The 72,089-nt window shown below is 33.6% G+C and overlaps 3 protein-coding genes across 3 annotated transcripts; all 3 read left to right on the top strand.

Moving 5' to 3' along the window:
* Positions 1-8,992: 8,992 nt before the first annotated feature.
* On the top strand, positions 8,993-12,896 carry il22 (interleukin 22). The gene is made up of 5 exons (XM_059325671.1): positions 8,993-9,464; positions 10,871-10,936; positions 11,024-11,173; positions 11,881-11,940; positions 12,774-12,896. Exons 1-5 carry the CDS (start codon positions 9,327-9,329, stop codon positions 12,894-12,896), a joined length of 537 nt encoding a protein of 178 aa, XP_059181654.1. The 5' UTR covers positions 8,993-9,326.
* A 14,969-nt stretch (positions 12,897-27,865) lies between these two features.
* On the top strand, positions 27,866-35,583 carry LOC131960731 (uncharacterized). The gene is made up of 6 exons (XM_059326004.1): positions 27,866-28,213; positions 30,867-30,929; positions 32,935-33,075; positions 33,165-33,230; positions 34,737-34,792; positions 35,077-35,583. The coding sequence occupies exons 1-6, from the start codon at positions 28,031-28,033 to the stop codon at positions 35,168-35,170; spliced, it is 603 nt and encodes a 200-aa protein (XP_059181987.1). The 5' UTR covers positions 27,866-28,030; the 3' UTR covers positions 35,171-35,583.
* Positions 35,584-63,382: 27,799 nt separating this feature from the next.
* Positions 63,383-70,798, top strand: LOC131960732 (interferon gamma-like). The gene is made up of 4 exons (XM_059326005.1): positions 63,383-64,265; positions 65,333-65,404; positions 68,858-69,130; positions 70,076-70,798. Exons 1-4 carry the CDS (start codon positions 64,140-64,142, stop codon positions 70,223-70,225), a joined length of 621 nt encoding a protein of 206 aa, XP_059181988.1. The 5' UTR covers positions 63,383-64,139; the 3' UTR covers positions 70,226-70,798.
* The last annotated feature ends 1,291 nt before the right edge of the window (positions 70,799-72,089 follow it).

The raw sequence follows: 72,089 nt of genomic DNA, 5'->3' as shown, positions 1-72,089 counted from the left end.
AACCAGAAATATTCACATTGAAGAAGCTGAAATCAGAGAATTTGGACTTATTGTCTTTAAAAAAAACTGCTCAAACCAATTATCAGATTATCAAAATAGTTGATGATTAATTTAATAATCGATTATTGTCCGATTAATCGAATAATTGTTGCAGCTCTTAACCTCAACGACTAAAACTCAGTAAAACATCAGACAGAATATAAACTGAACTAAAATATAAACGCAACACTTTTGTTTTTGCTCCCATTTTCTCAAAGATCTGAAAATTTTTCTATCTACTCAAAATATTCTCTCAAATATTTTCCACAAATCTGTCTAAATGTGTGACAGTGAGCCGAGATAATCCCTCCACCTCTCAGGTGTGACTCAATGATTAGAATCATTGATTATTGATTATTGACCAGATTATTGACCAGGTGTTCTTTCGTGGCAGAAATTCCTGAAACGTTTCTTCCTGTTTCCTGTTTCGGTTCTTTAAATATTTCTTTAAATTAAACGTCGTGTTGTCCCAGAACAAACATCGTCATCACTTCCTCCGGACGGACAGCACGGTTACCTAGCAACCACCCACACTAGTTAAACACACACACACACACACACTCTGGCTGTGTGTGTGTGTGTGTGTGAATTCCCCTCTAACGTATCAGACGGTCAGGAGAGTTCATCACCATGTGAGAAAGTTTCATTTTAAAAGTAATAAACTCATAAAATGATTTTAAACAGTTGTTGCTGTTATTAACGTCAATAACACGATTCTGCATCTTTTAATCTGCACAACGTTAAAAAAACCTGCAGGTTCATCATCTGATCACTGGTTCTCTCTGTGTGTGTGTGTGTGTGTGTGTGTGTGTTGCATATTATACAGGTATATGTACGTTTACAAAAAGTATTAATTTTGATGTATTTGTGTGAGAAATCTGCAGGTTTGAGATTCAAGTTTCAGGAGTTTTTATTATCATGATACATGAAAGCTAAATGTCCTTCAGACTCACAGCTTAAAGACACACAACACCTTAAAACACACGTTAGAATAAAAACACATGGATCAAATAAAACAGACATGACTGGACATGATATAAAATATTGTAATGTAGATAAAGTGCAGTTAGTACAAGAAGTTGTTGCACAAGCTGTTGTTTTAAAAACATTTTTTAAATGTTGGAAAATATATATATATATATATATAATTTATATTGTCTTATTTTCTTATCTGATATATAATATGTTCCTTATAGTTCCAGCAGACATTAACATATTTATATTATTCACTTTTTGCAGTAAAACAGACAATAAGAGGGTTAATGATGTGTTGGCCTTATGGAAGTTTTTATTATCTAACCCTGGTAATAAAAATACAAAAAGATTTATAAAAAAAAATATATATATATGTATATATATAGTGATGCTGTGAAAAATTTAGATATCTGACGCTCTCTCTCTTTCTCTATATATATATATATAAATGTCTAGACTTTTTTAACTTTATAAATCCACATGTACACAATATGTGTGTGTGTGTGTGTGTGTGTGTGTGTGTGTTTGAATTTTAAAAAGTGCAAAATCCTATAATCAAATATAACATAATAATTGATAATGATTTTGGTTCTTATCAATAAAACCATGTTAAATGTCCAGATATCAGCTCTTAAATTAAACTCTTATCAGATATTTTTGTTGTTATCATTATATTTGTCCAAACAAATGAACTTTTAGTTGAACCAGGCATTAAAATTATATATATATATATATATATATATATATATATATATATATATATATATATATAGATCAGCATTTCTAAACTTAAAGTCTGATGAATTATACCTAGATTCTGATAATTTTTGAACACTATGCAAACGTAAATATATTTTTTAATAAATATGGAATATATATATTTTTTAAAAACTTTTAAAAAAAAGTTTCCCAGTTTGAGTGTCAGATATTTACATTTTTTACAGCATCACAACTTTTTTATTATCAGGGTTAGATAATAAAAACTTGAGTCATCACATCAAAAACCCTCTTATTGTCTGTTTTACTACATAATATAAATATTATATGAATGTCTTCTGCTGGAGTATGAGGAACATATTATATCTCAGTATTTTCAAGTTAAAACGTCAGCTTGTGCAACAACCTGCACTGTAAAAAATAAAAATTCGACTGTAAACTTAAATGTAAATATCAGCAAAAACTGTTTCCTACAGTTAATGACAGTAAATGTAAAAGTTTTGTGCTATTCTTTGAATTACGGTAATTAAAAGTATCTACTACGGTGATGTACAATTTTTAATTTTACGCCCTATTTCTGATGTAACTTGACAGTGTTTTACTGTCATTTCTACAAACATTTTTTACAGTGTGCAGATTTCTCATACAAATATATAGAAGTGAAAACATTTTGTGTGCAAAGAAAATGTTTGCAGAAGTTCATTTTGGTTGTTTATAACTTCTACAACTCAAATTCACGTCTAAAAAAATAAGAAATGACAATAATAAGTTGTTACTTTTGGATTATTCCAAACTGAAAAGGTGTATCTTATTGAATGTACTGTTGGTCTTTTATCTTATTTTCTACACTTCCCTTTAGATTTATACACTGAAAATGAAATAAATCAAATAAAATATATGTAAATCATTTATACTGAAAAACATTTAGACACCTATAGACCCTGGTGTTCATACATCAGTTTATGTTTTTGTATTTTTACTCATAAGTGTAATAATTGTATTATTATTATTTTAATTTTCTTTTAAAAACTATTCCACAAATTAACTTTTTTGACCCTCACATATCTTTGAATTTGCAAAAATGTCGTTTTCTCTTTATTTTAATTCTGATTTGGGTTCAATTGGAGCAAAAAGCTGCATGTAAAAACATTAGAAATCTGTCTTTAGTTCATTTTGGTCATTTACAATTTAACCCATTGACGCCTAAAACTGCCTGTAAAACCTCTGATTGGTGATTTTAAAATCAGCCCCTAAAACCTGAAGTTTTTCTGTAAATTCACCAGAAGTGTCAACTCTTCTACTAAATAATAGATTTTTCAGCCTCTGTAGCAGATAGAAATGAAATTCAAAAAATATTTGAGAGCTTATACAAATACTACAAAACGACGTATCCGCTTTCCAGGCTTCAATGGGTTAATCAACATAAATACACATATAAAAAAAGAATAAATAAACAATAATTAGTTGTTATCTTCAAAGTAATGACAAAAGAAAAGGTGTACCTCATTAAACTGACTCTTTTGACATCATTTTGTACATTTCCCTTTAGATTTATGCACAAAAAATAAAAGAAAGACAAAATAAAAACAGAAATATTTAGTTTATTAAATGTATATATTTTAATGTTATTTAGTATATTTCCCTTTAGATTTATACACTGAAAAAAAAAAATATATATATATATATATACCCAGCAATCTCAAATAAAAGTTCTTATAGACACACTAGTGTTCATACCTCATTTTTCTGTATTTTTGTTTATTTTTATTATTAAGTGTATTAATTGTATTCATATTTTCATTTCCTTTTAAAAACTATTCCACATATAGTATTATATATCTTTGTATTTGCAAAAATTCAGTTTTCTCTTTACTTTAATGCTGATTTGGGTTTAATTGGAACAAAAAGCTGCATGTTTCAGTCATTTACAACTTAATCAACATAAATACACATATAAAAAAAGAATAAATAAACAATAATAAGTTGTTATCTTCAAAGTAATGACAAAACGAAAAGGTGTACCTCATTAAACTGACTCTTTTTACATCATTTTGTACATTTCCCTTTAGATTTATGCACAAAATGTAAAAGAAAGACAAAATAAAAACATAAAAAAGAAATTATATCCCAAACAAAAACTGAGGAATGACCACGTGGTTCATACCTCAGTTATATATATTTAATCTTTTCAGTGCATTATACATTTTTCTTTCATAATTTTACATCATTTTGTACATTTCCCTTTAGATTTATGCACAAAAAATAAAAGAAAGACATTATATCCCAAACAAAAACTTTTTACAGACATAAAACTGAGGAATGTTTTAGTTTCAGTTTTATGTCTGTAACAAGTTTTTTTTTTTTTTTTTTTTCTGTGTAAAAATCTAAAGGGAAATATACTAAATAACATTAAAATATATACATTTAATAAACTACATATTTCTGGTTTGTTAATACTTCAAATGTAATTACTTATTATTTACTAATTAGGAAATGAAAATATTAATACAATAATGTATTTAATATCAAAATTATAAAACTGAGGTATGAAAACCTGGGGAATATTATTTTAATTTTTTTGGTAATACATATTATGTATATAGTAATTCTTTCTTTTATTTTCAGGGTATAAATCCAAAGGGAAATATACTAAATAACATTAAAATATATACATTTAACAAACTCCGCCTTTCTGGTTTGTTAATGCTTCAAAAGTAATTATTTATTATTTACAGATTAGGAAATTAAAATATTACTTCAATAATACAATAATGTATAATAATAATAATAAATAATAAAACTGAGCTAAATAATAAAACTGAGCTATGAAAACCTGGGGAATATTTTTTTTTTTTTTTTGGTAATACATATTATGTATATAGTAATTCTTTCTTTTATTTTCAGAGTATAAATCCAAAGGGAAATATACTAAATAACATTAAAATATATACATTTAACAAACTCCACCTTTCTGGTTTGTTAATGCTTCAAAAGTAATTATTTATTATTTACAGATTAGGAAATTAAAATATTACTTCAATAATACAATAATGTATTTAATATTGTTTTGAAACACAATGTAGCAGAAGTTCCAGTGATGTGAGCGGAGAAGTTTGTATATTTTAGTATATTGTAATAATCTCAGCGTGCTAACAGGAGCTGCTGTGGTTCTGCTGCTAGTTTCCTCTCTTTGTTAACTGGGTGCTCCACTTCTTCTTCTACAGCTTCCTGACTGTCTCTTCTTCTCTCTGCTGACGCAGCGCTGACGTTTACCTCCACCTGAAAAGGGGGTCAAAAAAAAAAAAAAGTCACTCTGATGAGAAACGAACCACCGCCGACTGGAAACTAAAAATATGACGATTAAATATGGAATTTATTTCACAACCGGGGCATTTATTCATGAGAGGCGTTTACTCGAAAGCGTGCACGTTTATTTCAGCCGTTTCCAACTTATTCAGCTCAAATTCACCTAAAATAATTAATTAATAATAATAAGTTGTTACAAAGTGTCAAACAGAAAAGATGGAGCTTATTAAATATACTCTTTTTATGTTATTTAGTATATTTCTCTTTGGATTTATACCCTGAAAATAAAAGAAATAATTGCTATATCTAATATATGTAACATATATATATATATAATATGCCCCAGGTTTTCATATCTCAGTTTTATATTTTTAATATTAAATACATTATTGTATTATTGAAGTAATATTTTAATTTCCTAATCTGTAAATAATAAATAATTACTTTTGAAGCATTAACAAACCAGAAAGGTGGAGTTTGTTAAATGTATATATTTTAATGTTATTTATTATATTTCCCTTTAGATTTATACCCTGAAAATAAAAGAAATAATTACTATATCTAATATATATATATATATATATATATATATATATACACACACACACACATATATATATATATATACATATATATATATATATATATATATATATATATATATATAATATGCCCCAGGTTTTCATACCTCAGTTTTATATTTTTAATATTAAATACATTATTGTATTATTTAATTAATATTTCAATTTCCTAATCTGTAAATAATAAATAATTACTTTTGAAGCATTAACAAACCAGAAAGGTGGAGTTTGTTAAATGTATATATTTATATGTTATTTAGTATATTTCCCTTTGGATTTATACCCTGAAAATAAAAGAAAGAATTACTATATACATAATATGTATTACCAAAAATTTTTTAAATAATATTCCCCAGGTTTTCATACCTCAGTTTTATAATTTTGATATTAAATACATTATTGTATTAATATTTTCATTTCCTAATTAGTAAATAATAAGTAATTACATTTGAAGTATTAACAAACCAGAAATATGTAGTTTATTAAATGTATATATTTTAATGTTATTTAGTATATTTCCCTTTAGATTTATACACTGAAAAAAATATAATATATATATAAACCCGGCAATCTCAAATAAAAGTTCTTATAGACACACTAGTGTTCATACCTCATTTTTCTGTATTTTTGTTTATTTTTACTATTAAGTGTATTAATTGTATTCATATTTTCATTTCCTTTTAAAAACTATTCCACATATAGTATTATTATATCTTAGTATTATATCTTTGTATTTGCAAAAATGTAGTTTTATCTTTACTTTAATTCTGATTTGGGCTTAATTGGAACAAAAAGCTGCATGTTTCGGTCATTTACAACTTAATCAACATAAATACACATATAAAAAAAGAATAAATAAACAATAATAAGTTGTTATCTTCAAAGTAATGACAAAACGAAAAGGTGTACCTCATTAAACTGACTCTTTTTACATCATTTTGTACATTTCCCTTTAGATTTATGCACAAAAAATAAAAGAAAGACAAAACAAAAACATAAAAAAGAAATTATATCCCAAACAAAAACTGAGGAATGAACACGTGGTTCATACCTTAATCTTTTGAGTGCATTATACATTTTCCTTTCTTTTTAAAAATAAATTCTTCTTCTTTGACTTTTATACATCATTTAGTTTATTCTGCACGTGAATCCAGCAGAAATCTGTTTTCTTGTGCCTTGAAAAGGTCTAAAGTGTCAGCTGATGACAATTGAAGGATATCTGCTACTATCAGTCTCTGAGGGATTCACACGCCCAAATCTAACACAATAAATTATGCAATAAAAAAGAAAAAGGACTCGGCCACTCGATCCCTCACGCCTCCACACAGGGAAGAACCTTCCAGGAAGATATAAGATGAAAATCCTGATAAAAAACTGAGGGGAAAACCAAAAATGCGCCTCTGTAGTGGCTTTTTCTGTTGTGGCGTCCCCCAGGGATCTATACTGGGTCCCTTTTTTATTCTTTATTTTCCAAGCTTCCCTCTGGGGATCATTTTCTGCAGACACGTTCAAATGTTCACTATTATTCAGATACTCACGTGGAATCCTGGGTTACATAATTGTTGGATAATTTCCTGTATTTCCTTATTTTCTGTGCCAGCCTGTCTAGCTACCAAAAAAATCTGCCTAAAATTCGTTTTTTTGCACATTTATGACCTTGCAGTGCTTCACAATTTTTTGAGAAATCTGTTTTTATTGATTGATTTGTAGATTTATAGTTTAATAAAATCAAGTCTTCCCTTGCACATATTTCGCTGAACCTCCTTTAGTTCACCACGAGTTTAAACGCAGGATTAAATTTGTATTTATTCATTTTTCTCGCTTGAAACAACGACATTACTTTCCGTTAATAATCGTGGCCGAAATAAAAACCACCACTGCTGCTGCTTTGTACCTTTTTTATGGAAGAGCTCAGTGAGTTTTATCGTCTTCTCCAATAACTGTGTCTGGATGACTGCCTGTACGGTGCTGACACATCAGATTAAACCCCCAAAAAACTGATTTAGGTGAGATTTGATGTCAGTAAACGGATCAAAAGGATGCAGAATTCACGCCAACTTGCTGCAGATTTGTAAAAAAAAAAGTCTGGATTCATACTTCGTCAGATCTGTCTGCAAGAGGACAAGAAAACTTCCTTTAAAATGCTCGTTTGGTTCATCAGATCTGCTATTTGCATTCAATTTAGTAAACATAAACCGCCAAAAAAAGTACAATTTATGTCATTAAATCAGATAAAACTGAGCTAAATTTAATTAACTAATAATAAATAAATGGAAATATTTTAATGTATTTTACTACAGTTACTGTTGATACATTTTGGAAATTTAAAATAAAAATAATTTATCTTTATATTAAAACATAACTATAGCTAATAGAATTACACTAAAAAAGTTTATCTCATAAATGTAATTACATTTTGTTTATTTACGTGACCAAGAGAATTAAAGTCTAATCATTTCAATTTGATATTAATTATTTTATTTTAATTTAACACACACACACACACACACACACACACACACACACACACACACATTCTTGTACTTCTAAATTTGTTTTAGTGTTAGTTTTAGTTTTTTGTAGTTTTTTGTCAGTAAATGTTTCCTTTATTTCCTTTGTCTGATCCATCTTCATCATGAATGAAAAAAGTTGACAAAGAGGAAAACGAAGGACATTTTCACTATAATTTTAGTTAGTTTTGTAACCACACAATACAGTTTCAGTTAATTATCATCATCATGTAACCTTTAACCCTTAAAACAAAGTCTGAAATCTCAAAAAAAGCCTTTAAAGAAGTGAGGACCGGCCGAAATGTCCTCACTTTGCAAAAATGTCCTCACTCTGTTGGTTAAAAACGTGTCCCGGTCCCCACTATGTAGGAAGTACAAGAACACACACACACACACACACACACACATTTAAAACAGTAGTTCCAAATGTGCAACAACCTGCAGATCTCTCATACAAATACATCAAAATTAATACTTTTTGTAAACGTATGCATACTTGTATAATATGCAAAGTAAAAAAAACTTCTTCACACACACACACACACACACACACACACACACAAACTAATACACTATAAAACTAATACCACATGAAATATGATATCTATCTTCATGGTTGATTTTATCAGATTAGATTAAAATCTTATCTAACCACACACACACACACACACACACACACACACACACACACGCTGGAATCCTAAAGAGGAAGTGATGTCACAGCAGAAGAACAATAATTATAATTCTCTGTTAGTTTGTCGTCACTTTGACACTTAATTTCCTCTTTGTGACAGTAAACACAACCAGCTCAGCACAGCACACTCAGTGTGTGTGTGTCTCAGTGTGTGTGTGTGTGTGTGTGTGTGTGTGTGTGGGGTTTCCTGCTGGTTACCTGTCCTATATTTGTGTATGTGGGCGGAGTCTGGAGGACTATAAAGAGTCTCGTCTGTCGTCTCGTCTTCACACAATCTTTCTCTCTGACAGGTGAGACGACAACAACAACGACGCCTTTAACCCTTCAGAGTTTATCATATTAACTCTAATATCTAATAACTTAGAGTTTATTATATCAACTCTAATATCTAATAACTTAGAGTTTATTATATTAACTCTGATATCTAATAACTCAGAGTTTATTATAATAACTCTAGTATTTAGTAACTCAGTCCCTCAGTCGTCTCTCTCTCGTCTCTGAACCATGATGAGTGTCTCCAGCGTGGCGTCTCTCCTGTCGCTGCTCCTGATTGGCTGCTGCTCGCTGCCCGTCGACAAGCCGATGAGCCCGCCTCTCCGCAGCGAGGAGACGTACCGCGCCGTGCACGAAGTCTCCCAGCACGTGAGTTATTAACATCTTTATTCTGGTCAATTTAAGAAAATTCTGCATCCTTAGAGGCAACGTGACAAAAAAAATATGAATTTTTGCCATTTTTTAATGTATAAAATGTTGTATAAATCAGGCTCTGAATTACATAATATTGTTCTTTTTATATTGAAGAATTTACCAATTTTTTTTAACAGAGGAGATTTAGATTTATCTCTATTTAGATATTTATTTAGATATTTATCAGAAAATGTAGTTTTAGCGACATTTTCTAAAAAAATGTCTACGAAAATTCTGCATCTTTAAGAGGCGATGCGAAAAAAAAAACTAATTTTTGCAATTTTTTTAATGTATTAAATGATGTATAAATCAGGCTCTGAATTATATATTTTTATTATTATTATTTTATTGAAAAATTTAACTTTTTTTTTTTAATAGAGGGGATTTAGATAACTCTCTACTTAGATATTCATCCATAAATCAGAAAATGTAGCTTTTAGCGACTAAAAAAAATCTATTTTTTACCATTTTTTATGTATAAAATGTTGTATAAATATCGCTCTGAATGATAGAATAGTATTTTTATTATTATTATATTGACATATTAAAGTCAGATGTTTTTGCAGAGAGGATTTCGATTTCTGTCTTTTAGATATGTATCACTCCATTAATCAATAAATGTATTTTTTAGTGATAAAAGAAAGTATGAAAAGTATAAAATGTGCTATAAAGCGCTCGGTAAAAACCTTCAGAATATAAAGAAGATTTCTGCTCCATAATTAAGAAAAAACATTCTTTTGAGAAAAACAGCTTTTAAATTTTCTACAATTTGACTCTCTGGGGTTTAAAACAACATTTATAAGAGCAAATTAATGTAATAAAATTTAATAAAAGTGAGTGGTGTCGCGATATACCAGTATTTAGTATAACTGCAATATTTAAAAAATGAAATATGAATAGATTTTATGTTATTATAACACATAAAATAACCGTCTTAAATCTATTTTCTGTTCTTGGTTTATTAATTTTTATTATTATTTATTTAATTTACTATTTTAAGTGAAATGTATCTGCCAAAAAAGTTTTTAAAAAAACACACAATAAGGAAAATTAAAATTAAAATCGATAAACAGCATTTTTAAATTAATATACTAATTAATTTATTAATGTATTATAATAATTAATTATATTAATATTAATAAATTAATATAAATAATTAATTAAATAGAATAATTGAATAAAAATAAATTAATAGATTAATAATAATTTGGAGGAAATATGATGTTATGTAATTTAAATAAATTTAAATAAATATATTTTTTGAAGCTTTATTCATGACGTCTGGTCAACATTTAATAATGAATAATAATCAGTTTCATAATAATAGTTAATAATAATCTGTTTAATGTGTGTGTGTTCAGGCTCAGAGTTTGCAGACGGAGGACGACTCCAGCGTCCGTCTGTTGCCACGCGTCAACGCCGACCAGGTGAGAGCGCCGACACGACAAAAAACGGGTGTCACGTCTCGTTCCCGTTATGTTTCACCCTCTAACCTCTGACCTCTGACCTCTCAGGACCATCTGAAGATCTGCTGCCTGCACGCCAACATCCTGGACTACTACCTGACCAACGTGCTGCGTCACCGTGACAACGCCCATCCCAAGATGCAGCGCCTCAACTCGGACCTGAGCCGAGTCAGCGACGACCTGCAGACCCAGGGCTGCGTGAGTCTTTAGCCTAGCTTAGCACAAACACTGGGAACGGAGGGAAACTGCTAGCATGGAAACAGACACCAGAAAAATAAAGTTCAGGGAGATTTTTGAGATTGATGCAAGTTTTAGAGTGAAAAAAAAACCCAAAATCAAACTAATTACCAATATGGAAGTTGATAAAATATATTTTTTATTTTTTGTATAATTTTTATAAATATTTTTTATTTTACACCAATATGACGATCCAAAGGTTCCCAGAAGGAAACTTTTTAATAATAATATTTACCATTTTTTTTACATTATACATACAATGTATGAGACTGTCAAAGAAATTAGAAAATTAGAAAAAAACATTAAAATTAAAAAAAACGTTTATCAGACTGGAAGACTGGACACTTTTTAACTGTGTGTGTGCGTGTGTGTGTGTGTGTGTGTGTGTGTGTGTGTGTGTGTGTGTGTGTGTGTGTGTGTGTGTATGTGTGTGTGTATGTGTGTGATGTGGTTGATCCTAAAATTGATATCCACTCTCTGTGGTTTACAATCAGCGAGAGTGAACACACACATGTAGCACACACACACACACACACACACACACACACACACACACACACACACACACACAAACACACACACACACACACACACACACACACACACACACACAGATGTCAGTGATAACAGCCACTAACCTGTCTGTCTCTCTACCTGTCTGTCTACAGAACGTGACTCACTACCACGAGCATCATCACGCCGTCGAGTTCCGCAAGAAGCTCGCCAAGGTGAGACACTGTGACATCACTGTGACATCACTGTGACATCACTGAGACACGAGGTCGTGGTGTAAAGTAAACGTTTCTGGTGCAGCTGCACGACTTTAAGGCTCATTATATAAATAATTAATAATAAAGTACAAAAGCTCATTAATCCAAAAATAATGACATTCTATTTAACTATATGTCATTTATAAGCATAACTTACTAACTATATATATACATATATTTATATATATATATATGTATATAATTATTATTAATTTATTATTATTATTGTTATTATTATTATTATTATTGTGATTTTTTAAATCATTATAAATTTAATTACCTGACAATTCAAAAAATGTTTAATTATATGTTATTATTTTAAGCATAGCCTTTATTGTATTATTATTATTATTATTATTATTATTGTCATTATGATTGTGATTTTTTTAATCATTATAATTTTCATTGATAATTTAAAAAAACTTGAATTATCTAACAATGAAAAATATATAAATGATATATTATTATTTTTAAGCATATCCTAATAATAATTATAATAGACACTGTGACATCACTCTATTATTATTATTATTATTATTATTATTATTATTATTATATAATAATAATAATAATTATTATGATAAAAAATTAATTGGCAAAATTTTCTATAATTGTTTGATAATTTTTATAAATTAATAAATCCTGATTGCAGCTTCACAAATGTGACGATTTGCTGCTAAACGATTTAAATATTATAATTAAAATAATATAAAGATGTGATGAATAATCTACTGACTGAACGAGTGTTTCTCTGGTTATTAATAACAGTGTTTATGAATGTGTTTATGCAGATGGGAGGTGAGCGAGGTCTGAACAAGGCGGTGGGAGAGATCGACATCCTCTTCACGTACCTGCAGGACTTCTGCGTCCAGCCCAGGAACGCCACCGCTAACGCCGCCGCCGGCACCATCTAACCACCAATATTTATTACATAACCACCAATATTTATCAGCTTTTATACCAACAACTTTTCTACTTGTATTTATTGTTAAGCTATTTAATTTGGAATAATATTTAACATTTTTATACAATATTTATATCATCTCGAGTACGACGGATTAGTTATTGATCTATTTATTGATCAGAATGTTTTAATGCCGGAGCTGAACGACTCTGGTGTTCATCATGTTGCCATGTTATGGCTCATAACTATTATTATTATTATTATTATTATTATGAAGAAGAAGTGACAGTATTTGAATGTTTCACTCTTTGCTGCAGGATTTACTTGAAAATACAAAAATAAAGGTTTTGAATATGAATGTTGTCTGTGTGCTGCTTAAAGGAACATTTCACTGTTTTCACCATAAATTAATCATCGGGACAAAAAACAAACAAAAAAAAACATTTATGCAAAAAAGAAAAATGGAAAAAGTCAACACTGACTGTGTAAAAAAACAAAAAAAGAGCAATTACTGTAAAGAAACAACAACAACCACAAAAATAACAGCATTTTTTGCGAGACAAAATCAGGAAAAACAAAATGATTTTTTAAAAAACAACAATGACAGTTAAAAACAAAAACAAGACAAAACAAAATTTAAAAAAAAAGCAAAAGGCAAAAATCAACAATGACTGTCTAAAAAAGCTGACAAAAGTCATAAAAATGACTTTAAAAATATAAAATGACAAAAAACAATTTACAGTTATTAAACAACAACAAAAACAAACAAAAAAAATTGAAATTATTTAATATGTTTTTATTTTTATTATTTGTTATTATTATTATTATTATTATTATTATCTAATAATTATAAAATTATAAAAATAAATCATATTATTTTGTAAGCACATACTCATACATATACAATACTTATTGTATTATTATTATTATTATTATTATGTTTTTTATTATTTGTTATCATTATTATAATTATTGAGTTAAAAAAGTATTATTATTATCTACTAATAAAATTAAAGAAATATTTCTTACTATTTTGAAAGCATAGCCTTTATTGTTCAAATATGAATTATGAGTATATATTTTTATTATATTATAATTTTTGCAACAAAAATATCGAAATTATTTAATTTAATCAATTAATTATTTTTAATTATTTTAATTAATTCCTGTAATTAAATAATGGAGACAAAACCACCTGTCCTCACCTACAGTAGACGTGTTGAAAACGTTTTCTTTCTGTTTCTTCGTGGTCGTGTTTGAAAAGGTCAACGACCAACGACATCAAAGTTCAAACAAGTTGAACTTTAAAAGCAACTTGCTGGCATTCCCCAACGAACCGAACCACCAAAAACCACCTCAGACACTTCATGCTTCATGTTGTTCCTCCGGCTGTAAATGTGTTGTTGTGTCCTCTTGTGTGTGTCTTTGTGCATCCTGGGGTCCCTAAACATGAAACTTTACACGGATGCACACTAAGGGTTAACAAAATGCAGATTTATGATAAAAAGAGGAATCCTTGAAAATAAAAGAGGACCCAGCATTGAGCCTTGAGGAACGCCTCAATCTGGGTATTGGGCTGTAATGGAAACAGCCCGTTTGTGCCTGAATTTGGGATTTTGGGGCCATTTTTTTTAAATTCTTGACTGAAAAAAAGGCAGAATTTTGCACCAAATCTGTGCAACACATTGGCACGAACCCAAAAACTGCTGCAGCAACTTGAGACGCATTTGCACGATCACCGACCTCTTGAATTAAAAAAACTTGGCGTCTCCAGTCAGCAGGTTTCAGGTTTCAGGTTTCGTCTGTTAACCAATGTTGGCACCAAGAAACGAGGCCACGGAGACGAGACGCTGCGGGGGCTCATAGTGACTCATCTGGCACCAGGGTGTGTGTTTGTGTGTGTGTGTGTGTGTGTGTGTGTGTGTGTGTGCAGATGGAAAAAGCCCTAAAAGTACCAATACTACAGCGTAGAAAAACTCATTTAAATGTTTCTTAAGAAGAATTATTTTAGCATCAAAATATAAATATCAACAGTATCAGAACTCATAATGCAGAATGTCTCATTTCATAATAATATATTATATTGTTTTATTGTAATTATTGATCAGAATCAGAAGCCTTTATTGTCATTGCACAAAGTACAATGACATTAGCCATCAACCCGTCCAAAACGTATAAAATATATTGAAATAATAAAATAAACTGTTCTCTGCATCGATGCATTAATGATGCTGCAGCTGGTAAATAATGAGATTATTTTAAATATTATATTTATTGCTGCCCGGGTGATAAAGATTTTTATTTACACTTTTTCATTTTATTTAGTTGATTTAATTTAATAGTTTATTTGTTTATTATTGTAGTTCTAATAATAATAATAATAATAATAATAGTAATATATTTAATTGATATCGTACTAAATTAAAAAAATAAAATTTTTTAAATTAGAATTAAATTCACAACAATAATAAATGTAACATATAAATAAATATAATAATAAAAATATTAAAAATTACAAATTAAATTAAAAGAATACAAAAATGAAATAAAATACCCAATAATAATAATGAACTATAAATTAATTAACTAACTAACTAACTAATTAAAAAAATAAATATACATTAAACTTTATTAATTCAGTACTATTCAAAAAACAACAACATTTAAAATAATACAAACATTTTAAAAAGGAATAAAATACCCAACAACAATTAAATAAAATTAATTAAATCAACAAAAAATTAAATAAATAAAAATAATAATAAATTAGTAAAAAAATAATAACATAAACATTTATTTAAATCTTATAAAACTAAGACCACATGAAATATGATATCTATCTTCATGGTTGATTTTATCAGATTAGATTAAAATCTTATCTAACCACACACACACACACACACACACACACTGACACACACGCACACACACACACACACACACACACACACACACACACACACACCACACACACACACACACACACACACACACACACACACACACACACACACACACACACTCTGACCTACATGTTAAACTGGTGCAGAACGAACGAAGACGAGAAACAAAAACCTACAAACCTACTTTCACTAGTGGAGCTTTAGTTTCACATCACTGAGTGTGTGTGTGTGTGTGTGTGTGTGTGTGTGTGTGTTTAAAAACAACTTGAAGATCAAACATATTGATTAAATACTAAAATACTGAAACAACATAAAAGCAATAACAATAAAAAACAACAATAAATACAAATTTGCTTAATTTAAAATAACTACAATAAAACAATAACATTTAAAAATTAAAATCTATATAAATGTTGATAAAATCAACTCCAAGTAAAATAATAATAATCTAAAATTAATTATTCAAATTTAAAGCGGTATAAAGTAGAATAAAAACGAGTAAATTAATAATTGGGGGGGAAAAAAAAGAAAAAACATAAAATGACACAAAAAAAAGAAAATTGCAAAAATCAAAAGTTATAAAAATCAAAGTTATAAAAACTTCATTTTTTAAGCAATTTCTGTTAAAAAAAAAAAAGTAAAAAAAATATCAGTTTGAAAAAATAACAGCCAGTTTTTCATGTGAGAAAAAAAAAAAAAACAATTAAAATAAAAATAAATCAACAATAACTACTTTTAAAAAATGCAATAAAAGAGTACAGTATAGGTATAAAAATATAAAATAGAATAAAAAAAATGTAAATAAAATAAAAATAAAATTAGAATGAAATAAAACAGAACTACTCAGCTCACTTAATTAAACTCAATATCTGAGTCAATGTTCTTATTTATTTTTCTGTTTTCAGGCATTTAGTTCAACTTATTTAACATTTTCAGACGGAGATTTATTTTATTTTCTCAACTCAAAGATTCATAAACTCCAAACGTCTCTGTTGTTATTTTCCTTCCGTCCACCAGATGTCCACACACACACACACACACACACACACACACACACACACACACACACACACACACACACACACACACACACACACACACACACACACACACACCTGTTACCTGATCACCTGCAGCTCCTTGTTTCTCTCTTTGTTTTGAAGCTGCTCCGACGGTTTAAAGGAGAATTTCACCCAAAAAATAAAAAAATAAATCTCCAGCTGTTATCAGAGAACCTGAACAATGAAAATAAATCAGTGAAAACAGATAAAAACACAGTAAAACTTCTGTAAATCAGACAGACGGATCAAACTATCGACTCCATGCAGCGTGTACCTAATAAAGTGGCCGGTGAGTCTATTATATATATAACTCATTATCATTGTATATACATTTGACATCTCACTTGTTGTGTGTGTTTCTGTTTTATTACAATATATTTCTGTTTTAAAGTTGCACATTAACTCTTGTTAGTCCACCAGACTGATTTCAGGACATAAAAAATCACTAACAACTCAGTCAAACTTGAACATTAGGCCCTAATTTTATATATTTGACTAAAATTAGCCATAACTATTGAAAAAAATAATCAGCTTTTATTACTTTTTTTCTATTGAAATGAGGCCTAATCTTGTATATTTGACTGAAATTGACCAATAATAATGAGGGGGGAAAAAAATGAAAATTTATATATCAATGTGTTGCTCATGAGTTGCCTTAAAAGGTGAAAAAAAAAAGTTGGTAATATTTTTTTTCGACATGTCCTGAAACCAGTCTGATGTCATGGGGTCCTTTTTGAGCCCTGAGGACCATGGGTGCTATAAAAATGAACAAAACACATAAAAAAAATGTGAAATTTATTTTATCTGTAAAGGATGCAGAGGGGAACATATGCTGAAAATTTCAGGCAATTCTATGAAAGTGAACCTTTATTAATGATATGTTGAAAATGATTTGGGGTCAAAAAGGAGCCCAGGAGGGTTAAATATGTCTTTGAGCTCCAAACTAAATATTAAGTAATAATATTAAAATATTAACATAATAGTAATAATATTAAAATGTCTCAACACGCCCACGTCACAGGTGAAAACTCCAGACTGAAGAAGAGGTGGAACATTCACCTGAAGCCTCCAGAGAGGGGGCGGGGCTTCACCTGTGTGATGTCATCACTGGGGATTTCCCACTCAGGTGACTCCAGGAAGTTCAGCAGCAACAGCCAACTTCCCTCTGCGTGTGTGTGTGTGTGTGTGTGTGTGTGTGTGAGAGAGTGTGTGTGTGTGTGTGTGTGTGTGTGTGTGTGTGTGAGATAAGATCTATATCTCGCTGAGCTCTTTGTGTAGAGAAACGTCACACATTTACTCACCAAACTCTCTAAACAATACCAGATAAAAATAGACCTGACCTGTGTGTACACATTTATATATAGCAGGGACTTTCTCACCTCTAATATAAATATTGAAAGTACTGAAAGTACTAATACTACTGTGTAGAAAAACTAATTTAAATGTTTCTTAAGAAGAATTATTTTAGCATCAAAATATAAATATCAAAAGTAAAAGAACTCATAATGCAGAATGTCTCATTGCATAATAATATATTATTTATTTTGTTGTAATTACACTGTAAAAAAAACAAAAAAACAGTTGTTTATGATAAGAAACCAGCAGCTGTGGTTTACGGTGCAACTTTTTTTAATATTACGGTTAAAAGATATTAGCAGTGTAGATTTCACGTTTAAGATTGACATTTTATTCTATTTTTTACCGTATAAATAAAACGTTTTTTCCATCAAAAGAAACGCTGTTCTGCCACATAATTGACAAGAAAATACTCATAAATGCTGCATGAATTAACGATTTTACCATTAAATATTACAGTATATTTCTGTTAGAGATATGGTGTTTAGTACATTTAACAGTGAGAAAAAGTATTTTTACAAAAAAAGATTAAAACTTTCTGAACGTTTTTGAAAAGTTTTGTAACTACATTTCCCATAATTCCCTGCTTTGGGGTGTGACGTAGACCGGAAGTACAAGGCTGCCATTGAGTCCAATAGTTAGCTAGCTGTGGGCTTCAACTGGAGCATCATTTCTTTTTAGACTTTATTTATTTAAAGTTTAGTAAACTTTCAACATTAAAAGTGCGCCGAATTATATATTAGCACCCCCAGTTTACAATTCACACAAAAATACGAAGACAACTGTCACTGGTGTACTTTGATACCGCAACAACTTTAAAAACATGATAATTCCCAAGCAAGTTCTGCGGTCACAAGTCTTTTCTTACATGATTTCTAGGTGGATTTACGGACGTTTCTGCACCATGAAGGTTGAAGATAAAGATATCTCAGGGAATCTAAAAATATGTGTTTTATGTTTCAGTGTTGAGATTTAAGTTAGTTATTAGTCAGAGAAAGAGGACTACTTTTGGCGCCGATTTCGGTAAACGGCCGCTAACGGTTTTAAAGAAGCTAGCTACATTAGCAGGTTTGAAAATAGCCATGTTTAACCCTCCTGGGCTCCTTTTTGACCACATCATTTTCACCATACCATTAATATAAGTTTACTTTCATAGAATTGCTTGATAAAATATATTTCAACTTTCTTCATACATTTTTATGTATTTTATACATTTTTATAGCACCCATGGTCCTCAGGGTTCAAAATAGTTTACCAGAGTTGGCAAAAGGACGCTAACGTCGTGAATTAGCCGTGAGCTAACTGTATCCCAAATGGATCTCCTGGCTTTTATCTGTTAGCTTTTTAACGATTGCATTTACACTTCAAAAACTACATAAGCAGTGTTTATGTGTGAAGAATATCTCGCTGAACAAAACATGTAAGTTAGTATCATATTGTTTGTTTGCCACAGAGTTTATTTTACGCGGTAATCAAAAAATCCATCAGAGAATTTCTGTTGATGCCAAGGGACCCATTGCCATGTTAACCTCTAATTTGGCTTACAATATAAAAAAAAACGTTAACTTATTCCTCATACAATCTATATTGGCCAGACTTTAAATTTCAAGCAGGTGAGTGGGGAAAAAATGTTCAAGGTTGGAAATTTTGGGAATTTCTTGGCATTTAAATGTCTCTCGGATGGTCCATAGTTGAGTTGTCGTTCTTCTGACTTTGCTTAGTTTGTGGGCTTTAAGCTGTAATATGGAAACAACATGGACATGACAAAGAAAATGTGTTGTATTTTATTTTAAACAACACAAAATATAATGTAAAACCACTGAAATATTGCTTTACCTGACTTGTTATTAGCCTAAATGCTAATAAATGACATTTCTTACTAATGTTGGTCACCATACATGGATAGCAACTAACGTTTACAACCATTTTACAAATTACATGTCATCAAAATTATATGCAATATGCAAATTAATAAAACGTTCTTACATCAAGCCAACATTTACGTTCATGAGGCATGTTTCTGTTTAATATGACGTCAACTTGGCGAGTCGTGCTCCAACATTTTTGCTGACTTTCCGAGTTGTTCTGACTTGAGGGAGCGTCGGGTGAAAGTTCCCAGTCAGGAAATCATTTCTGGGATTATTCCAACATCACATCAATGCAGCATTTCTGAAGACAACAAGAACTTCTGAGTGTCAACCGGAAAAGACGACAAAATCAGCAGCAGATGAAGGTAAATAAAACTCCATATTTCCATAATAAAAGAGTCTAAATGTGGTTTAACTAAATGTAGTTAATCCAGTAAACAAGCTGAACATTTTAAACCATTTTAAAGTGAAATGTGTCTATTGAAACACACTCAGTGTCAGTGAACATGGTAAACATTGTTAAAAAGGCTTAAATGGAGAATATTTGTTGATAAAAAGATCTTTTCATCTCTTCTATAGCAGCAATATTTATTTATTAAATATTGTTAAACTTTAGTGGGACACAATGCATTTGTTACAAAGAATATAATACCAGGTTTTGAATATTTGAACAATTTTATTATGTGTAAATGTTATGTACATTAATGTAGATGTTTCTCATAGTTGCTTTAAGGTTTGTGGCGTTTTTAAAAAAATAGTTTTATTTTAATAAAACCCCAGTAAGGTAAGAGTTAATTGCATTGTTTTTATTATTATTATCATTTGTATTATTATTATTATTTCTAAATTATCATTATTATTATTATTATTATTATTATTATTAATAATAATAATAATAATAATAATAATAATATGTATTCTGCTTGTAATTATTGTTGGAATTTTTTTTTTTACAGTGAAAATATGTTTATTTAAAGATGCTTCATAAATGTGATGAATAAATCTGTTGGAAATAAAAATAATTAAAAAAACACATCAGCATATTTGCATAAAGCTGCAGTACAGCCTGACAGAGCTACTGTCATTTGTGCATTTTTATTTATTTATCTTTATTTTTATTTTTGACTTTTTATTCTGCAGGATCATCAGGATCTACGGCACCATGTGAGCCTTTGGACGTTCTCCAACTTTTCCTCTCAGATGTTTTCAGCTTCCTGTTCAGTGACATATTTCTGCAGCCAAACGTCTCGTCACCTGAACGTCTCGTCACCTGAACGTCTCGTTCAAGTCTTCAGAGTCTCGGCATGACTCGGGACTGTTGGAGGAAACTACAGCAGCTGAAGAAAAGCCCAGTTTGTTGTGTTTGTGGACGGTTTTGACCGCGTACATGGACGTCTATGGGCTGAAATATGTGTCAGCAGAAACTGAATTTGAATTGCTTAACTTGAATAATTGCATGAAAAAACTGAATTTGCATCACATAATTTGAATGTGTATTGTTCAATTTGAATCATTGCATTGAAAAACTGAATCTGAAATTGAATTTATTAGTTTGGAACTGAACATTTAGATCTCACAATTCAAATTCAGTTTGCAAAATTTAATTTAAATTTAAATTTTCTCCAACAAACATCCGTTAGTTGAGACAGAGCAATCGAGCGCAGAAAATGGAGATGCTGATTGGCCGAAGAGGCGATATGGCAACCGGGTAGCAACGAATGTTACAAAAGAAAACGGAGGCGCTGATTGGCCGAAGAGGCGTCATGGCAACCGGGTAGCAACGAATGTTACAAAAGAAAACGGAGGCGCTGATTGGCCGAAGAGGCGTCATGGCAACCGGGTAGCAACGAATGTTACAAAAGAAAACGGAGGCGCTGATTGGCCGAAGAGGCGTCATGGCAACCGGGTAGCAACGAATGTTACAAAAGAAAACGGAGGTGCTGATTGGCCGAAGAGGCGTCATGGCAACCGGGTAGCAACGAATGTTACAAAAGAAAACGGAGGTGCTGATTGGCCGAAGAGGCGCTCTGTGTATCTGCGCTCGATTGCTCTGTCTCAACTCGCAGAAAATTAAAATTGAATTTTGCAAACTGAATATGAATTGTGAGAACTGCATGTTGAGTTCCAAAGTAATAAATTAAATTCCAAATTACAATTCAGATTCAGTTTTTCAATGCAATGATTCAAATTGAACAATACAAATTCAAATTATGTGATTCAAATTCAGTTTTTTAACTGCAATTATTCAAGTTAAGCAATTCAAATTCAAATACAAATGATTCAAATTCAGTTTCTGGCTCATATTTCAGCCGTCTGTGGACCAGAAGGAGGAAGCCGTTCTGTTTTTATGGGTCGAACTGCGACTCGTCATGAAATCTGCTGCGTGGAAAACAAAGCAGCACAGTCACCGTTTCCCGCTCAGGTCGACGAAGCCACAACCTACTTTATCTGACCGCACATCTCAAACCTGCTTACCAAGATAACCTGCGCTGATGATGGCATCACCGCAGGAACACAGAAATGTGACCGCGCAGATCAAAGATGTTTAGATTTTTGTTTCGGCAGCAGTTAACTAATATTTCCCTACTCAAGCATTACAATGGAAGTTTAACCCATAAACTAGAATATTGCTTTACCTGACTTGTTATTAGCCTTAATGCTAATAAATGACTTTTCTTACTACTCTTGGTCACCATACATGGATAGCAACTAACGTTTACAACCATTTTACAAATTACACGTTTACACATTACAAATGTCTACAAAATTATATGCAATGTGTGAATTAATAAAACGTTCTTACATCAAGCCAACATGTACGTTCATGAGGCATATTTCTGTTTAATATGACGTCAACTTGGCGAGTCGTGCTCCAACATTTTTGCTGACTTTCCGAGTTGTTCTGACTTGAGGGAGCGTCGGGCGAAAGTTCCCAGTCAGGAAATCATTTCTGGGATTATTCCAACATCACATCAATGCAGCATTTCTGAAGACAACAAGAACTTCTGAGTGTCAACCGGAAAAGACGACAAAATCAGCAGATGAAGGTAAATAAAACTCCATATTTCCACTAATAAAAGAGTCTAAATGTGGTTTAACTAAATGTAGTTAATCCAGTAAACAAGCTGAACATTTTAAACCATTTTAAAGTGAAATGTGTCTATTGAAACACACTCAGTGTCAGTGAACATGGTAAACATTGTTAAAAAGGATTAAATGGAGAATATTTTATGTTTACTTGTTAAAAAGATCTTTTCATCTCTTCTATAGCAGTAATATTTATTTATTTAATATTGTTAAACTTTTTTGGGACACAATGCATTTGTTACAAAGACTATAATACCAGGTTTTGAATATTATATTGTTAAGTTTGTTTAATTTGTGCAAATATATTTTTATTATGCATAAATGTTATATACATTAATGTAGATGGTTTTCATAGTTGCTTGAAGGTTTGTGGTGTTTTAATTAAACGCCCAGTAAGGTTAGAGTTAATTAAATTACTTTTTTCATTTATTGTATGTTATTATTATTATTATTATTAATAATATGCATATTATTCTGCTTGGAATTATTGTTAGATGTTTAACAGTGAAAATATATTTCCACTAATAAAAAGTGTGTAAATGTGGCTTAACTGAATGTCGTTAATCCAGGTTCATTCATTTACTGATTTGTGCAGAAACTATTTTTAAACCATTTTTTTAATGGAAATGTGTCTGTGTCGGCCTTTCCCAGCATGCACTGCACAGACTGACCACCTGTCAATCAACCACAGGATGATTTGACAGAAATCACTTGCCAGATGTGCAGTCAGACGAGTCGTGGGCTGGTTGACCTGGTTACTGTCTCACTACCAGGAAACTCTCTCAACACACACATGACTTTTCTTTTTCTGACTCAGAAGCTGCAGCACGTCTTCCTCTTCTTCTTCTGGTTCTACGGCGCCGGCACGCTGACGCGGCCTTTCATCTGGGTTGGACGAGGAGCGACTCGGCGCTTTCTGAAACCTGCCAGGGTGTGGAACAGACCTGCCGAGTCAGCGTTTCCTCGGTGGCGTCAAACCGAAGCCGCAACCTACTTTTATCTGTCTGCACATCTAAACACCAAACACCAGAGAAAACCTGAGAAAACCAGAGAGGAAGTCACACCGGCACCAGCAGCTTCATCGCCCCGGGAGGAGGAGGAGGAGGAGGAGAGGGAGAGGGAGGAAGGAGGTGAAGAAGGAGTTGGTTTGAAAAAGTGCAACGAGAAGGAAGGAGAGAAGATGAGAGAAAATATGGAAAAAATTAGGGAAAAAGAGGAGAGGATGGAGGAGAAAGAGAAAAGAAAGGAGGAAAGTTGGGAATGGACATTCATTTCCTTGTTTCCTAGATAAAGGAGAGGAGGAAAGGAAAGATGGAAGAAAAAGAAACAAAATCCAGAGGAGGAGGTGAGGAAGAGGGGAGGTGAAGAAGGAGTTGATTTGAGAAAGTGGAAAGAGAAGGAAGGAAGGAAGGAAAATGAGATGGAAGAGGAGGAAAACAAACAAGAAAAAGTAGCGAGAAGATGAGAGAAAAGATGGAAAAAATGAGGGAAAAAGAGGAGGAGAGAGAGAAAAGAAAGGAGGAAAGTTGGGAATGGTTATTAATTTCCTTGTTTCCTAGATAAAGGAGAGGAGGAAAGGAAAGATGGAAGAAAAAGAAACAAAATCCAGAGGAGGAGGTGAGGAAGAGGAGAGGTAAAAAGAAAGGAGGTGAAGAAGGAGTTGATTTGAGAAAGTGGAAAGGGAAGGAAGGAAGGAAGGAAGGAAGGAAGGAAGAAAGGAAAATGAGATGGAAGAGGAGGAAAACAAACAAGAAAAAGTAGCGAGAAGATGAGAGAAAAGATGGAAAAAATGAGGGGAAAAGAGGATGGAGGGGAAATTAAAGAAAGGAGGAAAATTGGGAATGGTTATTAATTTCCTTGTTTCCTTGATAAAGGAGAGGAGGAAAGGAAAGGTGGAGAAAAAAGGAAACAAAGACCAGAGGAGGAGGTGAGGTAAAGAGAAAAGGAAGTGAAGAAGAAGTTGGTTTGAGAAAGTGGAAAGAGAAGGAAGGAAGGAAGGAAGAAAAACGAGATGAGGAAGGAAGGAGGAAAACAAAAAGTAGTAAGATGATGAGAGAAAAGATGGAAAAAAATAAGGAAAAAAGAGGAGAAGAGGATGGAGGAGAGAAAGAAAGGAGGAGAGTTGGGAATGGTTATTCATTCCGTTCCCAGGAAAGGAAAGGTGGGAAAAAATGAAACAAAATCCAGAGGAGGAGGAGAGGAAGGTGGAGCGGAGAATAAAGAAAACAGGAGAAAAAGGTAGAAGATGAAAGGAAGTAAATAAAGGAAGACGGTATAAAAGTAAGAGAGGAAAAAAGTTGAATAAAAGAGAGAAAGGGAAGAGAAAAGAAAGTAAAATATGAATGAGAGAAGGATGAAAAGAACAGGAGAAAAAGTAAACGGAGAGAAATGACAGGGGGAAAAGTAGTGAGAAGATGAGAGAAAAAATGGAAAAAACAAAGGAAAAAAGAGGAGAAAGAAAAAGGAGGAAAGTTGGGAATGGTTATTCATTTCCTTGTTTCCTGGTGGAGAAGGTGGAGCGGAGAAAAAGGGAGAAGAGGAAAGGGAGGACTGGAGGAAATAAAGAAAGGAAGCCAGGGAATAAAAGTAAGGGAGGAAAAGAATTGAATAAAAGAGAGAAAAGGAAGAGAAGAGAGTAAAATGTGAGAGAAAAGAGAGGAAAGAACAGGAGGAAAAGCAAACAAAGGAGAGAAAGAAGGAGGAAGGAGAAAAGGGGACATTGAAGAAAAAGGAAAGATTTAAGGCAAAAGAGGGGGAGGAAATAAAGGAGGTCAGGAAAGAAAAGGAGGAAGGAGGGAAGACTAATAACATTAAAGATGGGAGGAAAGGTGAAAGGAGGTAAAAAATTGAGATAAAGGTGAAGAAGAAGAAAGGAGGAGAGAGAAAATATAGGATGGAGAAAAAGGAAGGACGACAGGAGAAATTAAAGACAGGAGAAGAAGAGGAGAAAGCAGGTAAAGCATGGGAAGAAAGGAGGAAGGAGTGGGGGAAAGACGAGAGGAGGAGAAGGAGGAGAAAAAAGGAGGTGTAACCAGGGAAACTCATTTGGAAGTTTGCAGCAGTAAGTCAGTGATATGAGGAAACTCTGAAACAGGAGAGGAGGAGAAGGAGAAGAATAGAGGGGGAGGAGGAGAGGAGGGGGAGAGGAGGAGGAGAGACAAGATAAAAAGGAGAGAGAGGAACTGGAAGAAAGGAGGAAACAGGAGACGGAGGAGAAGAAAAGATGAGACGAAGATATAAAGACACAGAGATAATAGACGATGAAGAAAAGAAGATTAGGAAGAAATTAAAGAAAGGAGAAGAGGAAAAAGAGGAGGAGAAAGAGGAAGTAATGAAAGAGAAGTTAAAGAAAGAGAGAAGAGGAGAAAAGAGGAGATAAAGAAGAGAAAATAGACAAAGAAGAGAAGGAGAAAAGAGGAGAAAGCCTGAAAAAGGAGGAAAGAATATAAAGGAGAGAAGGCAGAAAAAAAGGAGACGGAAAGAAAGAGGGATGAAGAAAAGAGGAGAGGAAGAATGGGAGGAGAAAATGAAGAGAAGCCAGAAAATGAGGAGGAAAAAAGGAGAAGGAGGGATGCAGGAAAGAGGAGAGACAGAACGGGAGGAAATAGATAAAGAAAAAAGGAGCAAAGGAGAGGAGAGAAAAGAGGAGGAGAAAATAAAGAGAGAAGCTAGAAAAAGAGGAAGAAAAAAGGAGACGAAAGCTTGAGAAAAAGGGAGAAAATACAGAGAGAGGAGCTAGAAAAAGAGGAGAAAGGAGGGATAAAGAAAGGAGGAGAAAAACACAAAAAGGAGAAGAGGAAGCTAAGTATAAAAAGAGGTGAAGGAGGGGTAACAATAAAGAACGTGAGGAGAAAATAGTGAAAGAAGAGAAGGAGAAAGGAGGAGAAAGCATGAAAAAGGAGGAAAAAATATGAAGGAGAGAATCTAGAAAACAAGGAGACGGGAAGAAGGAGGGATGAAGGAAAGAGGAGAGGAAGAATGGGAGGAAATAGATGCAGAAAAAAGGAGAAGAAAGCTTGAGAAAAGAGGAGAAAATAAAGAGAGAAGCTAGAAAAAGAGGAGAAAAGGAAAAATGAGAATGAAGAAGATAGATAGAGAGGAGAAAGGAGGAAAAGGAGAGATGCAGAGAAGAGAACAGATGGGGAGAAAATGGACAAAGAAGAAAGTAGAAAAAGAGGAGAGGAGAAAATGAAGAGACAAGCCAGAAAAAGAGGAGAGAAAGGGATGTGTCATCAGGGATACTCCTTTGGAAGTTCGCAAGGAGGATGAGGAGGAATGCAGGAAGGAGTAGAGAAAGAAGAGGAGAAAGGAGAAAAAGGAGTAGAAGGAGGGATGCAAGACAGAGATAAAGAACAGGAGGAGAAAATAGACGGAATGTAGGAGAGGAGAAAGGAGGAGAAAATAATGAGAGATGCTAAAAAAAGAGGAGAAAGGACAAGCTGTTATGTCCTCCTTTCTCCTCTGCTACATTCTGTTTATTTTCTCCTCCTGTTACCTTCTCCTTTCTCCTCTTTTCTTTGCTTCATTTTCTCCTATTTCCTCGTGTTTTCTCCTCTCCTCTTTTAGCATCATTCTCCTCTTTTTTAGCATCCCTAAAGAGAGAAAATAGACAAGAAAAAAGGAAAAAAAGAGAGGTGGAGAAAATCAAGGGAAAGCCAGGAAAAGAGGAGAAAGGAGGAGGAGGAGAAAGGAGGAGGAGAAAGGGTTGTGTCATCAGGGAGACTTCTTTGGAAGTTCTCAGCAGTGAGTCAGAGACATGAGGAAACTCTGAAACAGGAGAGGAGGCAGAAAAAGAAGAAGAATAGAGGGGGAGGAGAGGAGGAGGAGGTATAAAAGCCTGAGAGGGGAGTGAACCTGCTGCAGTCGAAGATGTTTCTCCTCCTCGTCAGGACGTCTCTCCTTCTCTCCCTGCTGCTCAGCCTCAGCACCGCCGGCGGGATGCTGGTTGCCACGGAGACGGGCCAGCGAGAACTCACCTGCCGCGAGCAGATTCCCGCCGGACTGATCCGAGAGCTGTGGAGCCGCACCACACAGCTGATCAACAAGCTGCCGGTAGGATCAATAGCTCTGATCAATAGCTCTGATCAATAGCTCTGATCAATAGCTCTGATCAATCACTCTGATCAATCACTCTGATCAATCACTCTGATCAATCACTCTGATCAATCACTCTCATCGTCTGTGTGCAGCAGTGGAATGTAACCGAGTGACATAATGCAGTTTTATTCTACTTATTTAACAAGTAGTATATAATATATATCTTAAATTGGATACAACTGAGTTCTCTTACAAGTATTAGTTAGTGATATAAAAACTATATACTATAATATTCTATAATATAATATATCATATAATCCATTTACCTAATTTTAGTGCTGAACTTATACAGTTTTGAGATGCTTGTACTTCTACTTTTTGCAACAGTATACTTCTACTCCACTACATCTTGGAGGGAATTACTGTTCTTTTTCAACAAAAAGACACCACCTGTTAATGTGACATAATGCAGTATTATTATTTACAAAGTATTATATACTATATCTTAAATAAGATACAACTGAGTTCTCTTTCAAGTATTCATTAGTGATTTTTTCATTAGTGAAAAAATATATACTATAATGTTCTATAATATAATATATAATATAATCTGTTTACTTTATTTCAGTGCTGTACTTAAATACAGTTTTGAGGTACTTATACTTCTATTTTTTGCAACAGTATTCTTCTACTTCATTAAATCTTAGAGGGAATTACTGTTCTTTTTACTCCTGTTTTTCCCAACTTTTTCAACAAAAAGACACCATCTGTTAATGTGACATAATGCAGTATTATTATTTACCAAATATTATATAATTCATCTAAAATTGGAACTAATTGAGTTCTCTTACAAGTAATCATTAGTGATATAAAAACTACATTCCATAATATTCTATAATAAAGGAGCCATTCTGCATAATAAGTAGTCTTATTTTTGACAACTAAGTACATTTTGTTGATAATACTTAATTTAACTTTTTGTTATTTTAACATTTTACTATTTTTAGACTGTGGTATTTTTTATTGTTACTTTAGTACTTACTCAGTGTTTGTATAGTCCCATGGTGGTAAAGTTATGTAAACTTGTGTGTCGTCTCTGTATTCTGTTGTTTTCTGTAATCTGAGTAAGGGGAAGCATGTAGATGTTGAACAATAGAGGTCCCAGGTTGGAGCCCTGGGTAACTCCGCTTGTCATATTTGACTATAAATACCAAGTAGTTAATAATTCATATTGACGAGTGATACTGTGGATCAGCTGATTTTGAGCACCAGACAGGAAGTGAAAGTATGAAAAGCTGCAGTTTCTAAACCAGATCAAAGCTTCTGATCAGATCAAAGACTTTATGACTGAAAACACACAAAGCAGTTTTTACTTCACAGCTGGAGGAAGTAGAGCATCAAGGAACAGATTTAAAATACTGTGACTAATAATAAAACGGTATTACCTGTACTCATACAACCGCCAATACTAATAACACCTTAAAGTACTCAGAATGTATTTTTTCCAAGGTTTTTGAGGTACTTGCTGATCAATGATTAAATGTAACAAAGTAAATATACTTAATTTAAGTGCTATACTTAAATAAAGTTTTGAGATGCTTAGACTTCAACTTTTTGCAACAGTATACTTCCACTACATCCTAGAAGTAAAAAATATTGTACTTTTTACTCCATTTTTTTTTTAAACATTAAAAGACATCATCCGTTGATGTGGCATAATGCAGTATTATTCTACTTATCTACCAAGTGGAATAGAATACATCTTAAATTGGAACTAATTGAGTTCTAAGTATTCATTAGTGATATAAAAACTATATACTTTAATATTCTATAATAAAGGAGTCACTCTGCATAATAAGTAGTCATATTTTTGACAATTTAAGCACATTTTGTTGATAATACTTAATTTAACTTCTTGTTATTTTAACATTTTGCTCATCATCAAACGTTTTCTGTTGTTTTCTGTAATCTGAGTAAGGGGAAGCATGTAGATATTGAACAATAAAGGCCCCAGGTTGGAGCCCTGGGTAACTCCGCTTGTCATATTTGAATATAAATGCCAAGTTTAATTTTTCTGGGTCGTGGCAAGCATTGCTGTAGTTATGGACAACTCAATCCAGTCCGAAACAAAGCCCAAGATCAGGTCCAGTTGATTTAGAATCCATTCCAAAGGCAATCAAAATGTATAATATATTGATTTTTTGGGATGACAATACGATATTTGCTGATATCACAATGAAGGCGTATCTTAAAGATGATATGTATTGATAGTTTCACTTTGTATTGATGTTATTGGAGGGTTGGTAATTGAATCAGTATACCAATCCAGATCAATGTATTGTTACACCCCTAGTCCAGACCAAGGAAATAATCTGTAATCATCAATCTATTTTATCTATCTTAAATCAGCCGGTCTGGCAATATTCTGCACAACTGATTCTGAATCAGCAGCCGGGAACAACTTGACCAATAGCCAAAACCAAGAAAATTCTAAGTCCAACATGTCACAAGAGCAAGACTTAAAAAAAAGAAAGTGGTCTTGAGACTGGACTCGAGTACAACAGCCCCAGTATACTTTTGATAAAATGTAAAAAATACTGTGTAAAAACTGATTTTTCAAGCAGTGCCATTAAAAAAACACTAATGAGTTTGATATTTCCATCCACAGAAAGAAGAGAAATTCTCCAGGCACAACAGACTTCTACCCAAGTTTTGCACAAAAGGTCCTGAGGTCAGTAAACACGTTAACCTGTCTGTCTGTTAACCTGTCTGACTGATTAGTTTATATAACCATTGCACACAATCTTGTAGAAAAAAAGGCCCATTGTCGTCTTTGCATCTCTGGTGAAAGTTTATCACTTTTTGAATGGAGTCTGGTGCTTCAGCGGAAGTTAACCTTTCGCTGAGGTTTCAGCCTCCAGCCATAACAGTGCCGGCTTGGTTTACCTCAGCCACAACCACACGTTTACCAAACCCTAACCTAAACCTGCACAGAAGAACCATGCCGAACCTAAAAAACTGAAACTAAACATAACCAACGTCACGCCCCCACTGACTCTTCAGGAATTTCTTCCCACAAACATTAACCTGTGTGTCAGCTTGCAGGAGTTTCCAAACACGTTGCAGCTGACATACCTGCGCAGTCAAGTGTACTGTGTGGAACTCAAGAAGGAAATATTTAGTGAGAGAATTCCAGTGTGTTATTTTTATCCCACAGGGTGTTTCATTGATGCAGAAAAAATTCTAATTTTTAAAAATAAATCTAATTTCTGTAACTCAGTGATTTTCTCATAGAGGCGCTCTGTCCATAATGTCAGCTCAATCTACTACTGCACTAACAATTTATAGTAGTAATAGTAGTAACAGGGCTTTCAAATACAAAAATTTAAAAGCCATTGGAGCGGTTGTTGTTGAATGCTACCAAAGTACGGATTTAGCCTCAGTTAGGAAGTGATATATGAACTAATGCCCTCTTATTTTTGTTTGTATACAAGATTTATTGTCACTTTGTTAGTTTACATTGATTTCTGGGATTCAGCAATGCCTTATTTTGTTTTTACTTAGATAAGAGAACATTTTATGAGTGATTGAGGGCATTTTTACCAAGACTTATCTTGTTTTCACCAATTTTTGGTTAGCTAGTATTTGCACACAGCACAACAACTTCACCCTATAAAACTAGTGTTTAGAGATTGTTACCTACACTAATAAACCACCATGATAAAGTGGGATTCATCAGTCAACACACCTGGGTAAAAGCAGATTCAGACAATTTTCTCATAACAGGAAAATAGAAGAGAAATTTAAGAGAATATTGTTGCATGAGGCCCCTTAAAATGACTTAGTGTGGCCAGTAAAGTAAAACAAACCTGGTCTTTCTTGATTACAGCTTTAAAACTGATGAAATGCGCAACTTATAAAGCAAATGTTGATCCTATCTTTGTAGCCTACGTTAGCTTAGCTTTACGTGTGCAGTTGGCGCATTAGATGTTTGCGGTCTCTCCTGATTTGAGGAAGGAAACTGTGGAGTTGTTGGTGTGAAACGATCATCTGGATTTTCTGGTCAGGACATTGAAACGATATCCTTAAAAAAAAAATCTATTTTCAGTTTCTCAAGACGTCATTAGAGTTTGGTGTTGAAGGGAAGCTAATAGAAAAGCAGTCTGCGCTGCTTGATTTTGCTCAACAACAACAGCTACAGCTACTACTGCTATTATCATTGCTACTATTATTATTGTTACTTTTTGTTATTTGAACATTTTGCTATTTTCAGACAGTGGTATTTCTACTGTTACTTCAGTACTTACTCAGTGTTTGTATAGTCCCCTGGTGATGAGGTTATGTAAACTTGTGTGTCTTCTGCATAATAACAAACGTTTTCTGTTGTTTTCTGTAATCTGAGAAAGGGGAAGCATGTAGATGTTGAACAATAGAGGCCCGAGGTTGGAGCCCTGGGGAACTCCCCTTGACATATTTGACTATAAATACCAAGTTGATTTTTTCTGGGTCGTGGCAAGCATTGCTGTAGTTATGGACAACTTAATCAAGTCCAAGTAAGTCCCAAAATCAGGTCCAGTTGATTTAGAATCAAGTCCAAAGGCAATAAAAATGTGTAATATATTGATTTTTCTGAATGACAATACAATATTTGTTGATATCACATTGAAGGCGTATCTTAAAGATGACAAAAAGTAACAGATTTATCGAGCCGACTGATGATGCCGTCTCATCCTCAGCGTGTGATTGGCTGGCTGGAGGTGCGGGAGGTGATTGACGTCTACCAGAGGAGTGTGTTCAGTCGAGAGGTTGTCCAGAAGCTCCTCCCCCTCCACTTCAGCGACCTGCTGTACCGAATCCAACACACACTGCAGCACTGTGTGAGTACACAACACCAACACACACATGCTCAAAAATACACACACAAATATACAATAAACACACTGACTTTTGTGTACTTTGTGTTCAGGTTTCTTCCTCTAAACCTTCAAAATGGTCCAAAATCATCAAGAAACTGGAAAGAAAAATCAAAAAGGTAAATATTTACAGATTTACTACTTCCACTTTTACTACTACTGCTAATACTACAAGTATTACTACCGCTACTACTGGCACTAACACTACTACTACAGCTACTACTGCTATTACTATTGTTCACTACTGCCAATGCTACTAGTATTACTACTGGCACTAATACTAGCACTGCTTCTATAACTACTACTGCTATTATTATTTATACTAATAATACTGCTACTGGTAATAGTACTATTACTGCCATTATCATTGCTACTATCATTAACCAGTACTACTACTATTACTACTGGCTACAACTATGACTATTGCTTCTGCAGCTTCTAAAGCTATTATAATTGCCACTATTATTACTATTACTACTGCTAACTACTCTAAAGCTACTGCTGCCTTTATTGTTTCTACTAGTATTACTTTTGCTACTATTAGCACTAGTACTACTACTGTTTCTACATATAGTATGACTATTACTACTGCCACTAGTACTAGGCCTACTAGTACTTCGACTACTGCTTCTACAGCTACCACTGCTATTATTAATACCATTATTATTGCTATTACTACTGCTAACACTACTAGTATTACTACTGACAATAGTACTACTAATACTTCTACACTATCAATTTTATTATTGGTACTACTATTACTTTTACTACTATTGGCACTAGTACTACTACTACTGCTTCTACAGCTAATACTGCTGTTATTATTGCTACTATGAATACTATTATTACTGCTAATACTAGTAGTATTACTATGGGCACTTATACTACTACTGTTTTTTTACTTTTACTACTGCTATTACTTTATTTTAAGTATCCCTACTGTTAGTAGAGCTATTATTATTGATCCGACTATTATTACTGATTCGACTATTATTATTGATTCGGCTATTATTATTGCTACGGCTATTATTATTGCTACGACTATTATTATTGATTCGACTATTATTATTGCTATGACTATTATTATTGATTCGACTTTTGTTATTGCTACAACTATTATTATTGCTACAACTATTATTATTGCTACGACTATTATTATTGATTCCACTATTATTATTGCTACGACTATTATTATTGCTACGACTATTATTATTGATTCGACTATTATTATTGCTACGACTATTATTATTGCTACGGCTATTATTATTATTTCTACGAGTATTATTATTGATTCGACTATTATTATTGCTACGACTATTATTATTGCTACGACTATTATTATTGATTCGACTATTATTATTGCTACGGCTATTAATATTGCTACGACTATTATTATTGTTACGACTATTATTATTGTTACAACTATTATTATTGATTCGACTATTATTATTGCTACGACTATTATTATTGCTAAGACTTGCACTATTAGTACTACTGCTTCTATAACTACTACTGCTTCTATTATTGCTACTATTGGCACTAATACTAGTACAGCTGCTACTACTACTACTACTACTACTACTGCTATTACTACTTATTACTAAATGTGTTTTGTTGAAACACAGAGGAGGAGAGACGGAGCAGCGCTGAAGGCCGTCGGAGAGTTCACCTTCATCCTCAGGTGGATTGATGAGCTGACTCAGCATCATGTCCTGTAGAGCCTCATCATCATCTTCATCATCATCATCATCATCATCATAAACCGCCTTATTATCATCATCTATGTTGTCACCAGCACTTTCATCATCTTTATCCCCCCCCCCCCCCCCCCCCCCAATAATCTGTTTGTTTAAATTTTTCAAATTGAGTTAAATTGGACTTTTGCAGCACAGAAGCGCTTTTATAATTATTTATTTTCTAATCAATTAATGAATAATAAATAGATAATTTATTTTTATATTTCAGGGAAAATCAGCAGCATTGTCTGGAAACATCAGCTGAGCTGTTTTGTATCAGAACATTTAACATCTGGATGTTTATGGACCTAAAAGCCTGTTGAAACTTTTACTTTGAAAAGACAAAGTGGTATTTTTCGCTGATCATCTTCTCCCCTGCTGTCTGGACGGTAGCCAAAAATCTTAATATAAGAAAAAAAAGTATTGCTAAGTGTTATTGAAACTTTTGCATTTGAATTATTTGTACCTTTATTTAGAAATTAAGTTATTTTTTCAAGAATATTTATTGTTTTTGAGTATTCACTTGTTAAAAGTACTTGAATGTTTAATATATATTGATTTTACAATGATATGAAGGACGATATTTTTATATGGTTATTATTGTAGCTCTATTTATGTGAACTTGTCGATCTGATTCATTATGAAATAAACTAGATTTTTATCTCAGTCACTGTTGATGTTTGTTGTTGGTGGACGGTGAAAAGTGTTGAGTGTTGTCTCCCTCTGCTGGCACACAGTTGGTACAACAGCACATCATTATATACAGTGAGGGATGAATTTCTTTATGTTTTAAAAGGGAAATAAATCAGAGGACATGTACAGAATGGAAAGTTAAGAAAGGAAATGAAATGGCAGGAGTGATTGGTCATTTTCTTCCAGCTTCTCTTCAATGTTCAGTGTTTAGGAGGTTTTATTCTGAGAGCTGAATTAGTCGTAGAGGTCTCCTCTTGTCCAGAACAAACAAAAAAGCTGATTGAAACCAGTTAAAACGTTAAATAAAGCAGTTTCATGTTAAAAATCAGTGTTAAAAAACTGCCAAAATCTAAGAAAATATCATAAAAACGTGGCCTAAAACAGGGAAAAAAAGTCAGTTTATGAAGATTCTTATAGGCCGTTACTTTGATTAAAGTGACTCAGGGTATAAAAATCATACAAATCATTTTGGGTCATTTTGTGTCTTTTCAAAATAATTTTGTGTCTTTTTTCTGTCATTTTGTTTCTTTTTTAAGTAATTTATTGTTTTTTTCAGTCATTTTGTGTCTTTTTTGGTCATTTTGTGTCTTTTTTTTTGTAATTTTGTGTCTTTTTTTGTAATTTTGTGTAGGTAATTAGAGTTTGAGACCCCTGCTTCAGGGGTTGTTTCCTACGCTAATAAACCATCATGATGAAGGCAGATTCGGATGATTTCCTCATAACAGAAAGATTTTTAAGAGAATATTGTTGCATGAGGCCCCTTAAAATGACTCAGTGTAGCCTGTAAAGTAAAACAAACCTGGTCTTTCTTGATTACAGCTTTAAAACTGATGTGTGTAACTTGTAAAGCAAATGTTGACCTATCTCTGTAGCCTACGTTAGCTTAGCTTTACGTGTACAGTAGCAGAGTTAGATTTTAGTTTCTCCTGATTTGAGGGAGGAAACTGTGGAGTTGTTGGTGTGAAACGATCATCTGGATTTCTGGTCAGAACAATGAAACGTCTGGAAAAATGTTCAGTTTCTCAAGACTTCATTAGAGTTTGGTGTTGAAGGGAAGCTATTAAAAAAAGACATTTTAATGCGGCAAAGTGCAAAAAGTCTCATTCCTTTTAATGTCGAAGAGGGCACTGGACAGAAACTATAACAGGAAGAATAAGATGATGAGTAGGAAGGTTTTAAATAAGGAGGGAAAAAAATAAATGTTAAAGTTAAACGGGATTGTGAGTTTGAGGTTTCAGGTCAGAATCTACTTCCTGTTCGTGGAAGAATGAAAGACTTAAAGGAACTGTTCGCCCAAAAGCAAAACTGAGTCACGGTCCTCTTCTTACCTTACCTGTCAGTGGAAAACTGTTGAGCTGCTGAAAGCCACAGTGAGCTGTCCGCCCCCACACAATGACACACCATCATCACCATCATCATCATCATCACCGCCACCATCATGGCCGTCTCCGTGCTGAGTCAGCTCCTCACTAATTATTCCTGATCTGCATAAAAAAATGCTGACAAAACCAGAAAATTAACACCTTTTTCGCCTCGAGATTGTTAATTACAGCACTAAAAGTGTGATAATCAATAAAAGTAACAATCAATAGTCATCAAGCATAAACCAGAAGAAATCTAAAAGTCTTAACAATTTAAACAAGAGGAAATATTAACATTTGGAACAATATATACAATATAGACAGAATCAGGTGGAATTGCACCATTACACAGAGAAAAATATTGATATTGCACAGTGGATCTATTCTGCCCTACAAAGTCTAACTGCAGTAACTAGATTTGGGGTCAAAATTGAGTTATAACTAAAAAAATGTCTGTTTTGATGTCTGTTTTATCTTCTGACAAAGTTTTAGATTTCTGTTTTGCCTTATTTCAGAGAAATAATCATAAAAAACACAAAATCCAACTCAAAACCAAGCAGTAATTGCTCTTACCACAGTCTGCTTTGGATATATATACTAATTTAAAGACAAAAATAATAGAAATTATAAGTTTATTTGAAAGGGAAATTATTATCTAGATAGTGATGAAGTAAAAAAGTGAGATAAAATTATATTAAGACTAAAATATAAGATTACTTTATAATATTAAGTCTAAAATACACAAATCTTTGAATAGAGTTGTTAAACACTTTTAAATACACTGATAACAAAATCAATTTGAATTTTTTTTTATTCACTGAAAACAAAAAATAAAAGACAACAACATTATAGTTACTTCACTCTGTTTATCATCACTATAAGAACCTTTTACAGCAGTGCAGTAACTACGTTTTTGGGGTCAAAGGTCAAATAAATCATCACAATGTTTGAGCATAAAAATGACATCATCAACAAATGTAGAAATAAGTCTCATATCACTAACCTACCTATGACACATTTGGCTGGACAGTTAAAACACGTTAAAAAACTTTAAACTAGTTTTTCTCAGTTTTACCCTTGTATAGTTACTGCAGTTAGACTCTGTAGGGCAGAATACTTCACCTGACTGAAGTATTGAAGATGTTGCACAGTTTGTGTACATTATAAGAAGAATAAAATGGAGAAAAAAAGGGGGAAAAAGTAGTAAGTAAGCAGTAGTTTGTTTTGTTTTGCACGTTTCCTGTCTGGTTTAGTCTCAGACAGACACAGTTTTGCTGCTAAGAATTGAATGTCAGAGCAAGAATAAAGTGAATATTTGACTTTTCCTCACAGCTCTGCAGAATCTAGGCAACATCTGTCCACGTGTAGGCCCAGGGGTCAGGGGTCACGGGTCAGTGAGGCTGATTATGCAATGCTCTGTGTTCGTATGGGTGGGAAAATACAGCCCTGCACCACACAGCAGAGGATGTGGGGTGTGTGTGTGTGTGTGTGGTGTTTATGTTGACGGTTGGCATGCTGGAGAAAAAAAGTTGTCTGGGTAAGATTTCTAGGAAACACACACTCAGTGGTAATTGTTTATGGTGTACGAGGCGACCTGCTAATTCCAGTTAATTAACATTTACCTAGAAAGCCAACTGCCTGTGTGGGGAAAAAAAATAAGCTACTTTAGCATTTTTCATCATAATATCATTTGAATGCATGCAAGAAATAAACTATTCGGTTAAATATATATAAATATATAAAAAATAAAAAAATTGTTTGGGCGTAGGACCACAGATGATCCACCAACACCACCCACAGCCTCATAGACCTCTATGGTAGAAGGAGGGAACATTTCTGGAGGAAAGAAGAGCTACCAGTTTCTTCTGATCGCTCTAAAGACAATTTCTTCATTTTTCTTCACAAAACACATATGTAGACGTTCAGGAAGAACTGAGGATGCTCAAAGTGAAGTCGGATCACTGATAGGAGCTATGGTTTGGACTAAAACGCTTTCTGTTGGAGGAGAAAGTTTTGCTGTTTTTTGCTCTCAGTGGCTTCACAGGAGCAGTTGATTTCAGTTGATTTCACTTGATTGCTCTGCTCTGATTGGTGGACGCCACCTGGCCCTGGTTGCTTAGCTACCAAAGCCCCCCCCCCCCCCCCCAACATACACACACTAACTGAAAACGGTGCACGTACAATAATCAATATACGAACCATCAATAATAGCAAACCTAAAGGATGATACAGTTAATCATAGTCAAAGTAATCTAATCTGATTCTGATCTCAATGACACTACCAGTTCAGTTACTATTACTCTTTAATATGCACTTATGATTTATAATTATTGGGAATTATCACAAACACATGTAGCTGACTTAGTGATAAATCTGCCTGTGGTGTGGTCTGATGTCACAGGATATAAATAAGGTCATTAACCTTTAAGCATTATCACAGGTTCATAAAGACTATTATTATTAAAAAACGTAAAATACTGTGTTGTTACAATATGACATCAATTTACGATACATTAAAAGTTACAAATAGACCCCAATTGAAAATTCAAAGCAATTATTAAAGCTAGAAACTAATATCTTATCACTTCAGTAAAAAATCTAAATGCTTCTTGCACCACTAGAAACTATGTCAGTTTAAAACTGTCAGTTTACACTAACTGACGAGTTTTAGACACAAACTGACGAGTTTCACACTACTTCCAGACAGACAGACAGACAGACAGACAGACAGACAGACAGACAGACAGACACATACATCAACACCTGCTTTATTGTCTTACATGACTTCCTCCTATTTTCCATTTTGAAATTGTAATCTAATAATGTATGGGTGAGAGTCAAGCACACTCAACATTTCTTTAGGAATTTTCTAGTTTTTATTTGATATATACTTAATATTTGACATTATGCAGATGACACATAGTTCTATATTTCTGTTTAGTTAGACTCCCCCTGATTGTTTAATGCTCTTATCACCTCTTTCATTGACATTAATATCTGCACACCAAACATACAACATGCTGTACATACATGGACATGAATAAACCAACATGAGGCCTGTTCCCCAGAACGCTGGTTAAGATGTGTCACGTAATTCAGGGGAATTCTTCAACAGAAACAGAGCCTCTCTGTTTTATTTTTGGCGTTGTTGTTGTTGTTGTTACCATGGTCAACTTATAAACAGTGGTAGGTCTAAAATGCCCAAGAGCTACCGACTACTATCAAGGTGGCAGTAATTTGAGTTTACAAGATGTTTTGTTTGACCTGAACCGTTCGTTGTGCAGCTGTTTTATGTCGATAAATAGAAATATTGAAATACTCGGAGATCTATGCTACGATTAAAAATAGTCTTAACCCTCTGGAGTTTGGGGCTATTTTGTTGGTTTTTGACTCCTTTTCTTTCTTTCTGTATATAAACCACTTAAAATTGTTTCCCATGCCATGTTGGTATTATTGCTTTCAGTACAACCTCACCTATATGACCTGATTATCATTTTTCATTTTGACTTACTGGATGGACATTTTGAACATAAAAACATTTTTAAAAAACACACAAAACACAAACATTTAGAAAACACAAAAAACCCCACAAAATATACACATAAGAAGACAAAAAAATAATTAAATAACACAAAAAACACACAAAAACGCAAGAAAATACAGAAAAACATAAAAAAATAAAACCCACAGATAACACACAAAAAAATGTAAACACAAAACATTTTTTAAAAATGCATTAAAATTAAATTAAAGCAGAGTTGATGCACTAAATTGGACATGGAAACTTGTGGAAAAGCCAAAACTTTAGAGTTGAGCTGACAGCAGGAAACATGCTGCTTCGTTTTTACGTCGAGACGTGATGAAGAAGTCGAGCGCTGGCGATTTTGTGACTCCAGACGGTTCACGGGTGGAAGGCCAAAATTAGTTTATTGGGGAATCCCTAGAAATGTATTTTATAGTCATAGTAATGGTGTTTCTACCCGCGGTGATGATTCAGGTTTCGCTGAGCGCCTTGTGGTGGCGTTTCCACCAGCAGTGACGGCGTTCCGACGCTTTTCTTCCTGCTGAATGACAGTTCCACTTTCAGCAGCAACACTTTTACCTCCAGCATCGTATTTCCACCCATGTGTCGCGGCGGCTCTGCCCACAGTGGTGAACACATTTCTTAATGCCAAGTTTCTATGTTTAATTGGGAAAAAAGTTATGTGGACAAACAATGTCATAGTGAAAGATATTACAGAAGCGCTGAATCAGCCTCCACTCTGCTGGTTTCACTCTTTTTACCAGATGTTGAACATGCTGCAGGCATCTCATTCACACTAGCAGAGACGCTCAGCACTCATGAAGTCTGGCTCAGCATTCAAATGTTGGAGGAGGTGGAGGTCAAGTTCCTCCACAACACATTTTAACAGCTATACCATTATGGATCTGGCTTTACCTTAATGATAATAATAATAATAAAAATAATAATAATAATGATGATACATTTCATTTATATAGCGCTTTCCTAGACACTCAGAGACACTTAACAGTCATTGGTTACATTGCAGTCAGTTTCTTCCAGCTTCTCTTCAGTGTTCAGTGTTTAGGAGGTTTTATTCTGAGAGCTGAATTAGTCGTAGAGGTCTCCTCTTGTCCAGAACAAACAAAAAAGCTGATTGAAACCAGTTAAAGCATTAAATAAAGCAGTTTCATGTTAAAAATCAGTGTTAAAAACTGCCAAAATCTAAAAAAATATCATAAAAACGTGGCCTAAAACAGGCAGTAGGGGTGGACAGGACAGGAACCATCAACCTGTCCGTACATATACATAAACATACATAATAATAATAATAATAATACATTTTATTTGGAGGCGCCTTTCTTGGCACTCAAGGACACCGTACAAAAAGATAGAAAAGATACAGCAATAAAATACAGTAAAATACATAGAATTAATAACAATACAATACAATAGATAGATTAGATTGGACAGGGTAATTGTCATCAGAGGGAATAAGCAGTTTTGAACAGATGTGTTTTGAGTTGTGATTTGAAATGAGGGAGTGAGTCGATGTTCCTGGGTTGGGGTGGTAGTGAGTTCCAGAGGTGGCTGAATGCTTCACCTGTCGGCCATCATCTTTTAGCCAGTATAACTGATACGATACAATAAAGCTTTGTGTCATGTTGAAACAGGGAAGGCACAAACAAAAACGGGTGTTGACACTCTAATATGACGATCATCTGTGTTTTTACTGTGGAGTTTAACCCAAAAAAAACTTTTTTTAATTGAGTCATTTGATTCTTAAAAGCTGAAAGAGGTGGAAAATGTCCAGTATTTCACATAAACAGTAAAAAAACAAAGTCTATACCAGGAGTGTTAAATGATCCATGGCCCTGTCATGGACTGGTTTATGTATCAGGCTCCCTCCTCCTGGAATCTGCTCCAGAGTCTCAATCTGCTGGACCTTATTACGCTCACATGCTTAAACAACGTTTTTATGATGTCATGATCTTGTGCTGTCCATGCCTTTCTTACTGTTGCTTGTATTTTACTGTAGCTCCATGTTTTATTGTCTGTTCTTGTCATGATGCACTGTCTGTCTTATTGTTGTAACTTTTTTTTTTTTTTTTTTTTTTTGAAAAATCTTTTTATTGGTATTTGTAATGTAAAGTGTACACAATAACTCCCCCCTTCCCCCCACCCCACCCGCCCATCCCACCCCATTGTCCCATATCCTCTATAAAAAAAATTAAAAAAAGGAGAATACAACAGAAAGTAGTGCAATAAGGAAAACAGGACAGAAAACAAAAACAAAAAAAAGGTAACAGCTGAATCGACTGCTAAAATAATAAAAAAAGGCTATACATGTATATATATATATATATATACATATATACATACACATACATATACACATATATACATACACATACACATATACACATAAATACACACATACATACATATACATACCTATAAAGTATATAAAATAATAAAAAAAATATATATATATAAAAAAATAATAATAAAATAAAAAATAACAAATATGAAAATAAATAATAATAATAAATAATAATAATAATAATAATAATAAAAAATAAATAAAATAATAAATAATATTGTTGTAACTTTTAACCCTGCTGCTGTCTCGGCCAGGCTTCCCCTGAAAAAGAGCTCTTTGTGTCTCAGTGGGACCCACCTGGTTAAATAAAGGTTAAATAAAAATAAAAATAAAAATGTCCAAACTATTTCATAATGGGCCGTGTGTTGCTGCAGATTTTAGTTCCAACCAATCAAGAACACACCTGATTCAACCAATCAGCTGTTTGAAGCCTGAGATCAGCTGATTAAATGACTCTGGCCCTTTCTGGAATAGTTTGGACATGCCTGCTCTAAACAGGCCAAGTTTTATTTTATTTTTTAGTAATATCTTGCAATCCCTGTTGGTGTCCTAAGCCCAAAGGTTTGGAACAACTTGTTTAATGTCAAGACAATTCTCCTACTTTTGGCCATATAATCATTGTTGAGCATTGAGGCCAATACATTAAAAAAATAATGTTAAAAACAATATAAAACTCCATTCCACAATAAAAACTATTGAAAAGATGTTGTAAAGACCCTTTACAGCAGAACATAAAAAACTCAACAAAATGTTTTGGTTCATGACTAAATGTATTGTTTATTTCAAATATGACTCAGGCCTTATTAGACATGTGGGATATGCCAAGTCAGGTTTATTTCTAAAGCACATTTAAAAACAACTCACGTTGACCAACGTACTGGACAAAAAGTGTATAAAATCACAGTCAAGACAGTAAAACAGGATTCCACAGTGACAGTAGTTACATTAGTCAACAACTGCTTTAAAGTGTTAACGTGTCTTAACTGTCCAGCCAAATGTGTCATAGGTAGATTAGTGATATGAGACTTATTTCTACATTATTGATGATGTCATTTTTATGCTCAAAAATCATGATGATTTATTTTAACTTTGACCCCAAAAACATAGTTACTGCACTGCTGTAAGAGGTTCTAATAACCACAAGTAACCACAATGTTGTTTTCTTTTTTCAGCTTTTATATTTTATTTTCAGTGAATAAACATTTTCAATCAGTGTGTTTAAAAGTGTTTAACAACTATATTCAACGATTTGTGTATTTTAGATTTAATATCATAAAGTAATGTTATATTTTAGTCTTAATATCAATTTATCTAACTTTTTTTACTTCATCACTATCTAGATAGTATTTTCCCTTTCAAATAAACGTATAATTTCTATTATTTTTATGTTTAAATTAGTATATATATCCAAAGCAGAGCAGTAAGTGCAATTACTGTTTGGTTTAGAGTTGGATTTTGTGGTTTTTATGTAATTATTTCTCTGAAATAAAGCAAAATTGAAATCTAAAACTTTGTCAAAAGATAAAACAGACATCAAGGAGTTCATTTTTAGTTAAAACTCAATTTTGACCAAAAATGTAGTTACTGTAATTAGACTTTGCAGGGCAGAATACAGCACATTCAGAATGCATCTCAGTTGGGTTTTTGTACAGCAGTTTGCGACACTCGGCCTTTTTTTTTTTTTTCAAAACTTTATTTATTGAGTGTTTTTCAAAAAGTAATACACAAAGAATACAAAACCCATCCCTCCCTCTTATAACCAACAGTCATCTCGGAGGAAAACTAATACTTGAGTTAATATAAAATAAAAATAAAAATAAAAATAAAAATAAAAATAAAAATAAAAATAAAAATAAAAATAAAAATAAAATAAAATAAAATAAAATAAAAAAAATTAAAATTAAAATAATAAATAAATTAAATAATAAATAAATAAATAAATAAATGGGGAAAAAATAACACTGGGTCTTTCCTGTCTGTTTATGATCAGCTCTTTGGGTTGAACATAAACCAACTAGCCAGAAGTTTGCAGGAGATTCGATTTGCCAAAAAGTCCACATTTCTCCTCAGGAAGTAGAAACACAGCAACCTCCAACATTATGAAGGATCTGGATATCAACAGGTTCTTGGATATGTACAAATATCACAACGCATGAAAGGAGGAGGTTGTGTTCTACCTAAATTTAAAAAAAAAAAAATCCTATTGTTTATTGTTTATTGTTTATTGGATCCCCATTAGTTGTCACCATGGTGACAACTATTCTTCCTGGGGTCCCTAAAAAGCAAGACACATAACAGTAACATTCACATCCATCATGCATACACAGTACAAGTATATACATACATAGTACAAGTATATACATACATAGTACAAGTATATACATACACAGTTCAAGTATATACATACATAGTACAAGTATAAAAAACTAACTAAACTAAAAAAAGACAAAAAAAAGACAAAAAAAGGAAACAAAATGACCAAAACAGACACAAATTGACCACAAAATGATCAAAAAAAGACACAAAATGACCAAAAAAGACACAAAATGACCAGAAAAAGACACAAAATGACCAGAAAAAGACACAAAATGACCAATAAAAAGACAAATTGACCAAAAAAGACACAGAATTACCAAAAAAGACAAAAAAATTACCCAAAAAAAGACACAAAATGACCCAAAAAAGAAACAAAATGACCAAAAAAGACACGTAATGATAAAAAAAGACACAAAATGACCAAAAAAGACACAAAATGACCAAAAGAAGACACAAACTGACCAAAAACGCAAACAAAAGGACCAAAAAAGACACAAAATGACCCAAAAAAGAAACAAAAGGACCAAAAAAGACACAAAATGACCCAAAAAAGAAACAAAATGACCAAAAAAGACACAAAATGATTTTAAAAAAGACACAAAATGACAAAAAAAAGACACAAAATGACCAAAAAAGACACAAACTGACCAAAAACGCAAACAAAAGGACCAAAAAAAGACACAAAATGACCCAAAAAAGAAACAAAATGACCAAAAAAGACACAAAATGATTTAAAAAAAGACACAAAATGACAAAAAAAAAGGACACAAAATGACCAAAAAAGACACAAACTGACCAAAAACGCAAACAAAAGGACCAAAAAAAGACATTAAATGACCAAAAAGACTAAAACACATGAACACTCTAACACAGTGGAGACAGAGCTGACTTCCAAAATGATTTGGTGACCCCCAGAAATAATCTCCCAAGGTTGAGAACTACTGCATTAAGAGCTGTACTCTCTCTGTACAAGTTTAAACACACATAAAAAATACAAAATAAGGCATTCTGCAGCTTTACAGATATCAGTCAACTGAATTTAACCTCATTTCTTTACTCAAAACAGCTTTTTTCAATTCCCTTCTAAATCTTTCTTACACTTCAGAATGAAGCAGTATGGAGTCCACTCCAGTAAACAATAACTCTGTACAATACAGTTCTGTTCAGTGCATGTGTCCAGGTCTAGGTAGTGTGAAAGGACAGCTGAAGGCCTGTCTGCTATCATAATCATGTGATCTTGGTAGGTATTAATAGAGAAAACAGGCTGCTGGGTTTACACAACGTACAAATATTATTCAAATACAAAATAAGACTGCAAGCCAATCTCTCCTCTACTTTCACCCAGGAGAGTTCATCATGCAGAGCATTTACATTATTCCTAATAGAACAGTGAAGTGCCAGTCGTGATGCAAAGAAGCTCCACTTGTACGCATTTTGCCACAATAAACAAACTGTTCCATAAGCTGGAGTATGCACAGCTGAACGTTATGATATTTTTGTGGAATATTCATTTTCATCAAACAGATTAGTAGGAAAACTGGCTTTCGGAGCAAAAAAACAAGGACATTTTGTGCAAATAAACAGAGTTTTTGATGAGTTTAATCTCTGTGCAGGAAAAGAGTCCAGAATGTGTTTAGCTTAGCTTAGCTTAGCTTAGCTTAGCTTAGCTTAGCTTAGCTCAAAGAGTGAAAGCAGGGGGAACTGCTAGCCTAGCTCTGTCAAACAGGACAAAACACTTTACATCTGTCTCATTAACTGATTGTATGTTGTTTAGAAACAGTAGAAACTGTAAAGTGAGGGGGGGGGGGGGGGGGGGGGGGGGGTCTTTGGACTGTGTCTCTGTTGCAGCAGGTAAAGATCACAGCTTCGGGGGTCTGCTGCCATCAGAGTGAAGGTCAGCTGCAGCGCTGTGACCTCATTATGAGCATCATGGTGGGCTGAGGCTTCCCCTCTGACTGCTGCAGAGAGATGACTGGTTAAATGACTGGTTAAAGGCTCAAAAAGGACATTTTTGACGTCACGGCACACTTCAAAACCAAAGATATGATAGCTTTAATTCGATAGAACAGAAATATTAGAGCGTTGGTGGAGCTCTCTGTGTCATTTCACACAGTTTGTTTTGAAGAGTTGCAGCTAACAAGGAAAAAAAGCCTGTAAATATACATGTTTCTATGGGACTTTTAAAAAATATACATATAGTTTTATTAAAACTAAATGTTTACCTTTTTATATGTTCATATTTGGATCCTATGTTTACATTTTCAAGTTCCAAAACAGTTCATTGAGCATATTTGTGGTTTTTATTGTGGTAAGTAGTATCATTTTTCAACTCGGATTTCATGATTTTTGGGCTCAATATATTGATAAAGTAGGTTAAAGTGAGAAAATAATTGTCAGATCATATGCAAAAAAAAAAAAAGGATACCAAATATAGGTATAGCAAACATTTTTTATGTGGTACATGAAAATCAAAAGTATTCAAAAACGGCCAAAATAGGCTCAGACTCCAGAGGGTTAATATAGCTAAAACAGATTACATTAAAACGCTGCATGTACGAACATTAATGCGTCAATAACAGGAAACCTCAAGGAGTTTACAGTAACTTATAATCAAAGTAATCTGATCGGATTCTGATCTCAATGAGATTACCGGTTAATAATTGCTCATGAATAGGAAAAAGAAAATATCTTTCATATGCATTTATGAGTCATAATTAATGGGAATTATCACAAACGCATGTAGCTGACTAAGTGATAAATCTGCCTGTGGTTTGGTCTGATGTCACAAGATATTTTCACACGTTCATAAAGACTAATATTACATCAATTTAAGATACATTAAAAGTTGCAAATAGACCCTAATTGAAAATTCAAAGCAATTATTAAAGCTAGAAACTAATATCTTATCACTTTAGTAAAAGATCTAAATACTTCTTGCACCGCTGGAAACTCTGTCAGTTTAAAACTGTCAGTTTACACTAACTGACGAGTTTCACACGACTTTCAGACAGACTGTTGATTAGATTGTAATCTAGTAAGTCACAGGATATAAATAAAGTCATTAACCTTTAAGCATTTTCACACGATCATAAAGACTATTATTATTAAAAAACGTAAAATATTGTGTTGTTACAATATGACATCAATTTACAATACGTTAAAAGTTGCAAATAGACCCAAATTTAAAGGTAAAAGCAATTATTGAAGCTAGAAACTAATATCTTATCACAAGTTCTAAATACTTGTTGCACCACTAGAAACTATTATTCTAGTTGGTATAAATATATAATTTTGCAAGGGTTCCATCAAATATAGATCAGAAACACTTTCACGTTTAATAAATTAATGATTTGTTCCATAAAAATTCCAGATATTAAAAAATGCCAGTTTGTTTTGTTCAACCAAACCCAAATATATATTCAGTTTACATAGAGAAAAAACTCATTGATGCATCTCTAATCATTTGAACTATAGAAAATCATATTCAATATGTAACACAAGATGAATGAACGCTCTTTTAGCCTTGTTTGGTTCTTTAGAGCGCTCTAGTACCTGCAGACACTCTGCACTGCAAACATTTACATGCACAAAAGCTGAAATGCAAAATGCAAAATGCATGCAAACAGGTCTGTAAAGTTTCATAAAGCTTACACGAGGTTTTATGCACTTGGAACCACACACACACACACACACACACATCAGTGATATTACTGGCACCACTGGTTAACCTTAAGGTAGCGTGGCGTGTACTGCTGCACACAGATTTCTAGGTAACTGTGTTGATGAACTGGTCTTCCTCCAGTTAAACCACTCTGACCAGGGAGTCTCCTCACTCTGTGCATGTGTGTGTGTTCAGGGGAAGGAAGTCAATGGAAACCTGACCAGGGAGTCTCCTGTGCGTGTTAGTTTAGCAGCAGCAGAGTTCGTTTTAGAGGAAAACTCTTGTCAATGCTGCTGTTTCTGATGCTGCTGCTGAAAGCCCACAGACCACAGAGATGCACAACCACACACACACACACACACACACACACTGAGACAGACAGGGATACAGACTCTATATAAACAGACCCACGGGTCAACAGATAGCATCAGTGACTGATTAACTGCTCATCATCACACTCTGAACCTGCTCAGCCTCTCTCGGAGTACGCTCTTTATTTATCGCTCTTTATTTTAAATTTACTCTGCGATACTTTGTACTGAACCTCCAACATGTCTTCGGGCTTCTCTTCGCTGTGTCTACTGGTCTTACTGGGAGTTGCGTTGACATCTGGGAGTCCTTGCCGGTTTGTCAGCGACAAACTGAAACAAAGCCATAATTCCATCGCAGATGTGCTGGTGAGTTTGCCTTTGGTGTCCCACAGGGCTCCGTTTGACATCCTCTATAGTTTTCCATGCAGCTTTGCCTTTTTAGGTTTGTTAAGGAGATTGCATTTTCAATGATATACTGACATCGTGGTTTATATTAAGGGATGTTTGCACAAATTATGAGGCGATTATTGCATGGGGAGTTGACCTTTGGTGTCCCGCAGGGCTCAATTTTAGATCTTCTGTACTTTTACATGCAACTTCGCCTCGGCTTGTGATTAAGGGGTTTTAATGACACATTTAGGGTTCATTAAGGAGTTTGCCTTCAAAATCACAAGTTTAGAGTTGAGTTGAGTTCATATTAAGGGATGTTTGCACAAATTAAGCGCTGAACCAAGCAGGGTGGATTTACCTTAAGTGTTGCACAGGGCTAAATTTTAGATGCTCCATAGTTTTCCATGCAGCATGGCCTTGGCTTGTCATTAAACATTTTAGATGCTAAATGTAAGGCTTATTGAATGAACTTGTCTTTTTAGATCATACTAGGAAACATTTTAGATCCTGTGGTTTACCCATGGTGTCCAGCAGCAGTGGCGGTTCTACACAGGGGCCTCCAGGGGCCACTGCCCCTGTGAAGAAGCCTTTGGCCCCTGCTGTGGCCCCTGTGTCAAATTAATAATAAAAATTATCAATTTATAGCAATGAACAATGGAACAATTCTAAACTTTTTTTTGTTCAAACAATATCTCATTGTACACAAAAGGAACCCAGAATGTTACATTGTATAATAGTTTAACTCCATTGAGTCTTAAAGGGCTATTTTGTTCATTTTTGAATCCTTTTCATGTCTTTACGTGTCTTTTTTAGTAATTTGTGTCTTTTTTTTTGGTAATTTTGTGTCTGTTGTTGTGTCTTTTTTATTTATTTTGTGTCTTTTTTTGTTATTTTGTGTCTCTTTTTTGTCATTGGTGTCATTTATGTGTCTTTTTTTGTCATTGGTGTCATTTATGTGTCTTTTTGTGTCTGTTTTAGTTATTTTGTGTCTTTTTATGGTCATTTTGTGTCTTTTTTGTCATTTTTATGTCTTCTGTGGGGGTTTTTTGTGGTTATTCTGTCTTCTCATTTTGTGACTTTTTTGGTAATTTTGTGTCTTTTTCAAGGCATTCAAAGATTCTGAATACTTAAATATCATCTTTGCCATTTTTCATGTGCTAATGTGCCCCTCTGATTAAACACTGGCCCCTCCTTGGCCCCCACAGTAACATTGGTCTAGAACCGCCACTGTCCAGCAGGGCTCAATCTTAGATCCTCCGTAGTTTTCCACACAGCTTTGGCTCTGCTAGTAATTAAAGGGTTTAAACGCTAAATTTAAGGTTTATTCAAGAAACCTGTGTCTTAAAATTACACCAAAGTTTACATTTGAGTTCATATTAAATTAATCAGTTAATTCTGCATTTTAAAGGTATTTTAAAGTCGCGTTTCAGCGTTTCCCTCAGAATTACATTCTATTTGTGGTCTGTCCTATATAATCATATTCTTTAAACCAAAAATGCAGATTTAGTAAAACTAAATATTGACTAATCAAAATTTAAAAACATAGGCTCCAGGTGCACCCCTACCTGCTCACCTGAACCATCTAATAGTGAGGTTTTCTTCTTATTACATTCTTCTTATTAACTTACTTGAAGAGTTAGATGTCAGCGATATTTTAAGAACATAGACTAAAGACAAGTTTGTTGTATGTGAAACACTGTGCTTAACTCCACTGTAAGGCCGCTTCACATTGAATTAAAATCACAGACACAGAAATGTTTTGCAGTGACAGATGCTTTCACTTTCACCACAAAATCATTTGCACGTCTTACTCATAGTCAGAAGAAATTATCACAGAAAGATCTAGGTGACTGAAGCAGTTCGTCTGCCTATGGTTTGGTCTGACGCTCATAATGTGGAGGCAATAGTTAATTGACCTTTTAGCGTTATCACAGCTTCAGAAAGACAAAACAAATTTAACCTTTAAAGCAATTGTCTGATTTCCGAATTTTCCAAATCTGAAATCTTAAACCTGCTGTCATTTACGAGATTAGTCGGCTCCTAGAGTTCTTATCTTCAGATTTTATGTAAAGTAGAAGTGTGATGGGATTGATTCATATTATCTATAACAAAAATACTTTTACTTTACTTTCAGTATCTATTGATTATTTTTGACTACTGACCTCAAATTATATCAACTTTGTTTATTTATTTATTTAATTTTTTTGTAATGTTTAATTATTATTATTATTATTATTATTATTATTATTATTAATAATAATAATAATAATAATAATAATAATAATTTGTTGCATGTGTTGCTAACTATCCATCTATTATTATTTCATTATTTTATTTTTATTGTATTATTTTCTCTTTGTTTGAGCAAAATAGAATAGAAAAACAAGCAAAAAAAATCCCAACAAATCCCAACAAAAAAGCAGAGCTAAACACCTCAAATGTTCTTGTAAGAACATAAATATTTTATTAATAAAATAAATAAGGTAAAATTAATAACATTTAGAAAATATGGCAAAAAAAAATTCAGGTCTAAGTATGTACTGCCAACTTAAACCTTGAACTTTTTCAAACTTCCGCTGCTATAGACAGTTTTTTTTGGTCAGCAGATACTAAAATACTACAAAAGACAGTTTGTATCAGCTAGTGTTTATGTTGTACTGGTTAACCTTTGAACAGAAATAGTACTGAAGTATTGAAATGTGTTTCTTGTGTTTCAGAAATTGAAGGAGCCGGAGATCAACAGTAATCCTTTATTCGCTTCTGTCATCAAGAGCATCAACACCTCCTGCCAGGTACACAACGCTCACACTGGCGGCACATCATAATTTTACTTTTTTCAGATAAGTGTTCTTTATGGGATGTGAAAAGTTAATATTTCAGAGACAGGCGGTTTTCACATGACTGTGACAACATGTGGATACATGCCAAGACAAACAGCAATTTATAAATTAGTCAGTGCTGATTTATGATAATAAGAGGAATCCTTGACATGGAAAATAAAACAGGACCCAGAATGGAGCCTTGCGGAACTCCAAACCTGTTTTTTCGCAGTGACAAGGCAACTTTCTCCTGTCAGTTAGAATGTTTGTGGGTAGTATGTATAATTTATCACAATTAAGTGTACATGTCAACCCCTTTTAGTTCTGCCGGCCCACCAGTAGGACTTTTATATCAAGAAATCGGTTATATATCGCTCCAAAGTTAGGCTAAATTTAATCAGTCCCTTGACCTCTGATCTCAAGATAATTTAATGTTATTTCTGCATCCTGGGGTTACTAAACAGTCTGTGAGCTGCATAAATCACATAAATTCCACAAAAATCACAGACGAGATTAAATTAATTCTTTATTTATATTTTGTAGAAAAATTGAGGCTAAAAACCAGAGCTGCCTCAACATTTTCTGTTAGAGAAATGCCTCATAATTGGAGTTTCTTTTGTCATTATTATAATCATAATGCTAATAAAACTTCAGGATTGTTTGAGTCTGAATCTGAAGCATAAGTTCATGTTAAGGGAGGGGTGTACCGCAGGGCTCAATTTTAGATCCTCCGTAGTTTTCCATGGTGAGTAATTTAAGGGTTTAGGCGCTAAACTAAAGGGTTATTCAAAAACCTGTGTCTTAAAATTACACCAAAGTTTATATTTGAGTTCATATTAAGGGACGTGTGCACAAATTAGGCGGTTAATTCAGGATTTTAAAGGTATTTTAAAGTCGTGCTTCAGCGTTTCCCACAGAATTTTATGACAAATGACAAGTCTAGGGTTTATTAAGGAACTTGCCTAAGTTTAGATTTGAGTTCATATTAAAGGACGTTTGCACAAATTAAGTGCTGAACCAAGCAGGGTGGATTTACCTTAAGAGTCGACCAGGGCTCAATTTTAGATGCATAGTTTTCCATGCGGCATGGCCTTGGCTTGTCATGAAACATTTTAGATGCTAAATGTAAGGTTTATTGAATGAACTTGTCTTTTTAGATCATACTAGTTAAAATTTTAGATCCTGTAGTTTACCCATGGTGTTCCGCAGGGCTCAATTTGAGATCCTCCGTAGTTTTCCACACAGCTTTGGCTCTGCTAGTAATTAAAGTGTTTAAATGCTAAATTTAAGGTTTATTCAAGAAACCTGTGTCTTAAAATTACACCAAAGTTTACATTTGAGTTCATATTAAGGGACGTGTGCACAAATTAGGCGGTTAATTCAGCATTTTAAAGGTATTTTAACGTGGTTTTTCAGCGTTTCCCTCAGAATTACATTCTATTTGTGTTCTTGGCTGAAGGTAAAACCTTTGTCTGTCTCCTCCACAGAGAAAGATCCAGGTGATAAACGCCACGCTGGACGTCTACACTCGGATCTTCTCCAGCATCCTGCAGCGCCAGCAGCACCGCGACGCCACGCCGCTGCTCGACCAGCTGCCCGGCGCCGAGACGAGGGCCGAGGTGGAGCGGGTGGTGAAGGACCTGAAGCACAAGATGGAGGAGCTGAAGGGACGCCTGAGCGCCATGAACCACGAGAGGGAGGACGTGCTCAGCAAGCTCCGCAGCATAGAGGTGAGTCTTTAAATACTTTGTTCTCATAACCACAAATTCATCAGAAACACACAAACAAAGCTGAGAAATGTAAGAAGTGTTTTGAGTGTTAGGCCCCGCCCCCTGAACTTTTGACTGATGAGACCACTTTAGTTTTGTTTCTGGAGAAATGGAATCTTTCACACTAAGTGAGTGGGCGTGGTGGTAAAAAAAGACTAGTTTTGTTTCACACATATACAGTAAACCTGTCTGACATCATGTAACTCTGAGTCAGTGAGGAAGTCTTGAAATGTTATGCTAACAAACGACTTTTACTAATTAGATCGGAAACTAAACATGCACATTATGTGGGTTTTGTTTATGTGAGAAATGCATGGGTGTGTAATAGATCAGCAAGAAGTTTTGAGATATATATATATATATATATATATATATATATATATATATATATATATATATATATATATATATATATATGTGTGTGTATGGAGATAAAATTTAAAGGTAATAATAATAATAAAAACATTTAGAGGCCAATCTCTTTGTTTTTTTTATATACAATGTATATTGTTATATTATGTTATATTATATGATATTATATTACATTGTATGATCTTGTTTTATATTATTTTACAGTATATTATATTATATTATATTTTATTATATTTTATTATATTTTATTTTATATTATTTTATATTATATTACAGTATATTATATTATATTACAGTATATTATATTATATTATACTTTATTTTATTATATTATATTATATTAAAGATTATTATATTATATTATATTACATTATATTATATTATATTATATTACATTATGTTATATTATATTATATTACAGTATATTATAATATATTATGTGATGTTTCCAGGTGGACAACCCCCTGGTCCAGAGGAAGGCTCTGGCTCAGTTCAAGGAGATCTACCAGGCGGCCTCTGTGATTGGCTCTCCTCGATGTGGCCACGCCCACCCCGCTGCTGCCGAATGATGACATCATCGTTATCCACTGATTCATGAAATCAAATATTCTCTCATCAGCATAATCTAATATTCTCATATTTTTTTTTATGTAATGTGTTTATCCTCATTTAAGATGTAACTTTGTTCTCATATTTTATTTTTATTTTTATTTATAACTGAGTTAAGTCGTGTTTCATTCATCAGTCTCACTGTTACAGTTTCACATATTTATTATTGTTATTTAAAGTTTTTGGTAATTTCTCAATCAGTCCAGTCAATTAACTTGAGTTATATTTATTATTTTTTTGCAGTAATGTAATGAATTTTAATTTATGATTAATTTAACTTAATTTATTTTTCTTGTTGTCATTTGAATCTTCATTTTAATAAAAAAAATCAGCATAAACAAAAACCTTGATTTTCCCTCTCTTTTTTTTGTACCATTCAATGTAATTATTTGTTTACATTCTGCAAAAATGTTGAGTTTTTAGTGGTGAATATAATATAAAAAGCTGCTTTTTCTAATGGGTTTATATATCACAACAAAATCAATTGTTATAAGAAAATAACCAATAAATCAAGCAAGAACAAACACCAACAACAACAAAAAAACATAAAGATTCAGATTAATTTCCATTAGATTCATAATCAAGGCAACAAAAAGTTCAAGTTGTATGAATCTAAGATGCAGTCGACTTCATTTCAACCTTTTCTGGAAACTTTAGAAACATTGATACAAAAATCCACACGACTCCATCGAGAAAAACATTAATTTTAGTTGCTGATGTCTCGTTGCGTCAAACTATTAGTTTGTTTGTGTTATTTTGCGACTTTTAGTGAATCAAAACTAAACATTTAAAAGACCAAAGTCACACAATAACACAACAATTGTCAAGAAGTATAAATATTAAATGAAAGAGATGTTTGTAAAATGTTGGTAAACAGACTATATACAGTCATGGAAAAGGCTCAAAATGACCAAATATAGACGTAAAAATTATCAAAGAAGACACAAAATAATCAAAAGATGCAAAATGACCAAATATAGATGAAAAAAAAATGCAAAATAAAGATGCAAAATGACAAAAAATACAGTCTTGGAAAATATTATTATACCATTTTTTCTTCATTTTCTTGTTCATTTTTAATGTCTGGTTCAACTAAAGGTACATTTGTTTGGACAAATATAATGACAACAACAAAAAATAGCTCATTAGAGTTTAATTCAAGCCATTTTCAATGGTTTATATATTCAATGGTTTTATATATAATAACCAAAATCATTATCAAGAAATGATTTTGGTTATTATCAAGAAAAACATGGAAAATGTTTTAAATTAAACTCTAATGAGCTATTGTTGTTGTACCAGACATTAAAATGAAGAAGAAAATGGTCTAATATTTTTTTCCATGACTGTATCACAACAAAATGAAGCGCGTATAGGAAAATAAGCAATAAATTAAGCCAAAAAACAACCAAAAAACAAAAAAAAATTGATTTCCATTAAATTCATAATCAAATCAACAAAAGTTGTTGTTAGATTTGTTTTTGAAGTTTTATTGATCTAAGATTAAGTAGATTTCATTTTCTGCAAAGTTAAGAAATATGCAGATAAAATGAGGAAATGAGGATAAGGGAAATTAAAAATGATAAAGAAAATTAAAAATAAACACCTAATTTAACACATTTACAAATCTTAACTGATATTGCATTAGATTATATTAGATTATATAAGAGATTTATCTAAAGAGACGCATGAATGATAAATATAACAAATGTGGTATAAATACTAAATAACATGTAAAGATGTAAAAAGCTTGTAAAACTTTGGTAAAACTATATGAAGTTAAAGGGACAATAAAGTGAAAATCTGTTTAAAAATACAATATTTGCCTCTGAGATGTAGTGGAGTAAAAATATAAAGTATCAGGGAACAGAAATACTCCAGTGGAGTAAAAATAATACCTCAAAATTGTAAGAAGGAAAGAGAGAAATTCCTGTGACATCACTGTGACATCATTGTGGCTCCTGCACCAATCACACTGAGGGATTTCCCTTCACCCGGTGATGTAATGAAACAGTCACCGTGGTAACGACTCTGAGTCACGGCCGCCCACTCACCTCCCCACACGGCTTGTTAACTCATTAACTCATTAATTCATTGATTAATTAACTTGAAATAAATCAGTTTCTAAGTTATATTTATCATTCATGTGTCTAATAATAATAAATAAATAAATGGATAAATGAATGAATAAATGTATGAATGAATAAATCAATAAATTACTGAAAAAGACACCAAATTATTTTAAAAAGACACAAAACGACCAAAAAAGACACAAAATGATTTAAAAAAGACACAAAATGACAAAAAAGACACTAAATTATAAAAAAAGACACAAAATGACAAAAAAGACACTAAATTATTAAAAAAGACAATAAATTATTTTAAAAAAACACAGCATTATTAAAAAAAGACACAAAATTACCCCAAAAAGACACAAAATTATTTAAAAAAAGACACTAAATTATTTAAAAAAGACACTAAATTATTTAAAAAAGACACAAAATTACCAAAAAAGTAATTAAAGGGACCTTCCACAACAACACGGTAAAGTGCCATTCATATAAAACTCACATTAAACTTTCATATCAAGGTGGGGGCCACAAAATATCGTCCCTGAACGGGTCTGATTGTGTTTTTGAGTCAGTGTGTTGTGATATTTGTGGAGGGGTTTCCCCTCAACCCAAACCAGAGGACGGGGCTTTTCTCTCTCACTCACACTTTTCTCACTCGTTACATCAGCTGAAGCTCCAAAAGTTTAGAAAAACTGAATCATAACCACAAAGAGTTTGGAAAAAATCAGTTGACACCAGTGGTCTCAAACTCAAATTACCTGGGGCAGTATCAAAATTACCAAAAAAAGACACAAAATGAACAAAAAGAAGACACAAAATGACAAAAAAGACACAAAATGGCCAAAAAATACACAGAATTACCAAAAGAGACACATATTTATTTTAAAAAGACACAAAATGACACAAAAAAGACATAAAATGACCAAAAACCCCCACAAAATTACTAAAAAAAACACAACAACAGACACTGGTTCTATTGGGATCCAGAGGCTGAGTGGACTGGTTCCACTGGGATCCAGAGGCTGAGTGGACTGGTTCCACTGGGATCCAGAGGCTGAGTGGACTGGTTCTATTGGAACCCAGAGGCTGAGTGGACTGGTTCCACTGGGATCCAGAGGCTGAGTGGACTGGTTCCAGTGGAACCCAGAGGCTGAGTGGACTGGTTCTATTGGGACCCAGAGGCTGAGTGGACTGGTTCCACTGGGATCCAGAGGCTGAATGGACTGGTTCCACTGGGATCCAGAGGCTGAGTGGACTGGTTCCATTGGGATCCAGAAGCTGAGTGGACTGGTTCCACTGGGATCCGGAGGCTGAGTGGACTGGTTCCATTGGGATCCAGAGGCTGAGTGGACTGGTTCCATTGGGATCCAGAGGCTGAGTGGACTGGTTCCACTGGGATCCAGAGGCTGAGTGGACTGGTTCCACTGGGATCCAGAAGCTGAGTGGACTTGTTCCATTGGGATCCAGAGGCTGAGTGGACTAGTTCCACTGGGATCCAGAGGCTGAGTGGACTGGTTTACATCATGTGCAGTGTGTTTTTAGTGTTTTTGTTGTGTTTTGTTGTGTTTTTAGTGTTTTTAGTGTGTTTTTGGTGTGTTTTGCAGCTGCTGTAGAGTTTATATTGTTTACATCTCTGTGTTTTGTTGCGTTGGAGGTGATTTCTGCAGCTGTTTAAGTGTCAGATTATGGAAAGATGCTGTATGAATTCAGGTTGAGGATCTTAATTTTAAAGTAATATCACAAAAGATCCACACGATAGACTGAAAAAATTCAGAAAAAGAGCAGGGAAAAAAACCAATACATTTAAAATGTGAATGAAAATTTTATGTGGGTAATTTAGATTTGTGTTTATGAAATTTCCCGAGCAGAATCAGGAGATATTCAGGGTCAGGATTGACTCTTAACTCAACAACAACAACCATGCTGACGGAGCTAATAGTGTAAATGCATGTTTGTCGTTTTTTTGGTCTTTTGCAGTTCATTGTAGAGAGAAAACACTGATGAAAGAGATGGATATCAATAAGAAATATGTCCTAGTGAAGCATTTTCATGTTTCTAGCCTCTCCTCTCCTGTCCTCTCCTCTCTGCTCTGTGTAAACAGATTTTCTATGGAATCAGCACAATCATGGCTGGAGGTAGCAACAACAGCAAACAAAAAATGGCCAAAAAAGACACAAAATTCCCCCCAAATTATATAAATTGACCAAAATGACACACAATTACATAAAATGATGTAAAAAGACACAAAGTTACCCCCCAAGAAGTACGTCAAATTAACAAAAAAGGCACAAAATTACCAATAAAAGACATTAAAATGACCAAAACCGTTTTCTTCACATATTGTACACATTGAAATGTTGTCATGTTTCCTGCCTCTCCTGTCCTCTCCTCTCTGCTCTGTGTAAACGTTTTATTTTAAATGACACTTGGAGAATAAAGAGATTCTGACACTAATATCAACATTTAACACAAGTAACGGACACTTTTTATAACGGAAACTTTAGTAACTGATGATCCGTTCAAGGACCGTCGGAAAGTTAATATCTGGTGATAATGTCTGTTTTTACAGTTTCTTTCTATGATAAATGTGAATTTTTGGCTAATTTTTTTGAGAAAAAACATACTTTTCAAACCCGCCTGCAGGCTAAGTAAGTTGAAAAATGTGCCTTGTGCCAACAGCCGACTTCTCCTCTGTGGTAGTCAGTCATATGGTGCTAAAATCATAATTTTATAGGAATAAAAATAATGTTTTTAGCAGAATCTTAAGCAGAAATTCAGCAGAAATTCAGTCAAAGAGGATTTAAGTTCAGACTGAAAATAAACGGGTGTGAATTCCTCAAAACGGAGAAAACTTCCAACTATGAAACCCCTTCCTGTTTGTGTGTGTGTGTGTGTGTGTGTGTGTGTGTGTGTGTGTGTGTGAGTGTGTGTGTGTGTGTGTAGGGGATACCCACATCTCTTCACACCTGAGCAACAACAGAATCTACCTGCTCGTCTTCCTGTTTGTCTCCTTCCTGCTGAGCTCGACACTAAAGTCACTTTCTCTTTCTGTGAGCTGCTGAAAGGAGGTCAAAGGTCAGACGTGTTATTATTCCCGTTTATTAATTTATTCAACTTTCTTACTGTCCTTTGCACGCTCACATTTTCATAATATGAATCTATATTATTGAAGGCTTCATATTTCAGTGAATATCTCTCAGAGCAGGGGTCTCAAACTATATTTACCTGCTGGAGGCAGAATCAACATGACCAAAAACAGACCCAAAATGACTAAAAAAAGACACAAAATTACTAAAAGAAGACACAAAATGACTGAAAAAAACACTAAATTACTTTTTTTAAAAAGACACAAAATGACCAAAATTACATAAAATTAAAAAAAAAGCCACAAAACTACCAATAAAAGACATAAAAATGACCAAAACAGTTTTCTTCACATATTGTACATATTGAAGTGTTTCCAGTCTCTCCTGTCCTCTCCTCTCAGCTCTGTGTAAACAGCCTCTCCTGTCCTGTCCTCTCCTCTCAGCTCTGTGTAAATGCTTTATTTTAAATGACACATGGAAAATAAAGAGATTCTGACACAAACATCAACATTTGATACTTTGGCTACTTTATTGCTTTAAATGAAGCTCGTACGTAGTTTCATTGGTTGTGTTAATGGACAAATCTTGATGTAAATCCTGATTCATATTGTTGCTGGAGATCTAGGCTAAAGACGAGTCACACTGCAGCAAATACCTGGGCTTCAGATTAGCTACAGCAAGACGAGAGGAAATAACATCATCAACTTTAGTTTCCACGCGGGACACAAACCCCGGCCTCCTCTTTGTGTTTTATAGTGTTTTCGTGTCCGGAGAAGCTGCTGAATCTGCTTTTGTTGGCTCCGTTTCAGTCATGAAACCTCACCGCGGTCTGAAGCTTTTGGCACCAGTGAAGTTTAAACGAAGGATTTCATTGGTCGGACGTATATTTCTGCAAGCACAAATCTGTCTGAACATTTGACGGATGTTTTGCACCGTCTGCATGCATTTAATTCGTTTTTATACATTTCTGTGTGAATCTTTTAGACAAACATTCACTTTGGCCTCTGATCGCAGAGATTCTTTGATATTTTTGCCATTTTAAAAGTGACGGCTCAGTCTTATTATAAAAGAGAAGAAACTTATTCCAACCATGTTCACACATGGTAACTTTAATGTGATATTTTCTGTGAATAATGGACCTTCAGCTGGTTTCACTTTGATTTGTTTCCTCTGATGCATCTTGCAGGTTTTTTTCCACCTCAGCTGCTCCAACTCTTCACTTGATGTCACTCTGGTTTCTACATAATTTACTTCACCTATGTGTACACTTATACATCTATATCTATATGTGTGTGTGTGTGTGTGTGTGTATGTATGAATAAGTGTGTGTAGCTGACAAGAAAAGCGCCATATTTGACTGGTTTCCTTTAAACTGAACGAGGGAATGTTCGCTCCGGGCATTACTCAGTAAAAACTTCACACCCAGTCAGGGTGTCTGCTGCATGACGACATCACTTCCTGTCATCATCTGGCTCTGCTGTGCCTTCATTCATGACACCCTGTGATGACATATTACAGTAAATCGGATGTTTTAGGCTCATATTATGTCATGTTATGTGGTCTGATGTACACACATGGCTCACACGCTGCAAAATGTTCAGTTGAGGACGCTCTTTTAGTGAATTTATGCATTATTTATTAAAAAAAAACAAGCAATTGTGTTATCAGTGCATCATTTCGAGGTTTATAGGTGAATTTATCATCAATCCAAATGCCGAGATATGTATAAAATGGGACTCTTTCAATGAATGCACCAGTTAAAGTCCAGATTTGGAGAAGATAACTGTAGTTCTTTGGCTCTGGAGAACAGTAAATAGTGTGTTAATGTCTGGATTTAATAAAAGTCGGAGATCTGCAGCTGCATCATGCAAAACAATGATAGAAAGCTGCAGGTTATAAAACAGTATCATCTGCATAGAGGCGAATATTAGAGATTTTCAAAGAGAATTATTCATATAAGTAATCCTTTTAAATGGTAAAATCTAAGATTTAACAGAGTGTTGTGTGTCTGAGAGGAAACTGTAACTGATGCAGGAGGAGAAAGTGATGAACTGGAACAAAAAAAGAAACGCTGCATCCTTTTCTTACAGCCGATATAATAATATTATTAAAACAAGGGAAGCAACAGAGATGGTGTGATGATCTGGCAGCCCACAGGGTAGTGATGTAAAATGGACAAAATTATAAAAAATATTCCAAATAAATCTATATAAAATAAAAGATAAGAGCTTGACTGAAAAAAAAGACGAATACAATTATTCATCATGATAATAATAATGACAGTGATAATATAATTAAATAAAATTAAAATAAGGATAATAGAACAGATGTATATAAAATGAATGAAAACAACTTAATTAATAATAAGAATAAAACCAAAGATATAAATGTAAAATAATAATGATGATGATGATAATTATATTGTTAATGAATAAAAAATAAAATAATAATAGATAAATGTATAGAAATATATAATAAGATAAAAAGCTAGACTAAAACTAAAAATAGAGATAAATACAATAATAACAATAATAATAATATTGATAGTAATGTAAATTAATAAAAAATAAAATAATAAATAATAAATAAATGCATTTATATAAAGTAAAAGATAAAATCTAGCCTAAAACTAAAAATTAAGATGAATACAAAATAATAATAATGATAATAAAAAAGATAAGGATGATCGCAATGTAAATAAATATGAATAAAATTATACAAAATATATATAAAATAAATGTAAAATAAAAGATAAATGCTTGAAAAACTAAAAATAAAGACAAATACAATTTAATTATAATAATAATCATGATAATGATAACAATAATTATAACTGATCAGATAAAAACAAAAATAAAATAAAATAAAAATAAATTAATAAAAATAAAATAGTAATATTAACAATAATAAATAAATAAAATATAAATGTAGATAAAAAAAATAGAACAAAATAATAATAATAAATAAATAAAATACATTTAAAAAATAAAAATAATATAATAATAACAATAATAAATAAAAATAGAAATATAAATGTAGATAAAAAAATAAAATAAAAAAATAAAATAATAATTAAAAATAATAATTAAAAATAATAATTAAAAATACATTTTTAAAAAATAAAATAAAAATAACATAATAATAACAATAATAAATGAAAAAAATATATAAATGAAAGTATAAATAAAATAGAATAAAAATCAAATGGGCTACTCAAGTCAGCAGAATTACAGAAACTCTTCTGGTTTAATTGTTGGTGTGAAGTTGCAGCTCGAGTCGAGGAAGAAACCGTGAAACTTCGGAGCGGATGCAAATGAATCAGCGTAGTAATGTAATGGAATTCATGCATGTAATCAATAATCTGTAGTGGAATCTGTTAATAAAAGTTGTCAGGTTGTGTTTTAATCAACTTTACTGGCTTCATGAACCCCCGTCAGAAACCTTTCCCACCACAGGTGTAATAAATTGCTCAGTGATGGTTTCCATTCTGCTGGATCGACGAATTTCCAGCGAAGTCTACGGCGTCACTGCGGCGTTTTACAGAGTCGGAGCGTCTGCACGCTGCAGGCCTCCAGCACACAGCATTCCAGTTCTCATTCCCAGTCAGATTTACAATAATTGCATGAAAAAGTTCCCTGTGAGTTTGTGCGTTTGTGCAGCAGACGTTGATGTGTGTGTGGGACCCCTCACCCACTTCTATGAAGTTTGGTGATTTAAAGGAAACTGCACGACCACAGTTTTCACACCTAGATCATCGCTGCACACACACACACACACACTCTCTCTCTCGCTGCGAGTTATAAATAAAAGCTTTCACGACAAGTCAAACAGTTTGAGAGAACCTGAGGACAGGAGACACAGTCTGACTGACACTGAACCAGGAGCCCGACGACACCTCCAACTACTGAAAACTACTGAGAAACTACTGAAAAACGAGTGAATAAGACGATGGGCGCCGCAGCGAAGGCCGTGCTGTGTCTGTGTGTGTGTGTGTGTCTGTCGGCGTGGCCGGTCCGAGGGTCTCACATCCCCGCCGAGATGAACAAAACCATCCAGAACCTGCTGCAGCACTATGTGAGTATCACCACATCTCAATATACTGCAAACGGCACGTCAGTACTTCAGATACTGCTCTGAGCTGCTTCCTCCTGCTCTCTGCACTCACCACAAACACACACACACACACACACATGCATGCACACACACACTTTATTTTCCACAAGCATGTTTAAAGGACTCTTGTGCTATTTTATTTCACTGTTTCAGTGCATTTACTGCAAAGAATTTCAACAAAAAACATCATTATTTCACTTGTAATGATTTTAAAATGTATTTAGTCAAATTTATGTTGCAGTTAGTTCAGAGGATGGTGCATTCAAGGACCCTCTGACCTCTGAGAGCAACTTTTTATTGCAAGAAACTTGCTGGATTTTATGATTTATATGTATTTATTCATTGAAATTTAAATTTTATTAATTGTATTATTATTGTTGTTATCATTATTATTTTACTTTACTTATCTATTAAAATGTTTTATTTAATTTTTTAATTGTACACGTAGACCTTGCCAGTGAAATTCGTTGCAAATGTTATGGAAGATTTAATTTAATTTATTTAATTTTCATTATAATTGCTTAGATTTTTTAAATTTAAAAATATATTATAATTGCTTTAATTTTTTAAATAAAAAATATATTATAATTGCTTTATTTTTTTCTTAACATTTTTATTATAATTGCTTACATTTTTTTAAATTTAAAAATATATCATATTTGCTTTAATTTTTTCTTTATTTTTTCTTATAATCGCTTTTTAAATTTTTTTCTTTTTTTTTGCACAAAAACCTCGACAGTGAAATGATCTTTGAATGCAGCATCGAAAATCACCTTATTGTTTAACAACCTGTTTGATATTTTTCATATTTGTTTGAATATATTGTTTTATAAGATGTGGAACTCTTTGTATAAGACACCTCTGACACCTCCAATCTCGGACTGTCCTTGAACCCACCACTAATTGCAATAATTGAACATAATTTGTATTTCTTGAGATAATTATTGATGTTTGATCTGATGCTTTAAAGGTGAAAAAATGGTAATTTACATGAAGAATGACCAGATTTTTTTGTGTCTTTTTTGCAGAAAATAACAAACGCAGAGAGATTTGACGGGAAACCCGTCTTCAACAAAGATCCACTGTCAACAAAGATGGAGGTAAATAACAACAACTCTTCAAACACACAATGAACCATTGAACCATCAGCTTTAAGGGAAAAGTTGGGAATATTTTTTGGGGGAATATGTTTTTCTTTTCTCATGTCTGCATGTTGAATACAAGCTGGAGTTGGTTAGCGTAGCTTAGCATAAAGACTGGCTGCAGGTGGAAACAGCTAGCCATCGAAAAAAACACACCTACAGCTCAATAATTAGGACTCATTGCAGAAATATTTATGATTTCATGGAATAAAAACAGTGCATTCATAAGTAAATGGACCTTGAATGCAACATTTTCATTGGCAACTTTCATCTACATTTTTTTAAGCTTTCCTTGAACGCAACTTTTATAGTTGATTTTTATTCATTTATTTATTCATTATTATAAATAGATTATTATTATAGTTAATAGATAAAATTAGTAATATTACAGTTATTGTTATTTTCACTTATTTTTTGAATTTTCGTTTCTTTTGAATGCACCAATGCAAAAATTCCCTCCAAAATTCCCCTTGAACTCGTTTTCACACCTTGTTTTTGAAGATCTGTTATCAGATCTGTCAACCACAAAGTGTCTCTTAAAGCTCAGATGTCAGATAGTCCTTGAATGCACCAGTTTTCCAAACAGACACTGACATTAAAAATGTGACAAATTCAGAAATTCATATTATGTTTTTTCCAAAATGTTGGATTTGATAATTATAACGGAGCTTGTAAACAACAAAGTAGCTAAAAAATCTCCAATGGCGGAGGGTCCTTGAACGCACCAACAAGACAAAAGATCTTCTTCACAGCTAGTGTAAAGATTGTTTGCTCTCCCTGTTTTTTATGATTTGAAGCAGTGAGTCAGCAGCCGGCTGCTGTTCTCCTTCAGTTTCTGTCTGGTGTTATGGAGGTTCTTGTGGTCTGGTTCTCCTGCTGGTTCTGCACTCTGCAGCTCTGTTTTCTCTTTTGTTTGCAACTGTTCTCCGTGCTCCGAGATAAACTTTCACTCTTCACCGACGGTGATTTCTAAAAGCCGCTTCATGGTCGGTTTGGAGCCCAACAGACTTCTTCATCTGGTTGTGAAGTCTAGTGTGGTTTTAGATAACATCTATATCAGAGCGCTGGTGGTTGTTCCTGCTTTAACTCTCTCAAGTTACTTTTGATCTCTGGATATGACCCAGAAACTCAAACTAGACCATTAGAGAGAAGACTGGCTGCTTGTAGCGAGTCATTCCTACGTTTTCTGACAATCCTGGAGCCAAGATGGACTCCACGCTGACGTTTAGTTCCTCCGGCTGCAAGGAAAGGAGGAAAACTAGAACCAGAACCAGAACCAGAACTGAGTGGATCAGACTGTCAGACGCTGCTGCACTTAAATTAGGGGTTTCTGAAGGGAGTCTGGTGCTCCAGAAAAAACTTGATTTTGTCCACATGCTGAGCTAAACTAACACGATTAAAAGTTCCTTGTAGCTGCTTTAGAGTTTGCGATCTTTCGAGTTCAATTAGAAATATAAAGTCATGGAAAAACGTTATTAGATCAGCCTTTTTATCCAATTTCTTGTTCATTTTAATGTCTGATACAACTAAAGGTTAATTTTTTTTGACAAATATAATGATAACAACAGAAATAGATGATAAGTTTGATTTCAGAGCTGATATCTAGACATTTAACATGGTTTTATTGATAATGATTTTGGTTATTATCAGGAAAACCTTTTATCAGCTCTTAAATTAAACTCTAATTTTGTAATTATCATTGTATTTGTCCAAACAAATGAACCTTTAGTTGTAACAGACATTAAAATGAACAAGAAATCAAAGAAAAACGGGTGGTTGAATAAATAATAATTTTTCTGTATATTTGGACTGTTTTTACACCATATGGCAGCTCTTGGATCAGCTTCCAGCCTGAATCTGACTCATGTGGTTGTTACAAAGACCATGATGACCACAGATTCTCCGTTTGAAATGTCACAAGAGTCAGAAAACTGTGAATGTCAGGATCATATTTCATATTTCAGCAGTCAGGGAGCAGGTTGTTGAACAGAAAGTGGTGTATAAAGGCCACCCCCCCACTCAGCCTTCTGGGTTTTCCCAGTATTCAGTGTTTCCTCACCACAGCAGCACAGGTGCTACATTTCATCACCTTTTTTTAATTTGTTCCAGAGTGGTGGGCTCATGTTACCCAACTGAGGTGAAACGGTTTTAGGCAACAACTCATCTGATCATTTGCATGTTTTCTGTTTGGAAGATTACACAACAAATGTTTCCTACAACTCCAACTTGGTCTAGAATCAACAAGCTGCAACATGTGCTGGTAAAAGTGGAGTTCACACTTCACAAGAGCTTAACTTAATAACTAGTTTTGAACTAAGTCTTAAAACATTCCTGTTCATTTCTTGAGGGTTTGTTTTTAATACTTTAACTCAGTGTTTCTTTTCAAATTTGTGCCGATGGTTGGACGTGTTTATCCAGACGGTTCTGATTGGGTTGGCACCATTTTCTTGTTTAATCACCAGTTAACAGGGTCACTCAATAAACCACAACACCAGTCAACTTTTCAACAGGAGGAAGCTATGGGAGGGAAACATTATTTAACAGGAGATCGATTCTTTGTTGTAGAATGGTGCGTTCAGTTCACCACAATTTGCATGTTGAAGAAAGCATTTAGCATGTTCATACACAACACTAAAGACCAACTTCTGGCTTTTGGCTGTTACTGTTTTGAAGCCTTACATTTGGCATTTTGGCCGTTTCCATCTTGTGTTTTTTTAGCCAGAAGTGGATCTTTTTGGACTGTTGGCACTTAGCTATCAGCTAATGCTAGTGTTGGCTAGGTAGCTTTGTTATAAAGGTGTCTTTTTAGTTAAAGTGAACACTAATGAAGACATTTTTAGGTGACCACAGTGTTCCAATAAACTTTGACAAACATGAAAAAGCAGAAGTAGCTCCGCCCTAAAGTATACCTACTTTTTCCTCTAAATGGGACCATAATTTATAAAATAAACATCATGCTGTATTGAAGAAGACTTGAAATTAAAGATTGAGACCCTAAACTCATTATGAGAATATTTACTGAGGTCAGAAGTAGACTCGTTTTCTTCTCAGACTTCTTTTTACACTTTTCAGCCTCTTAAGGTTTAACACAGGACAAAGTTTAGACCTGAACTAGTTTTATCTTCAGTTATTCAGAAGCTGTCAGCTTGTGTTGACCTCTGACCTCTTTGAGTTCTTGCATCCAAATGAGTTTTAAACCTGTTGAGCAGCTCAATGAGTGAATGAGTGGTATTCCCCTTTAAGGCCTACTAAGACTTCATTTAACTCCTGTGTGGGAAACCGCAAAGTTGTGTTTTTTTCCACTATGCAAAAAGGTTTTCAGCTCCTGGAGGTTGTTGAAGTTTGTCTGTCTGTCTACTACAGATGTTATGTTGTTTACCAGAAACTAAATATTCTGTGTTTCTCCAACAGGGCAAGGTGTTGTTTATGAGCGTGGTTTTGGAGGTGTATGAAAAGCTGATCGACCACATGTTGAAGCAGCTGCCGAGTGCCCAGAACACGACCGACACATCGAACGATACCCCCGCCCCCGCCGCCGCCGCCGCCGCCGCAAAAGCCGAAAAAGGCAACGAAGTCAGGACGCAGCTGAAGTACCTGAAGGGAAAGATCTCTCAGCTGAAGACGAATCGCTACCAGGAGCAGGAGAAGTTTCTGCAGGAGATGAAGTCTCTCAAACACATCCAGGTAGAGAGACAAAGACTTTCTCACCTCGGTAGAAATGATGCTGTATGAGCCGTAACGAGGGCTTTACGTAAACTTTACAGGTCTTAAGAGTCAGGCTTGTTAATGATTCATGCAGCCTTTAAGTAAGGCCTAATGGAGGGCTGATTTAGGTCTAAACATGAGGCTTCAAGGAGGTCAAATGTGGCCCACAAAGGGGCCGATGTAGAGCCTAAAGTAAGGTTCCTGGTAGGTTTATGTTGGTGCTTAAGTGAGGTTTAAAGTTAGGTTTAAGAAAGAGCTGTACAGGGTTTATGGAGGGCTTAATTTAATTTGGTTATGAAAGGTTTATTTAGAGCGTACCAAGGCCGTAAAGTAAGTCTTTTGGAAGGTTTATTTAGAGCACACCAAGGCCTTAAAGTAGATCTTATGGAAGGTTTATTTAGGGCACACCTAGGCCCTAAAGAAAAGTATTTTGGAAGGTTAATTTAGAGTGCAGCAAGGCCTTAAAGTTAGTCTTTTGGAAAGTTTATTTAGATTGTACCAAGGCCTTAAAGTAGGTCTTATGGAAGGTTTACTTAGGGCGCAACTAGGCCTTAAAGTAGGTCTTGTCTAGGGCCTTTGGTAAGATTTATGGAACGGTTTACGAAGACTTTACAGAAAGCTTAAAGTATAGCTTTTACAGGTGCATGTAGGGCTCACAGAGGACTTGGTTTATGGAAATGTTGACGAGGATTTACAGAATGGCTTGGTTCTGGTACCAAAGTTGTTTGTTATGCAGACGATATTCAATTATACAGTTACAAAGTTGCCTTACTTCTAGAAGGAAAAGTTGGATGGCAGATAACTTTCTACAGCTTAATACAGAGAAAACAGAAGTTATATTTCCGTCCTGAAGTCCTGGGTCTTTTTTTGATCAGTTTTATCCAACATGTTAGAATTAATTGAAAATGTCTCTTCTTCTCATAGATGGACAATCGTGTGATCCAGAGCAAAGCCCTCGGGGAGCTGCCGTGGCTGTACGAGGAGGCCAGCGTCTTGTTCGAGGAAATCAAGCTGGAGAGGAGGAGGCGCCGGCGGCGGCAAGCACGCAGGGGCAAAACTCACCCGAGAGCCTGAACGGGCATTAAAGTGCCAAATTAAAAAATAACATCAGAAATGTTTCAAAACCAAAAAAATATCCAAATTCAAACCAATGTGCCAACGTTTAGTTTGTTGTTCTTTTAGGGGTTATTAAAACAAGTATTTATAAATAAATATATATTTATTGTAGTGACAGTGAACCAGCTGCCTATGCCTAATTAATGTTATAATTTTGTAAAATGATTATATTTTTACTTGAAAGAAGCCTGGCGGTTTGAACCTGTGAAATGTTTATAACTAATTATATTTGACATTTGTCACTTTGTCACAATCACAATATCAACCAATTATCACCTGGAAATACTTGATTTCATCATAGAGATAATTATATTGTATTTAGTTCAATACTGACAAATGTACGGAAATATTTAATACTGAAAATGAAGATTCAGGTCGTAGAAATAATGCACTCTTTAGTGATTTTTGTATTTTACTGACTTTTTCTATATTTATTTTTGTATTTAAGATGTTTATTTAACAATCCTACTTATTGTTGATTATTTATTAATTGTATTTATTGATTGGCACCTGCAGACGAATGCAACTGAATAAAAGAGAATGAAGATGCACTTTGTTAGTCGAGTCCATGATTTCAACAAGATTCCTGGGAATCAAGATTTCTTTCATGCAGCCAAGACAGTTTTATTCAGTTTGTATTTAGCTGAAGGAAGAAAATGACACCACAAAGTTTTGTTCCAGGAACTCAAGATCATATCACACCATCTTCAAAGACCGCTGTTGTTAAATATAGTTTAAAGATGTTTGAGAGTATGTTCAAATATAGTTTTGTTATAAAGCACTTTGATGACTTCTAGTCTTTTTAAGTCAACACAGACAAGAGCTCCATAAAGGTCATTTAAGGGCAAAGAAACAGTGTCATAACTAAACTCATAAACGAAACAAGTCATAACTTCCAAAACCACAACTTGCACCGGAACCTCCATAAACACATTTCTGCATATGAATACAAATCTCTCTGTAATGGGACAAGATTTTGGCATTGGAAGCGTTCTGGTTGCTTTTGGTAGAAAATATCTAAATTTTTATGCAAACAGGGAAACAATCCAGTGTTGGATGATGTCTCACAACTCCAAAAATGTTGCTCATCAGACTGTAAACAATTAACTTTACAGAGGTAGCTCCGCCCTAAAGTATACCTGCCTTTTCCTCTAAATGGGACCATCATTTTTAAAATAAACATCATGCTGTATTGAAGAAGGCTTGAAACTAATGATTGAGACCATAAACTCATTATGAGAATGTTTACTGTGGTCAGAAGTAGGCTCATTTCCTCACAGACTTCTTTTTGCAGCCAGTGGAGTCGCCCCCTGGTGGCCATTAGAAAGAATGCAGGTTTAAGACAGTTCCAAATGACCCATCCTAATGAGTTTTAAACCTGTTGAGCGGCTGAATGAGTTGTATTCCCCTTCAAGGCCTACTCTGCGCTTGATTTAACTCCTGTGCAAAAAGGTTTAAAGGATGCAAAGAGGAGGAAGTCTTGGCCCGGATATCCATTATCCAGATATCCGCTGGCTACACAGGAACACTTAGAAAAATTATCTGTTAACCCCGGAGGCTAAATTGCCATCAGACTGATAGGTTCTAAAATTTGCTTGACCTTGAGTTGGAATTGTTCTGTCAACTGCTGAGTTTAAAACTCAATCATCAAATTGTTTAAGGTGCTGAACATGATATTCAGAACATTGTTTACAGCTTCATTAATGTTCTGAATGTTGTTTATCCCACCTTAGTCACTTGGTAACCCTGCTGGGTACAAGTGGGGATCATCTGCATAACAAGTGATCTCATTTTCAAAACAAAAAATGTTTTATTTGTTTTG

This window comes from Centropristis striata, chromosome 22 (assembly GCF_030273125.1).
Source record: "Centropristis striata isolate RG_2023a ecotype Rhode Island chromosome 22, C.striata_1.0, whole genome shotgun sequence".
Classification (NCBI taxonomy): Eukaryota; Metazoa; Chordata; class Actinopteri; order Perciformes; family Serranidae; genus Centropristis; species Centropristis striata.
The sequence above is the reverse complement of the archived record's forward strand: the minus strand, read 5'-3'. Positions and strand labels throughout refer to the sequence as shown.

Coding starts and splice junctions, on each gene's coding strand:
- LOC131960731 (XM_059326004.1), top strand. CDS start 28,031: ATGTTTCTCCTCCTCGTCAGGACGTCTCTCCTTCTCTCCCTGCTGCTC. Junction 28,214..30,866: donor AGCTGATCAACAAGCTGCCG/GTAGGATCAATA, acceptor TTCCATCCACAG/AAAGAAGAGAAATTCTCCAG. Junction 33,076..33,164: donor AACACACACTGCAGCACTGT/GTGAGTACACAA, acceptor CTTTGTGTTCAG/GTTTCTTCCTCTAAACCTTC.
- il22 (XM_059325671.1), top strand. CDS start 9,327: ATGATGAGTGTCTCCAGCGTGGCGTCTCTCCTGTCGCTGCTCCTGATT. Junction 10,937..11,023: donor CACGCGTCAACGCCGACCAG/GTGAGAGCGCCG, acceptor CTGACCTCTCAG/GACCATCTGAAGATCTGCTG. Junction 11,174..11,880: donor ACCTGCAGACCCAGGGCTGC/GTGAGTCTTTAG, acceptor GTCTGTCTACAG/AACGTGACTCACTACCACGA.
- LOC131960732 (XM_059326005.1), top strand. CDS start 64,140: ATGGGCGCCGCAGCGAAGGCCGTGCTGTGTCTGTGTGTGTGTGTGTGT. Junction 65,405..68,857: donor CACTGTCAACAAAGATGGAG/GTAAATAACAAC, acceptor TTTCTCCAACAG/GGCAAGGTGTTGTTTATGAG. Junction 69,131..70,075: donor AGTCTCTCAAACACATCCAG/GTAGAGAGACAA, acceptor TTCTTCTCATAG/ATGGACAATCGTGTGATCCA.